The sequence below is a fragment of the Lemur catta genome, chromosome 16 (assembly GCF_020740605.2).
Source record: "Lemur catta isolate mLemCat1 chromosome 16, mLemCat1.pri, whole genome shotgun sequence".
NCBI lineage: Eukaryota > Metazoa > Chordata > Mammalia > Primates > Lemuridae > Lemur > Lemur catta.
The window spans coordinates 3,151,673-3,222,169 of NC_059143.1; the positions used below are offsets into that span (position 1 = coordinate 3,151,673).

At 49.6% G+C, this 70,497-nt stretch overlaps 1 protein-coding gene across 5 annotated transcripts; it reads left to right on the plus strand.

Moving 5' to 3' along the window:
• Window positions 1–4,225: 4,225 nt before the first annotated feature.
• Window positions 4,226–57,059, plus strand: IMPA2 (inositol monophosphatase 2). Of its 5 annotated transcripts, none has more exons than XR_006729272.1 (9): window positions 4,242–4,525; window positions 18,725–18,858; window positions 26,244–26,348; window positions 33,984–34,029; window positions 35,899–36,007; window positions 49,576–49,684; window positions 50,255–50,406; window positions 51,726–55,834; window positions 56,799–57,059. XR_006729272.1 is itself a non-coding variant. In XM_045527798.1 (8 exons), exons 1-8 carry the CDS (start codon window positions 4,430–4,432, stop codon window positions 51,839–51,841), a joined length of 867 nt encoding a protein of 288 aa, XP_045383754.1. In that variant the 5' UTR covers window positions 4,226–4,429; the 3' UTR covers window positions 51,842–57,059. The 5 variants fall into 5 exon arrangements, 1 of the variants encoding a protein (XP_045383754.1); XR_006729273.1 differs by having other exon boundaries at window positions 51,726–55,330; window positions 55,679–57,059; XR_006729275.1 differs by having other exon boundaries at window positions 51,726–55,330.
• The last annotated feature ends 13,438 nt before the right edge of the window (window positions 57,060–70,497 follow it).

Sequence of the window (70,497 nt, forward strand, 5' to 3'; positions counted from 1 at the left end):
GTCTCCAGGATCTGCGAAGGTGGGATCTGCAGGCGTAGAATCCCCATAAGGAAGGACTGGAGGGCGGATTAAAGAGGAAAGCGTCCGGAAAAAGCTTTGGAAAGATGTGGAAGCCTGCACACCATGTGAATTCTGAGGGAGTGTCTGGTACCAGGTTACACTGGGCAGGAAGGGGAATGATCAGCACATTCACCCTTCCTCAGTGGCATGTAATGACTTGGGAGATTTTTCCAGAGTAGAAAAAAGTGTCTTTAGTTTTATAGTAGAAAGAAATAAGTAGAAATAACCCTGTGGAGAATTTTTTTAAATGGACAACTCTGCTGGAACACAGCTTAGTAATGCTGTGGGGCCACGCATGGCGTGCCGGGTGACATTGAAATGCAGAGCATTTGTTGCTAATCATCTGTCTGACTCAATTTAGTGAAAAGTTGTGGTGCTGGCTGACTGCGATTATTGCATAAGTGAGCCTGAGCAGCTCTGATATTCAGTTCCTGGAGAGCTTTGCACTCCCTGCGGCCTTCTGCAAGGCCTCTTGGCTGAGAAGAGCTCCTTACAGCCACAGCACGCTAGTGCATGCACAGGGCAAAGCTCCTTGGCTCCCAACCGTGTCAGTCTGCTCAGACTGCCCCAACAAAGTATCACAGACGGGGCGGCTTAAACAACAGAAATGTATTTTCTCACTGTTTTGGAGGCTCAAAGTCTGAGGTGAGGTATCAGCAGGGTTGGTTTCTGCTGAGGCCTCTTTCCTTGGCTTGCAGATGTCGTCCACTTGCCGTGGCCTCACGTGGCCTTCCCTCTGTGCACATGGATTCCTGGTGTCTTTCTCTGTGTCCAATTTCCCTCTTCTTAGAAGAACATCAGTCATATTAGATTAGAGCACATCCTAATGGTCCCAATTTAACTTAATTACCTCTTTTTTTTTTTTTCTTGAGACAGAGTCTTGCTCTGTAGCCCCAGCTAGAGTGCAATGGCATCATCACAGCAACCTCAAACTCCTGTGGGCTCAAAGTGATCCTCCTGCCTCGGCCTCCCAGAGTGCTAGGATTACAGGTGTGAGCCACCGTGCCATTTTAACTACCTCTTTAAAGGCTCTATCTCCAAATATAGACACATTCTGAGATTAGGATTTCAGCGTATTTATTTAGGGGGAAGGGACACAATTCAGTCCATAGCATCAATTTTCCACACATAAGGTTAAGAAAGGTTAGACATTATCTTGGGCCACTTCTAGGGATTTATATGAGATGAAACAAACAAAGAAAGTGCATCAAATGTCCAAGTCTACATGTGTCAGTCCTGGAGAATAAGATTAGATTTCAAAGTAACCTGGGAAGCTACAGAAGTGGACAGAAGAAAAGAAAAACTTTGCCTGACATTTTATTTAAACTGCTTTGTTCCAGAAGGGATATGAGGGGAGGTGACTCACAGGTTAATAAGGACACAAATTGCCCTGAATGCTTTTTCACCTTCTCTCTGCCAACCCCTGGCTTTTCTGACCCCTGCCCAGCACTTTGCACACTGTCTCCTGATGATCAGGTTGTCCACTGAGGCTGTACCCTGGGAGTGGGGGTGGGAAGGGGCAGTTAGGAAATAGCTTCTCGAGCCAGGGCACAGTGTTTTAGGTGCTTACCAAGGTTAGTGTGGTTTCCAGGGCCTCTGAAAGAGGCAACATGCAAATTAGTGCAGAGTACATGCTGATGAAAAGCTATTTTACATTTCCACTAAGAATCATCATTAATGCATGAGAGATTTGTGTAAACTGAAAATAAAATTTAGGCCAACTGAATGGACCCCCTCTTGGCCAAAGGGACTCCAGAAAAAACATTAAAACTGAGTGTTCCTGGCCATGAAGGGAAGGGAGGTCAGACACACCTCATTAGACCCTCTCCCTTTTAGAATTTAGACACAATTGACCAGCATTAAATGTTAAAACAGAGATCATAAGATTGACAGTACAGACTCTTTGTGATAATAAGATACTAAATTATTCACAAGATCTAAGGCCATACAAGGCAAAGTTTAAATCACACCTACAGGCCACCAATTTGCTTCACAGATCACTTGAGTATATTGTCATTTGTCTCTGATTTACAGACTTTCCTATCTTAAAACATCCCAAGCCTTTAGACAAAGCTTTATTTCTTTAACCAACTACAAATCAAAAAATCTCTGAACCTGTAAACCCCTACTTCAAGATAGCTCACCTTTTCAGGCCAAACCAATGTATACCTTCCATGTATTGATTTGTAATTTTACCTGCAACTCCTATCTCCCTAAAATGCATACAATGAAACTGTAAGCCAACCTTCTTGAGATCACTTATTCAAGGCTTCTTGGGTTTGGCTACCCGGACTAACAATCACTCATGTTTGGCTCAGAATAAACCTCTTTAAATTATTTTACAGAGTTTGGATTTCTTTTCTGTTAACATTTGCATTATCCATTACAAAAAGTTGATTTCAGTATTCAATGATTAACAGATACCTACTAAGCACATGTTAGGTGCCAAGCAGTATGCTGACTGCTTGAGGCTACATTGGTGCACAAGTGACCAGTCTTTAATAATAACAGCAAACATGTACGTGCTAAGCACATGTATATTAACCCATATAATGGTTACAAAGACCATTTTACAACTGAAGAAACAGAGGCAAAAAAGGTTATTTGTAATTTGCTCAAATCCACAAGGATGAAATGTGGCAAATATTTTAATTTCGAAAAATCTGACTGGTTCCAAGCTACATGCTGGTAAAAACCACACTATTCTGCCTTAAGATATTTGGCAGTTAGGCAAGGAATTTTTAGTCTTTTTCTCTAGATGTTTAGGTGGGCTGAGATCCATAATCAAAGTTTATGTGAAGACATAACTGACTCCAAGACAGTCCAGGGAGCAGGGACAAAGGGTGCGCAGCGGAGCTGGGAAGAGGCCGAAGAGAAATTTCATCACTTTCTAATTTTGCTTGGTGTTGGAAGTGATCTCTAATGAAAACCTGTCGTGAAGACCAAGAACTGGATACATTCATTTTAAAATAAAGCATTCAAAGCCCAGTCTTGTTTTCGGAAGTCCGGCTCTCTACCCTGAACACCATGCAAAAAATACGAACAAACGCGAGAGAGCCCAGCTCACCCTTAGCCGTCCCACACTGTCGACAAGGGAGCTAGGGCGAGCTTGGTCTCAATTTCTGCACTGCAGGATTAGGAGACTGGGAGAGGCTGGCGTCCCTAAAGCTGTATTAGCTGCCTTTCTAATTCCTCGTTTGTAATTTTTGTTTCTTATACTGCACACCTCAGGTTTCTCCACAAGGCGTTTCAATATGAAGTGCTCACAGACAAAAACTAAAAGCGTTTAATACCAGTATTAGGTTTTACACAAGGGGTAGGCAGAGTAGTTTATGAAATTAAACTCTTGGAAACCACGCAGTGACTCTCTCAGGAAGCGCCTTGTACTGATGTTCACGTGGTGCCAGTTGAAGAATCCAAGGTTGAAAAGGTCATTCCTCACTACCGAGAGCCTCATCGCACTCAAGTTCAGCCTCAACATTTGAGTTTTGAGTTTAAACAGTTTATCAAACCCAGTCACTGCCGCCGTAGAGTTAGGTTCTTAACTGGCGTGAAAGCTTGCTCGCATCCCCAGACCCCTGCGCGGTGCGCGCACCCGCGGGAACACCTGGGCTTTGCGCCCCGCAGAACCGAGCGCCCAGGCGGCGGCCGCGCACGCTGAGGACAACGCGCGGCGCCCCGCGGCCCTCCGTTAGCCGAGAGCGACTGGTCGAACGTGTGGACCCGGCCGCCCCCCGCGTCCTGGCCCGGAGCGCCCGCCACGGGCCAGGGGACGCCTCGCGCCACGTGCGCGCCGGGCGGGACCAGCGGGTCGGGGACGCCCCTGCACATCCGCCGCTGGCCTAGAGTCTCCTCCTCCGCCGCTCACGCCCACCCAGACAACAGCGCCCCGAGACCCCAGCATCGCCGTCCCCACCCCTCCCTTCCAGGTCGGGGCGGGCCGGGCCGGGCGCGGCGCGCGGCGGAGCGGGGCGGGTCCGGGTGACGCGAGGAGGGAGGCGGGACGAGGCTCGGCGGCCGCGGCGGTCGGGACACGCTCTGGGGGGCGGGGCTCGCGGCGGGGAGCGGAGGGGCGAGGCTCGGCGCTGACGGCGCTCAGGACCCGTCTGGCGGGCCTGGGCGCGGAGCGGGCGGGTCCCAGGGCGGGCTCGGGGGCGGGGTCGCGCAGCGCGGCTCCCGGGCACCGCGGGTTCCCTGCCCTTCCCGCCCGCGCAGCTGTGGGGCTGGCGGCGGCTAGGCGCGGAGTGGCGGGAGCAGGTGGAGGGCGAGCGGGGCCTGGTGTCGGGGCGGCGGGAGCCGGTGGGTGCTGGGGTCTAGTCTCTGGATCCGCGAAGGAGGGCTGGAGGTGGCGGGGCCCGGCGAGGCGGCGATGAAGCCGAGCGGCGAGGAGGCGGCGGCGCCCGGCGCGGGGCCCTGGGAGGAGTGCTTCGAGGCGGCCGTGCAGCTGGCGCTGCGCGCGGGACAGGTGAGCGCGCGGTCTGAGGCTGGGCCGGCGCGGAGGGCCCGGGAGGGCAGCCCCGCGGGGCGGGCTGGGCTGGCGCTCTGGCCGCGTCGCGCCCTCTCGGAACTTCTGCCGGTCCCGCAGACGTCCAGGCGGCCGCGCGGAGCCTGTCCCCGGGCCGCGGGCGTGCGCCCGGGGGTTCTCGGTGCGGAGCAGGCGGGGGCCTGGTGTCCGCAGACCCGGGTACCGGCGCGGGATGCGGTGAAATGTTCGCGTTTGCTTCCTGGACACACCTTTGTTCCCTTCGCCCTGGGGAGGGGGACGCCGTGTTCGTCCCCGCGCCAGCCGCCCCTCTCCTTTGGCAGTGGAGTGGCTAGCCGGGGTTTCTTAACCTTCGCGTCTGAGAGTGGGTTGGAATGTAAAGGTCCCTCCAAGGCTAGAGCACTACTCTTCCCAGCTGTTTGTTTTCAAGGACTTTGAACTGACCCAGCGGCCAGTCCGCGTGGGCATCTGGCAGCGTGGCGGTTTGATGGCCCTGCCTGAGGCATCCTGAACCGGTACTTGTCAGACCCACAGCCCGACAGGGGTTCGTTCCTCTCGGTGCTTGGCGCGGACTCAGTGTTCAGGAGGAACTTGGTGCACGGCCCGAAAGGATGAAAACCGAGCGGCAGAGCTGAAGAAAACTGGCGAGGGGTGTTTAAATGGAGCGCAGCTCCTCTGTTCTCATTCGCTTGGGCGTGTTCCCTGCACGCTCCTCGGCCCGCGGGCGTGTTGGCTCTCCCGGGCTGGCTGAGCGGTGTAGGACGACCGCTTGCTCTGTTCCGCCGGTTCAGCTACGCGAATGTGTTCCGGTGATTTGGGGGACAGGAGTGGTGTGAGCAGATTGGCCTTTTGTATCCTAACAGCATTTTTTCCGCAGATCTAACAGTCGGAAAATGTACCTAGTTTCCCTGGGTGTTGAAACCGGACTATTAACCAATCTTAAATTTGAAGTTACCAATCTTAAATGTGTTACATGCAAAGTGGCTAGTGCTTTACCTTAGTGCAAGTCTTCCAAGCCCCTTTAAAAATTAATCTGCAACACTGCTTGGACACACATTGAAGGGCCTGCCTTCCCTCTGTGATTTTAAGGACCAAAGACTCAGCCTGTAAAGAATGGATGAATGAAGAGTGTTGTGAAACTTTACCCCTGGGCTCCATCACCTTGCCCTCCTATAGGAAAGGAGGATCCCAGCCTTCCTGCAAGTCTGATGGAGCATGCTGGAGCGTGCGCCGGGGCAGGTGTTCTTCCCTTCCAGAGCACGCATCCTCTGGGTGTTAGGTTCCACCATCAAACTTTTCTGCCTTAGACACTGAGAAGCCAGTTTAGGATTTAGATGCTACTGTGTAAACCCTGGTGGGTTAGGTTATAAGTTATGGGTTACTGTGGGTTTCAAATTTAGATCCTTGAAGAAACAAGGTTTAAAAAAATGTTTTTTAAATTATTTAACAAATGCTCATGGAACTTACAATATAGCAGGCACAGTTCTAAGGCCCCTATGAATTTTAACTTATTTAAGAGATATTTTATGGTTTTTTTTTTTTTTTTTGCAACTTGCCAACAACAACAAAAAGTTTTGTTTAAAAGAGGGGGAGGGTTGAAATAAAGATTCTGCCATTAGGAGTCTGGTTTGGAAGCCCAGGCTGGGGCTCCCTCTTGGGCATTATGCTGATGCTTCCTGCCTCGCCTGCACTGGGTGAGGGAACAGTGGAATGGTCTGTGGCTGGGACAAACAGAAGCCACACAAGGTCATAGGAACCTGTATACAGAGGGACAGATTGTCTTCCTTATGTCCTTACAGCAGTCCCTGTACTCACTGGGAAAACATAGCCTTGAGCCAGATAGCCCAATGAGGGCTGACAAAGGGTATGTGGTGACCCTTTGTGGGGACCTCCTTGGCTAAGGGCATGTTTGGCACAGTCACCATGGCCTCAAATGCCCACCCTCTGACCAGGGCCCAGCATTCTGCTCTTTTATTGTTTGCTGCTCCCGAGATGGGAGTCTGGGTTCTGGATGCTGAGAGGTGGGGCTGAGGGAGGAACCTCCCGAGAGATGAACGTCCTATGAGTGTCCACTGCGACTCATCTCACAGACACTGGTTCTAGCCAAGGTGGCCCTGGGCAGTCTGCCACCACCTCCCCTCTGCCCCCTCCTGGGAGGCCTCTCTGACCCAAGGGACTGTCCCTCCGGACACCCATTCCTTCAGCACTCCCTGGAATCATCCCTGCCTGGGGGCCCAGCCACCCCACCACTGAGGAGCCTCCTCCCTGGCTGCTGGGCTTTGAGGAGGGGTGACCACAGCCCTGCCCAGCCACCCTCACAAGTGCAAATGACGATGTTCATTGGCATTGATGCTTGTCATGTGTGAGCAAGAGTGTGTTAGGCAACTCTGCTTTTTAACTCCCCTGCAGGGGTGGATCCAGGCTTTGTTGGACCTGAAGCTTAGACGATTTAGGGGTCCTCTTTAAGAGAACAATAATTACAAATTTAATTTAGATGCAAAAAGTTATTTATTTAGAATAGGAACAATCTCAACTGTAATAAATTTTAAGATGTTAAGAAATATTGCCAATATCACAAAATACAAAAAAAATAACATTTCTTTTACTGTTTGTCAATCTTCTATAATATGCTTTTCACCTTTTTTTGGCTTTATACTCTGTATCTTTGAATAACAATGATTTTGTATTATTTTCTATCAAGAGAATAGAAAGATAAATTCTGCCTTTCCTGTAGCATGGCTGGTTGAAATTTATTACTGATAATTTAGAAAAGTTTATGTAGGCTTCAGATTTGTTACTGAGAACAATTGGCCATATAAATTTTTAGGATTATGGTCACATTGAGAGGCTTCTATCAATTTTCTTTTATATATTAGTTGTAAGACATAGAAGGTTTTCCAGAGACTCGCTTCTGGCTCCATTCTGTTGAAACCTCATTTCTTTCCGTGATTCACATGGTTTCAGTGGCAGCTGCTATGCGCACACTCACCTGCTCCCCCTCTGGTCCTGCACATTCACGTCCCCATGCCAGGTCAGTCGGCGTGGCAGGCGGGAGTGGCATTTTTGGAAGCTGTTCCTACACTGGATGGCTAACGATAACCTGCAGACCAGTGTGAGGGCAAACTCCACGGATGTCCCATCACAGCCAAAGAAAGCACGTTTCTGCTCACTTCCCTGTAGGCAAACTGCTGGTACCCACTCCCGTGCCTCCTAACGCAGTCTGACGGAGAGAGGTCCTAGTGGGGAAAGACAAGGTTAGGCCCACAGTCAAAATACTGACTTCTGCACATTTATAAAAGGTATTTGGGTATGACCTTGTGAACACTCTGTTGGGGCCCCTTGTAGGCAAGGGGGGCGGCCTAGACGCCTAAGCTTCATTAGCCCCGTTTACTCCTGACAAAATCTTAGGACAAACCCCAAAAACACAAACCCGGTACTCCACCCTCAGCACCGTGGACTGCTCCGTCCTCTGGTTGGCCCTGCACACCCTGAAGACTGTGTTTCCCGAGGCCTGGCCTCGAGAAGGGACCTGTTGTCCAGCCGCATCCAGCTACTTGCTTGGTGTTTTCAAAACACACGTTGCATTTTCCTGCCTTTCTCCTGGCCTCTGGCTGAGAACCGTACCCTCCCGCCAGAGCCCAGCTCCTGAACCCCTTCCCCATCTCCCCTGCACCTCCCTTGTCCCCGACCTGGCAGTCTTCACAGCTGTGTTCGTCCCTGGCCTGGGCGGTCTCTCTCCCCACAGCGGGTCCTGTGATTGTGGCCACTCTGCGCCCACCTCTGGCCCCCTAGAGCAGGAAGCACACATTGGTGGGCTCTGACCCCACGTCACCCACTCGGCTGTCTGGCTTTGCCAACACAGTGTTGTTTTTCATTGTGATTTTCCTTTTTACCAGTTATTCACGCAGGGAATTTAATAAGCAAAGTAACACTAGAAGGACCGTCCTGAAGAACAGCAGCGTCCTATCCTGGCCCTAGGACAAATTGAAAATTGTTTTCAGTTTTCTGAGAGTTACACCCATTTTCTAAGTTAATGTACTTCTGCCACTCTTTCCCAAGTGCCCCATTTTAGACATTCTGTGTTACGCATGTAGCTGCTTTGCCTATGTGGGTCCGTGTCCACATTAGGATGGCCACACGAAAGTAATTCACACTTGAGCTGGGCAGTATATTCTTTTCTTTCGTATGCAATTTAGATTTTCCTTCAAGTTAAAAAAAAAAGTTTTGTTTTTCTTTATTTGCTTCATTTTCTACCTACCTATTGTCAACCATCCATCTTCCTAAGGGAATTTTTGATGATCTCCTCAGTGGGGTCAGACTCCTCAGATACTGCTGCAGGGCAGTGGCTCTGAAGCTCTGGCTGGCCTCGGAGCCAGGAGGGCTTGTTGCAGCAAGCTGGGGCCACCCCGGGTTTCTGACTCCCCAGGTCTGCAGTGGGGGCGAGAGCTGGCATTGCTGACGTTCCGGCTGATACTGCTGCCGGCCTGAAGACACACGTTGAGAACTACTGCCGTGTAGTATTTTGTTATGTGAGTACCTCACTGTCTGTGCCTTCAGCTCTTGAGAAACTCTGGGTGATGTCCAGTGTGGAGTTGATATGCACCATGTTGCTGTGCCATCCCTGCGTGTGTGTTTTGGTTATGTGTGTGTGCGCTTCTGTTGGGGATATATTAATAGTAGGAGGCGAATTGCTGTGTCATTGAGAATGTAAATTCTGCCAAGTAGTTCTCTAAAGGGGCTGTGCCAGGCCAGGCGCGGTGGCTCACACTTATAATCCCAGCACTGTGGGAGGCCAAGGAGGGAGGATCGCTTCATGCCAGGAGTTTGAGACCAGCCTAGACAACATAGCAAGACCCTATCTTTATAAAAAATTTAAAAATTAGCCAGGCATGTGCACCTGTAGACCCAGCTACTGGGGAAGCTGAGACAATAGGCATGCTTGAGCCCAGGAGGCTGCAGTGAGCTATGATTGTGCCACTGCACTGCAGCCTGGACAACAGAGTAAGACCCTACCTCTAAAAAGAAAAGGATGTACCAATTTATACTCTGCCCAGCAGTGTATAAGAGTCTCTGTCACTCAACATCACATTTTCCACAATACTTGGTATGGTCTGTTACATTTTAGCCATTCTGATGGGCTTGAGGTGGTATTTTATTGTCATTTTAGTTTGCATTTCCCAGACCACTAATGAACTTAAATGCCTTTACACACATTTACTGGCATCTTTGATATTCTTTGTTTGATTTTAAAGTGGTGGCACTAAAACACTTTATCCATTCATCCAACAAATACTCTTTGAACAAGTCTGGAAAGGACTTTAGCCTTTAGTCTGAGTGTGACGAGAGGCTTGGGGCAGGGAGCAGAGCTGGAGACTGGACAGGAAGCCAGATGAGAAAGGAGGGTGGGTCGGACTGGGATGCAGTAGAAGGCGGGGAGGAAGACTCATCCCCAAGGCTGAGGTGGCAGGTGTGTGCTGGGTTGGGTGTAGGGTGTGAGAGAAGAGAGATGCTGAGGATGACTTCAGGGGTCTGGGCCTGAAAAACTGGTTGCATGGATTTGCCCCCTCCTGCGGTGGCGAAACTGCAAGAGGAACAGGTTTGGAGGTGGAAGGCCAGTGTTCTCTCCTGGGCATGTTAAACTTGAATTGCCAGCAGGTTTCTGATGGAGATTCGGATGTGGAAGTCACTGGCTTGGAGATGGGATTCGGGGCCGCAGTCTGGCGGGAAGAGAGCAGGCTTGTTCACAGATGGGCCTTGCCAGAGAATGAGCCCAAGTAAGCTCCTACTGTCCTCTTTGGGAGACGCCCAAATACCAGTTTGAGCAGGTTTTTTCTTGGGTAGCTCATTTCTCTGGAAAAGGCTCCCCCTCTGCTGCAAGGGCTGAGCGCACCTGCTGCTGGGGGAGGGCGGGAGGCGGTGTGATCGCGCCACTGCACCAGACGCCCCGTCCCGCCTTCAGCCCTGCCTCACCTGGCCCCTGCGGCGGCCACCAGTGTCTGCATAGCTCCAGAGGGTGGGGTCAGCCTGCATGAAAACTCCAAAATTGTCAGCAACATTTAAAATATCAGTGAAGACAGAATTCCTGTGAGACAGCAGCCGGTGAGTGCAGAGTCGCAGCTGCCCCTGGTGGGGAGGGCACGTGGTCTCCAAGTGCCAGGGCCCACTCGACCTGCCCCTGCCTGAGAGGCTACTGTCGATTGCCCATTTTGCAAACAAGCTGTTCAAAAAAAATGGGGAAACGTATCTTTTTCCCAGAGGCATTTGCACCTGCAGCTGGTTGTTGGCCCCTAATCCCAGCCCTGGACCTGGGCCGGCAGTGAAGTCCCCTGCACCTCCGCCACCCAAGAGTGAGCCCTGGCTTCTGTGGCCCTGAGATACTGGCTTCCCAGCATGAAGTGCTGACTAGTGGAGATTGCTGTCTTGGGGCTGGGGAGAGGAGGGAGGCGGAAGTCACTTAGCCCGGGTGTGGATAAGCTGCTGGTGAGGTCCAGGCACCCCCGCAGCCCTGGAGTCGGGGTCTGCAGGGAGGGGAGCTCAAGGCATCAGACTGGCCTGGGGAAGGACAGGGGAGTCCAGGCCCCTCCCTCTCTTCCAGCCTCCTGCAAGGCCTGCGCCTGAGGCTGGCCTGGTTTGCAGCCTCTCTCTGTCTCTGTCTCTGTCTCTCTGTGAGAGATGAGGCTGAGCCAGTCTCGGGATCCTGTGCTGCTGTCCCCACTCCTGCGCTGCAGGCAGACTGGCACTGCGGGGGCTCACCTCTAGTGTAGGAACATAGGAGATGGCGGCGTGGCCATCGCTGGTCACTGGACAGTGTGCAGGAGGACTGAGGGAGGTCATCCCCAGGCCCGGGGTATGGGGACAGCTTCCTGGAGGAAGTCACAGCTGAGTTGTGTCTTTAAAGTGACAAGCAGGAGTCAGCTAGAAAGTTAAGTGCTGGACTTGGGGAGGGTGGGGGGGGGAGAGAAGGGGTCAAGGTCGAGTGAGAATGTGACAGGGGCAGGGTGAAGTAGGACGCAGCTCCAAGGACCTGTGAGAAAGGCACCTTGGCTGACACTCAAGGTGGGGGAGGGGAGTCTGGGGGACACCAGGTGGCTTGGAGAGCAGAGCTGTGGGTGGGCGTGCTGTGCTCAGGACTGAGTGTGCGTGGCTCTTGGTGGTCGACTAACTGTGAGTTGGGGTGGACCCAGTGATGAATTGCAAGTCAGGGGAGACCTAGGGTAGAGAACGTCTGTGTTTCTGGCGTGGGCGACTGGATGGCTTTCGTTGTTGAGAGAGAAATCTGAACCGGAGAGGGGGCTGGAAACCACTGGCGGTGGCTGCGTGGGGATCGGCTGGGTGAGTGGCTGAGGATTTGCACTCTGGCCCTGGAGCGCCTCCGCTGGGCTCCGTTTTCCTGAACTTTACAGCTGTGCGACCTCGGGCAACTTTCTTAATTTCCTTGTGCCTTGGTTTCCTCATTTTTAACATGAGAAGAATAATTATTATTATCCTCAGAGTTAGGGTGAGGATTAAGTAACTTTGTGCTTGTGAACCGCTCAGATCAGTGCCAGGGCAGAGGGGGCTCTCAGGAAGTGTGAGCTCAGCACCTTGTGGCGATGAAGCCCACCCGTCTCCAGGGAGCTCCGCCACGGACTGGCAGGCACAGGGAGGACGCTTCAGGTTGTGGTCTGAGGGAATGGAGCCCCTAGAGCGGTGGGGAGACAGGAGGGAAGATGCAGGACGTGGTGGTGGCCACAGAGAATGGCACTGCCACACAGAGAGTGCTGCTGGGTATGGGTAAGGGTGGCCGCTGGCTGGCCATGGGAGGCGGTGGTGCCCTGCAGGGCTGAGGGAGACCAGAGCCCGCACGTGGGAAGAAGCTCAGCTGGGAGGATGGAGTGCAGAGAGCCTGAGACGCGCTGGCCTGGGAGCCCGAAGGATCCAGGGCCCCTGGACCACCTCTGCTGTGACAGGCTGCCCCTCTCTCTCCCCATGACGGAGGTGGGTGTGGTTGTGGTGCGTGAACAGCTGTGACCTGCTATGGCCCCTTGCACCCACGTGACACTATGTGATTGCTATGTTATTACCCGGGTATCTGATGAACTTTTAGGTGTTATCAACCAGCACATGTATTAGGGTTCTCCAGAGAAACAGGACCCGCAAGAGGCTGGCCAGTCCAGTCTGCAGGGCGGGCCGGCAGGCTGGAGACCCAGAGAGGGCCGATGTTCCAGTGTGAAGGATGGGAGGCAGGAAGAGCGGCTGATGGGGAGGGAGCCCCAGGGCCGTTGGCAGGATTCTCCCCTCTTACTCACAGAGGCCAGTGTTTTGCTCTTCGGGCCTTCAATTGATTGGATGAGGCCCACCCACATGACGAAGGGCAGTCTGCTTTACTCTGCTGACTAAAATGCTAATCTCACCCCAACATACTCTCACAGAAATGCCCAGAGTAGTGGTTGACCAAATATCTGGGCACCCCATTGCCCAGTCAAGTTGACATGCAAAATTAACCATCACAGCCGTTCACTTGCATTCAAATAAGTCTAGAACCTGGAACACGGGGCGTGTTGTCAAGCCCACACCTCCAGAAGCCACATTTTCTGGAGGAAAGACAGGCTGCCCATGGGTCTGCTCTGGCAGAGTTCCTGGGCGTGCTGCCCCATGGGCGATCGCGCAGAGTCCAGGTTCAGGAGCACACGCAAGTACTCACCCACCTGCAGGGGTGGCTGTGAAGATTGTATGGGGACAGCAATGCAAAACCGAGGTGGTGACACAAGAAAAGGGCATTTGGACGTGTCTGTGAATGTCGGCCTCAGTGTCTCTGATGCTGGAGCTGATGGTGTCCCTTTCTTCTAGATTAGGAATTTAGGCTTAGATGACTTTAGGCCCAAATTTTCTATATTAAACATTAACAGAATGTTATTTGGAGAGCGAGACCCAGCCCAGGAGGTCTGCAAAGTGCAGGCTTAGTTAGTGAGTAGCTGGAAAATGTTAATTAAAAACAGCGTACACTGACTTCTTGCCAGTAGAATGAGAATGTTCGAAATCTCTAAGACTGAGGGGAGCAGCCGAGGCAAAGGGCACCGGCAGGTACTCACCTGGCCGCCCGCGGGTCGCCCCCCTGAGGGTGGACTGTGGCTGAAGCACAGGGCCGTTGGAGTCCAAGGCCTGTTTATTTTAGAAATACAGCATTTGGCTGGAAACACTCCACCATCACCTGTCCTCTCGGTGGAGGGAAAGTTGCGAAATTAGACTTTTCTTAAGCTGGTATTTTAGCAGCCCGTTTGAGACTTGTACATGGTGTGTATGGTAGGTTCTTGTTTAGAGCGGGGAAGGCCTGTGTGAATGTATAAATCAGTTTGTGTCCAAGACCTTTACATACAGTTCCTCATTTAGTGCTTAAGACAGCCCAGTGTCTCAGGTATTAATGTTACTACAGAGGCGGAAACGAAGGCTCCACAAGCCAACTGGAGTTTGAGCTGATACCTGTCTGATTCTAAAGTGTGATTTCTCCTTTGTTCCCATTGATGTTATGAAATTGGTGAAAACAAGAATTGCACTCTAGATGGGAATTTTTCTTCACTTTCTTCATGAAGAACTACGGTCCAGGGTTTCCGAGTGTTTTTAGATTAGCTGACAGCGCCTGTGGGTGCGTGCTGCTGTCGTCCACACCCTTGCTGGGGCGGGGCGAGTTCCTGCCCTGGAGAAGTGTGCTGTCCAGTGGAGGGGTCAGGACAGTGGCCTGGCGATGATCAAATACCGAGAGCTGTGCGGTAACTGACCCAGGAGAAGGGGCCAGGCTGGAGAGAGGCCACCCGGACAGCTTCCTGGAGGACATGTGCCGGAGTGGGTAGAGGCCAAGAGCACAGCGCAGGAGGGATAAGAGGGATGTCATTGTAAGCACAGGGGACATCGTGTCCTAAGACACAGCAGTGTAGCAGGAGGACAACTGGGGGGATTGAGCCTTGCATGGGAAGTGTCTGGGGCAGCTGCAAGGCTGAGTGCTGCCCAGGCTGGGTGTGAAGGGCCTCACCTGCCAGACCTAAGACAGCAGGTGATGGTGAGGCCAGGCCTGGCGGAGGGGTAGCGGGGAGGGACAGGCTGGTCGGGGGAATGCCTGCCCTGCTGCTAGAGGACACAGGCACGTTCGAGCCCCGTGGCCTTCCTTGTGATGTACGCCCTTAAAGAAAACCATCAGAGCAACCACAATAATAAATATTGGCAAAAACAGAGAAAAAAATAATTTTAGAAAAGAACATCACACAACACACAACATCCTGCCTCCGAATCCACACACCTTCCCCCCCTCATGTAGTCCGTGGCCAGGGCCCTGTCCCCCGGCGAGCACCCAGACTGCAGCAGACACTCCCGAAACTGCCCGCACAGCCCTCGACGCCCAGCTGCCCGGCATGCAGAGCTGCGTATGTTTTGGATCCAGAAAACCTCGCGCACAAATAGTGGGGAGGGTGGGTGTGGCTTTGCCGGAGCACTTAATGAAAATGAAGAGTATTCTAGACTTCGGTTAACTGCGAACTCAGCGAGCACCAGCCAGGAAGTCCTCATGGATGCCCGCAGCGGGTGTTCGTGGCTGCCTGGTGCACCTGCGGGAGGTGGGTGCAGAGGGACAGGGCTCCTTACCTGGGAGTCAGCAGCGAGGACACGTGGGCCTCATTGCCTGTTGCGGTCAGAGCTGGCCCGTCAGCGCCACACCCACATTACAGCCCCCGGCCGGGAAAGGTCACGGTGGGCAGTGTCCTTCTGAGGATGTGACTCAGAAGGCGCGGGTCTCACTCCAGGCCCGTCCTCTCGGGCGGAACTTGGTGCCAGCGCCACGCCTCCCTGCGTGAGGGGCAGGCGGTGCCGGCTTCCGAGGAGGCTCTGTGCTTGCTGCTAGGACGGAGGGGAGACTGGGTGTTTGGGGTCAGACGGTGTCTGCGACAGGCCAACTCTGCAGGCCATCATATATCCCCCCTGGGGCTCTGACTTTGTCCTCATAATAACAGGTGACATCGAGTGCTAAGTGCTGGGGAGGTGCAGGGTCGTGGTCAGTGTTTAGAAAGCGAGTCTGGCTCTGGCAGGAGAGTGGGCCTGGCTCCAGGCAGGGGACTTGTGGACGGAGGCTGCTGCACAGGGTGGTGGACTTGGAGCTTTTTAACTGAGAGCCAGAAAAACAGGCTGACAGAATGAAGGGCCCGGTGGTCTGCATTCACACCGACACTGCATGTTGCAGATCTGTCCAAGCAGTCTGGTGTGTGTTTTATTCACTCGCTCGGAACCCTGTGCACCTGCCGTGTGCCAGGGCTGGTTCTGGGTGCCAGGGTGCAGCAGGGCACCAGAGAGAAAGCTCTGTCCCCAAAGGGCTCGTGGCCCAGCAAGGAGAGATGTATAGTCGGCAACAAAACAAGATGATTGAAGGTGGGGACAAGTTGCAGACAGAAGGCTCAGAGGACAGGAAGTCCCCGGGCAGAAACACGTTTGGTCAGGGCCTGCGAGAAAACCTGAGCGGGCTGAGGCAGAGCCCCTGGGCCGGCCGGTGGGAGCAGAGACCGGAGGGGCGGGCGGGCGGGAAGGGGTGTCCGTGCAGGGGCCCGGCTTGGTTCCGACAGCAGCGTTGGATGTTTCTCGGCAGTAAGGGGATCTGCTGGGATCGACATCTGAGCGTCCTCAGCCCGGCTTCTGCAGAAGCCTGCGGGGCTGTGGCTTTATGGTGCTCCCTGTGTGGGGCCGCAGGTGTGAAGTAACGGTCCTCTTGGCGGGGTCTGGGGTCAAAACTCGGAGCCCCAAACCCTGTCTTGCCAAGTCAGACGTCCCGGCCCCCGGTGTCCCTCCTCACTCCAGGGCTTGAGGACCTGTTCCAGGCCCTCACTGCTCAAGGGTGCCCCCGCGTCAGGGCCACCGCAGAGCCGTCAGAAACGCAGACTCAGATCCCAGCTCAGACCTGTGCAGCCACCACCTTCACTTTGGCAAGACCCCGGTAGCTCTGGTGCCACGTCCCCCCTGTGCTCTGTGGTCTGGTTAGGGTGTCCCTCTCACCCCTCTGTCCCCACACCCCCCACGCTCCGCTGACACGCGCACAGACACACCGAGCCGCCATCGCCACATAGGGCACGCGCCCAGCGCCCAGTGGCCTGTCTGGACCAGCTCATGGTTCGGGGTTCCTGGAGACGGGCAGGCGCTCTGTGAGTGACACGTAGAGGAGTGTGCAGGTGACAGATGAGGGTCCTGTGGAGATGCGTTTGGTGAGAGATTACCGTGTGCAAATTGGTGTTTTAAGAAAATTAACCTGACCATCACGAGCAGGATATCGCAAACACAGGACAGAGGAAGGCCCGTGTGGCAGGGGCTGGAGGCAGACATAGGAGTGTAATGGGGCCATCTGTGGCTGAGGGACCATGTGTGACCGCTTTAGGCTTTGCTTTTTGTATGATCTGTCTCACTCCAAATTGTCTGTGATGTACAGCTGATATTTTTGCAACCAGGACTTTTTAAAACCTGCCTGGGCTCTGGTGGTGGGGGGGGCAGGCACTGGGACGGGGCAGTGAGAAACAGCAGGTGAGGGGCATCGTGGGCAGGATGCTGGCATCTGGCTGTGGAAGAAGGCCCTCAGTAAAAGTTTATCAAAAGCTCACAAACGCCAGGTGAAGGGGCTCATGCCTATAATCCCAGCACTTTGCAAGGCCAAAGGGGGAGGATTGCTTGAGTCCAGGATTTTGAGACCAGCCTGGGCAACATAGCAAGACCCCATCTCTATAAAAAGTTTTAAAATTTGCCAGGCGTGGTGGTGTATGTCTGTAGTCCCAGCTACTCTGGAGGCTGAGGCAAGAAGATCTCTTGAGCTCTGGAGTTTGAGGTTGCTGTGAGCTATGATCACGTCACTGCACTCCAGCCTGGGTGACAGAGGGAGACCCTCTTTTTTTTTTTTTTTTTTTTTTTGAGACAGTCTCACTCTGTTGCCCAGGCTAGAGTGAGTGCCGTGGCGTCAGCCTAGCTCATAGCAACCTCCAACTCTGGGGCTTAAGCAATCCTCCTGCCTCAGCCTCCCGAGTAGCTGGGACTACAGGCATGCGCCACCATGCCTGGCTAATTTTTTCTATATATATTTTTAGTTGGCCAGATAATTTCTTTCTATTTTTTTTTTTAGTAGAGACGAGGTCTCGCTCTCGCTCAGGCTGGTCTTGAACTCCTGAGCTAGAGCGATCCACCCGCCTCGGCCTCCCAGAGTGCTAGGATTACAGGCGTGAGCCACCGCGCCCGGCGGACCCTGTCTCTTAAAAAAAAGAAGTCTGGGTGGCTAGACAATTGAGAGGATACTCTTGAAAGAAATGTAGGATTTTTGGGTGGTAGCCAGTTTTGGAGGAAAGATCTGAAGTGGTTTTTAAGGGCCTGTGTCATCATGATAAGGGAGATGTCAAGTTGTTACAACAGACAGAAATGGAGAAGAAAGGCTGGGTGGAAGTGAAGGTGGCTTTTTATTCTGCAAACTGAACTGGTCCTTCCTGAAGTGACTGGTTAACCACCCTCCATCCCTTCCTGTTTGGATCTCCAGGGTGTTCCTGGAGCTGCCTCTGTCTGGGCAGAGGCCCTGGTGCCCTGGGGCTGTCCCAGTCCTCGTCTTTATGGGTTAGACCGGTGTGTTGGCAGCTGGCCCTCTGCCCCCAGCAGCTCCTCCTGGCCGGCCCTGGGTCCTGACGCGCTTGCTCTCCCGGGGTGCTCAGTGTGAATGTGGCACTCTGGTTGCGAGGGCACGTCCCATTTCATGTGATGCATAAAGTGAATTAGGGAAAAGAAGTTTTTACTTTACACTGAAATCTCCTGAATTCAAATTTATGAGATTATGGGGCAAAGGTGTGTTACATCATCTTTTGGGGGGAAGTTTCTACAGATGAAGTTTCTTGCTCTTTTCAAAACCACTGTGTTTCTCTTTTCCTCCAAAGAAAAATTGTTTCACCCATAGCACAAAATAGCTTCAAACAGTGAGTCTGTCTTGTAAAAAGAATAATGCTTTGGTGGAAACCCAGAGAGCCTTGAGTGTGACACTAAGCCCTGAGGTCTGTCAATGGTGGGAGAAGTTAGTGGCCCAGAGACCTGCACCCTCTGCCCCGTCCCCACCACAGGCCGACCTCAGAGCCAGCCTCCAGGGCAGAGCGCTTGTGTGCCCGGGAGGGTGATGCTTGCAGGTTTAACCTGGCTCCTGTGCTTTTATTTCAGATCATCAGAAAAGCCCTCACTGAGGAAAAACATGTCTCAACAAAAACTTCAGCTGCAGATCTTGTAACAGAAACGGATCACCTTGTGGAAAATTTAATTATTTCCGAGCTGAGAAAAAGGTTTCCTTCACACAGGTAGGTGTATTCCTCATGGAAAACACTCCGGTGACACTTGCCATCCTCGTAGAAAAGGCAGGGTCTGGCGCTGGGGATTGCCATTTGTTGATGGGTCAGACTCAAAACCTTAAGCTCCACGGCCTGACCCCAGATCCCTCAATGGCATAGTAAACAAACTGACCCTGTTTTGTCTCATGCTGTCTCCCAGGCTGGAGTGCAGTGGCATCATCATAGCTCGCTGCAACCTCCAACTTCTGGGCTCAAGCAATCCTCCCACCTCAGCCTCCTGAGTAGCCGGGACTATGCTACCACGCCTGGCTAATTTTTAAATTTTTTGTAGAGATGGAGTCTCACTGTGTTGCCCAGGCTGGTCTCGAACTCCTACTCTCCGTGATCCCCCGGCCTTGGCCTCCCAAAATGCTTGGATTATAGGTGTGAGCCACCACACCTGGCCCTGTTTTCATTCTTGTTACTATTATCTTGACAGCTGCCATCATGTCAACATATCACCCTACAACTACTGAAAAGCCTCTACTTTGTACAGCACTCTGGGCGAGCTCCTGCCTCCCTGTGCTGAGCTGCTTGTTATTTCTGGAGGGATTCAGCAGACGCATGGCCGCCCCCAGAAGCCCAGAGCGGTGATGTTCCCCGGCCGCCCTCGCCTGCTCGGCTGCCATGCCAGTGTTCCCAGGAGGGTGGGGCGCAGTGCAGGCACCAGCCGTGTGGGGCTCCTCGCCAAGGCCACACCAGGCCTCTCCCCACAGGAGGGCTTTTCGAGGATGCCACTCTCCTCTTCTGCTTTTTCGTTTGAGACTGGGTCTCGCCATGTTGCCTGGGCTGGCCTCGAACTCCTGACGCAAGTGATCTTCCCGCCTCAGCCTCCCAAGCATTGTTCTCTTCAGAGCAGACGTTTTTAACCTTTATGGGATCACCCTGTGGAGAAGTTGATCTTTTCCTCTGAAAAATTAAAATATTTACATAGCATTTTGCGTACAGTTCCAAGGGAGCCAGAGACCACAGACTGAGACCTCTTGTTTAGCTCGGGGGCCTCTGAGACCCCTCCCTCCCTCCCGCAGTTCTAAAGGACAGATTTTGAAAACCAGTACCTTGGATGCAACAGGTCTCTTTCCTTCCTCACGTAGACTCTCTTAAAATTGTTGGATTCCTAAAACCGGAATAGCAGTTATTGGGTTTCTGGGCATCTGCTGTCGTAGCTGTCGGTTCAGGCTCACGAGGACGCAGGCAGCAGAGGCAGAAGGCCGTCGCCCTCGGCATCCACTCGGCACACGGCAAGCCCAGTGCGGTCTTTTCCTGTGGTTGATTATCTAAATGAAAGAACAAGCCTGGGTTAAAACCCTGAGCCTCCTTTTTCTCGTTGTTTCCTTCTACCTAGTTAGGTTATCTCAGGGTCACCTGCTCTCCCTTTGAAATTCTCTCTGCCAGGGGGCTGTGTTTGTTTTGTTGACAACCTTTGTGTTCAAGCCCTTATTTCCTATTTCCTTATTAGGTTTGAAGTCACTATTTCTGGCATCTAGTATGAAATTTATAAGCTCTAAAATATTTGTGATTTTTAAAAACTTTTTAAAACCTAATTTTACTCACATGGCAATGTCAGAAGAATTTATCATATAGGTGGCTCTTATTCTTTGAGAGGAAACACGCTACAGTAACCAGCCGCCTAGTTTAGGTATTTCATTGCCTGTTTTGGTCTGGAGGTTTCTGTGGCCATGACCTCATGGCCATGACAGAGGGGGGCTGGCTCATTTGCACGGGTCTGGTAAAGGCAAGAGCAGGTGCAATGAAGCTGTCAGGGCTCTGGCGTGCTTTAATCGGATTACTCGGAAACCTGCACTCAGAGACTGCATGCCCTGCTGTGCGTGTTGGTAGTGGTTGCTGGTGGTTTGGATCCGTTATTGCTTAAATATGTGGACTCGATTCTGTTTGTAAAAGGCAAACTTAGATGCTCATGGCTGTATACACAGGGTAAAAGTTAATGTATCACGGGGTAAGCCCAGGTGTCCCCACCTCCACCTGAAGCCTTAGCGTCGCCAGGGCCCACTGGACTTCAGAGCCTCTTGAGGAAACCATGACCCAGAGCAGTGGCTCTTAGGTGGGGGGTGTGTCAGGCTCACCTGGGGAGCATCCCCTGTGGGCTGGCACCAGGCCTCCATCTCTGAAAATGACCCCAGACATCTGTTCAAGAACCAGTAATCGAGAGCCCTGGTTCCTAAACACCATTCCATGAGTTCATGTGGGCGGGGCAGTCAGGGCCAGGGACTTTGGCTGCCCCACGGTTAGCCCCAGGCTCCTTGTCACCCCTCCTCCCTGGCTCTGAGGGTGAACACTGGGCGGCAGTGAAGGCAGGCTATCTTCCTGTTCTCTGCTCAGCTTGCCTCGAAAATTCAGATTAAAAAATTCAGATATGTTGTTTTTCAACATATCTATGTGAAGTGCGTTTTTTGCTAGTGACTAAGGATACAAAGAAAGTACTAGAATCTTGGGCATTTAGTTGTTTTAGATCACAGACATATTGATAGATTTGCAATGAGAAAAAATTGCATACATATTACAAAACAGTATATTGTTATGTTTCTGCTAAGTATTTAAATATAACTCCAAACAATATGTTTAATATACAGTTGCCTGTCATCCTTTTTTTGGAAAGACTTTTATTCTGAGCTTTGATCTTTCCTTGTTTTCGGTCTTTTGTGATACTGTTAAAGATAAAGTATAGCTGTTTTGGTTTTTTTGTTTGCTTTTGTTTTGAGGCAGGGTCTCTGTCACCTGGGCTGGAGTGCAGTGGCATCATCATAGCTTACTGTAACCTTAAACTCCTAGGCTTAAGCTATTCTGCCCCAGCCTCCCAAGTAGCTGGGACTACAGGTATTTGCCACAGCACCTAGCTAAGTTTTCTAGTTTTGGTAGAGACATGATCTTGCTCCTGCTCTGGCTGGTCTCAAACTCCTGGCTTCAAGCGATCCTCCTGCCTTGGCCTCTCAGAGTGCTCGGATTACAGGTGTGAGCCACCCTACCTGGCCTGTTTTGTTTTTAATACAATAAAAAACAACCTGATGCAGGCTCCCTGGTTTTATTATTTCATGTTATGCATCTGTGAAATCCAAAGTCTTGGGTCCCTGACCTGGAAGACTGGCATAGACCGAATCTGAGAACAGTACGGTTCACACTTGCCTCTGGCCGTGGCCCTAGCAGCTCTGGCCAATCACTGCACTTCTCAAGGCCTCAAACTCCTCTCCTATGAAAGAAGGACCAGACCAACGTCCTCCCTAAGGCCCCAGCATCTGACTCTAAACGTGCTGTGGTACCGACGGAAAGCAAACCAGCAAAGTAAGGTCAGGTTTTTACAGGTTGGGTCTTTGAGGTTTGTTGGATCCCTAAACCTGTTTTCAGCTGTGATTCTGAGTTAGATCCAAATGTAGCTGCTCTGAAAATATTCTGTAGCATTGCTGAACTAGTATTGATATAAACCCTGTGCTTGTCCCCCTCTGCCGAGCAGCCTTGTCAGAGATCGTCTGGGTTGGCTCAGGCAAAGGACAGAGCATGCAGCCCTAGTGTAGCCCACCGCCTCCTCCGCCCAGGCCCAGTGCCCTTTGTGAGCTGGTGCCCAGCAGTGTGCCTGGCGCAGTGCGGTGCCTGCTGATGCACCAGTCAAGCAAAACACCAGAGTCCTGGACATGGAAACACATCCCTGGCCACCACAGCTAGACATTTGCTTCCAGTCATTTTGCACCGGGCTCTTGTGTCACCTTCAGGCAGGAGCCTGTGGAACAGCTTGCAGGGACAGGGCAGTGGCTTGTGAGGATGGGGCAGAGCAACGTTCATCAATCACGTCATGGACTGATCTTGACCTTGTCACAGAATAAACAGACTAAGTAGCCATAAAAAAAGTCTTAGAGGCACTTGGCCATCAAAATTACAAGGAGGGCCAGGTGTGGTGGCTCGTGCCTGCACTCCCAGCAACTTGGGAGGCTGAGGCAGGAGGATTGCTTGAGCCCAGGAGTTTGAGACCAGCCTGGGCAACATAGTGAAACCATATCTCCAGAAAAACCAAAAAATGAACAAAAAATTTCAAGGGGGGTTTATTACAACTGTTTTTTTTAAAAGAAAGGAAATGGATTAAATTATGCAGTAGAATGCATTCTGACTTGTTACCAAAGTTTTAACCTTAGTCTAGTTGCTGTTTCCTCTTGTCTGTCGTATAGACTTAAGAAACGTTCTTTTTGCTCCCTGAAGTTAGTCATGTGCATTGGTTTTCTCTGTTTATGTCATGGATTTATGTACATGTTCCAGTGACTCGTAGGAAGGCCTCTGTTATCTCATGCTTACCTGTGTGCGAGGCGGACTGTCTCCACTCCCCCTGCCCAGAGCTGTAGGATGTTCTCTCCTGTTCTGTGGGTATCAGCTTCCTACATGAGGGAAATCAGGTTTAAGTAAATAAAAATTGCACATCCCTCCTCACATAGGAGGGACATATTTTTGGTGCCTCCAAAGACTGGACGTGGTCCACGCCTCTGCTGCCTTCAGGGGCCCTGCCCACAATGCTGCCCACAGGCATGAGGCCAGGAGGGCCTGAGGGATGTTCATTCCACCTTTCAGGTGGGCAGGTGGGCTCATGAGCAGAAGGTACAGAGGTGGGCAGAGAGGAGGAGAACTCCAGGGCATGAATTATCAACTGCTGAAAAGTCCAGCACTCAGTGTGGGCACTTTGATTATTCCCATCAAAAATATTATGCAAGCCAGGTGGGGTGGCTCACGCCTGTAATCAATCCTAGCACTCTGGGAGGCCGAGGCGGGAGGATCGCTCGAGGTCAGGAGTTTGAGACCAGCCTGAGCAAGGGGGAGCTCCGTCTCTACTGCAAATAGAAAATACTATCTGGGCGTGCTGGTGCACCCCTGTAGTCCCAGCTACTCAGGAGGCTGAGGCGGGAGGATCACTTGAGCCCAGGAGTTGGAAGTTGCAGCGAGCTATGATGATGCCACTGCACTCCAGCCTGGGAGACAGGGCAAGACTCTATCTCAAGAAATAAAAATAAAAAAAATACGCAGAGCAGAAGCTTTGTTAACAGGAGCATTATGGATACTGCTGTGAAAACAGGCTGCTTGATGACCTCCACCTGCACATTGGGCACAGGAACAGACAGAGCTCACAGCCCTGAGTGTCCCAGAAGCCCCTTGATATGCTGGGTGGGGGGCCTGGGTGCTGCAGGCTGTGCTTTCTGGCAGACCTGGGTGCTCATGCCTACAGACACGCGCCCCCTCCTCTTCCATGGCACCCAGCAGCTACCTCTCAAACTCTCCAATTTCCTCCTTGAAATCAGATTTAAAAAGGAGAAGAATTGTGCATTTCCTCCTCAGCTTCCTGGGAGCTTATCTTTGCATGTGAGTCATTTCTAGGCCCTTCTGGACTTGAATCATGTCTTTTCACTGCTTTGTCAACCTTGTGCCCAACTCAAGCTTTGGCACTTGCTCCTTGTATATGTGTGCTTTTAGGGTGTGGACCTTTGTCTTTAAAAACATAATTGCAAGCTATTTCAGGGGAGGAAAATCATGTAGCTACAGAAGACGACATCAAGGCATGTATTTCCAGATCATTTACCTATAAAATGAGGGTCTGTGTGCATGCAGCGTGCGAACTTCATGACCCGTGAGGATAGTCCCAGTGTGGTTGGGGGACCAGGATGCTTATGGTACATGTGGCAGCTCTGTGAGCATGGTAAAGGGACATGGAACACGTGCTGTTGTCTCTGAGCACCACGGCTGAGGACAGCACTGCCCTGCAGAGCTGTGTCTACATGCCAGCATGGCAGCCGCTCGCCCCGTGGACTGCAGAGCACTTGAAGGTGGCCAGTCAGACGCAGGAGCTGCAGTCTTAATGTTACTTAATTTCAGTGTAAACCGCCACACGTCGCAAGTGGCTGCTATAATGGGCAGAGCAGTTACAGAGGTCTCCACTGGGGTCTCTCCATTCACAATGACATCTTGTCGGCCTCATCTGCAAGTGCATTGATGCCAGATCTTAGGCCACATGGTTCCTATAGGGAAATGGCTTCCAGAAGTGCTTCGAGGCGAGGGCCAGGCAGCCCCTGACCATGATGAGTAACACGCCAGACGCTGGCAGTAGGACACGAGGCATTTCTTGTGTTTTCACTCATGTTTCCTTGTTAGTAAGATGTATTCTCCGTAGGCCTCCTTTTTCTCTAGAGCACACGTGAACATGGCACGAGAACCTGATAGGACAGCTCTCAGCAAGGCCGGGTGGTCCTGCACAAAGCACACCTTTGCCCAGTGCCTGCCAGGGCCCCGCCCTCAGCAAACTTGCCACAGTTCTGAACACGCACCAGGCGTGCTCTGTGCCAGGCACCGTCCTATATACTGTGGGTGTTGTCTTCAACCCCAGGACTCTCTGGGAGGGTAAGCAGCAGCCAGCTCCACAGGGACAGGCTGGCAGGGGCAGGAGGTGCCCTCCCTGAGGTGTGGCAGCATGCAGCGGGGAGGGGCGCAAAGGGCAGGATGAGGGCGACTTGCCCAGGGTCCGGCCTGAGCAGTGGGTGCCTGGTGATGCCATTTGCTGAGGCAGGGACAAGTGGAGGAGACCAGGAGTTCCTTTCTGCGCATGTTCATCTTGAGATGGCGGTTGTCTTGGTCAGTTCCTCATGGGATAGGTGGCACACTCAGATCAAGATAGGTTGGGGACATGTTTGCAGAGGGCGCCTTACAAAGGAGGGGTTCGCACAAGGCCCACCACAGAGAGGCCACAGGGAGTGTTCCTGAAGGAGGAGGAAGCGTCCTTCCCCCGCACCCTGCCCCGCGTGCTCCCAAAGGAAGCCAGAGACCAGGGTAGGAGGGCGTCTTTGGAAACAAGATGGCGGGGGCTGCTGCTGTCACCTGTGTCTGCAGTTCAGGGGATGCCAAGCTGGGAACACACCTGGGCAGTGTCAGTTGCAGGTGACATTTAACCCCTCAGTGCCTAGGTCCCAGCACTGCCGGGAGGAGGGCTGAAGCCGGAGTCCTGGGCCCGCCCGCAGGCCCGCGTCCTGCACACTGTGCTCTGCGTCTCCCATCACCTCTCTCCAGACGGAAGTTAAAGGAGAGTCTGGCTTTGCTCCGTACGCTGTTGCCCCGTGTTCGTCACTCTTCTCTGCCTGCCCTGCTCGGATTCCCCGAGCTCTTCCAAAGCCCCCGACGCTGAGGACTTGCTCTGGTTTCTAAGCCCCGCTGAGGGGGTAGACTGGCAGACGTGGCAAAGCGGGTGGTCTTTCAACGACGCTGCCCCAGTGAAATCTGTTCCCTGTGCCTACTTTTCCTGTAGCGGGACTGGAGGCACTTTGAGGTGAATTGTTCTGCCTTCTCGGTGCGTTGTCTCAGCCTGAGCTCCTCCGCTGCAGGTTCATTGCAGAAGAGGCCGCAGCCTCTGGGGCCAAGTGTGTGCTCACCCACAGCCCGACCTGGATCATCGACCCCATCGACGGCACCTGCAACTTTGTGCACAGGTAAGCGGAAGCAGGGAGCACCTCCACCGGGGCTCGGCCCATCCTCTTCTGTGGGCTTTTGCCTTTTCCAAAGCAGCATTTTTAAGGCAGGAGTACATAAACAAACCTGTAGTCGGTTTATAGTCTCAGTAAAAAGATCAAATCTTGATATTTCTGAAATAAGGTTTTATATTTGTGAGAGGTCCTTGGAGGGTGTACTTGTTTAAAAACCGTGTGTTTGTTATGTTAAAAATGTTGGGTTGCATTTAAGAAGGACCCTTCAAGGAGATCCCCGGAGAGGCAGGCAGAGTTGGAACGTGAAGCCTATGCTGACCGGCAGCGGCAGAGCCCGAGGTGTAGCGTGGCATGTGACAGGTGCGATCTGAGAGCCACCTTTGGGCACACGTGAGAGCAAACCTTGTGGTTTCAGAAAGCAGGAGGCTTGGGGAGCCCACAGGGGCTGTGGAAGGAGGTGAGGGGAATGGAGCTACAAAGCTGGGGAGGTGACAGGGAGGAGACGGGGACACAACCACAGGCGCTCTCTCATGGCTGGGGAGGTGGTGGACCTGCAGGTGCCTGTCCAGGGCCATGCACAGGTGGCTGAGGGCCCGGGGCACGGAATGAGAGGCCGAGTCCACGGAGGGCGGTTCTCTGACTTGAGCGTGCCAAGAGCCCTGCAGGTTCCCATTCCGTGGGGCGGGGCGGCCCATGGCTCACAGTTCCCACAGGCCACGCCAGCACTGCCAGACCACAGGGGACAGTGAGAAGTGAGAGCCGAGCCGGGCTGTGGGGTTCCTCGCACCCAGTGTCAGCCTTTGTTTCTTCTCTAATGCTCCATTGATATTTAAAGCGTGTAAAGCAATTCTGAGTACCATGGTAAGCATAGCCTTTTCATAGGTGAGGGTCACCTTGAGAATGCAGTCATGCCTGCACAGGTGACCCTTTTTAGGCACTGGAGTACTGTGTCACCAGACTGTCATTTCAACTGAAGTGTGACCCCCAGGGTGAATGTCACAAGGAGAGCACCCGTCACTCTGTCCCGCTTGTTGCTCCAGGGTGCGCATGCCGGGCATGCGGTGGGCTACGCGCCACCCCAGGGTGAAGGCCACACGTCCATCTGAGGGTCTTACCAGAGCCAGGGTTGCCAGTGCTTCCTCTGCAGCCCTTGGAGAATGTGGGGCCAGAGAGGCTGCTTGGAGGAGAGCATCAGTTTCAGAACAGACTCCAGTGTGGTATGGACAGTTCCAGAGCACTGAGCACCTGCAGTGCAGAGGAGAAAGCTCTTCTGAGTGTCGGCGGCTGCTCCGGGAGCCAGCAGGCCAACGCTTGGAGTTTCAGAGCCCAGCACACCCGCTGTCAGGGTTGCATTGTGTGCAGCTGGCTTCTCATTTTTCCTGTCAGCCTGCAGTACCCAGCCTATCCTCATTCCCACCTGCTTTTTATTTCATTTCAGAGTATTACAGGGATATAAACGTTTTGGTTACATAAATTATAAGTGCGCCCATCCCCCAGATTGTGTTGTACCCGTTAGGTGTGAATTTACCCATCCCCTCCTCACCTTCCCACCTACTTGATTTCCAATGAGTTTTATTTCCATATGTGCACATAAGTGTTGTTCAGTTAGTTCTAATTTGATGGTGAGTACATGTGGTGCTTGTTTTTCCATTCTTGCAACACTTCACTTAGTAGAATTGACTCCAGCTCCATCCAGGATTATATAAGAGGTATTAGATCACCCTTGTTTTTTGTGGCTGATTTGTACTCCATGGTATATATATACCACATTTTATTAATCCACTCATGTATTGATGGGCACTTGGGTTGTTTCCACCTCTTTGCAATTGTGAATTGTGCTGCTATAAACATTCAAGGGCAGATGTCTTTTTTATGGAATGTCTTTTTTACCTTTGGGTAGATGCCCAGTAATGGAATTGCTGGATCAAATGGTAGTTCTACTTTTAGCTCTTTGAGGTAGCTCCATATTGCTTTCCACAGAGGTTGTACTAGTTTGCAGTCCCACCAGCAGTGTATGAGTGTTCCCATCTCTCCGCATCCATGTCAGTATTTATTGTTTTGGGACTTTTTGATAAAGGCCATTCTCACTGGGGATAAGTGATATTTCATTGTGGTTTTGATTTGCATTTCCCTGATGATTAGAGGTGTTGAGCATTTTTTCATATTTTTGTTGGCTATTAGTGTATCTTCTTTTGAAAAGTTTCTGTTCATGTCTTTTGCCCACTTTTTGATAGGGTTGTTTGATTTTTTCTTGCTGATTTTCCTGAGTTCCATATAGATTCTAGTTATCAGCCCTTTATCAGATGTGTAACATGTGAATGTTTTCTCCCATTCTGTAGGTTGTCTGTTTGCTCTTGTGATAGTTTCCTTGGCTGTGCAAAAGTTTTTTTAATTTGATCAGGTCCCATTTATTTATTTTTGTTGTTGCTATGATTGCTTTTTGGGCCTTCTTCATAAATTCTTTGCCTGGGTTAATGTCTATAAGAATTTTTCTAACATTTTCTTCTAGAATTCTTATAGGTTCATGCCTTAGATTTAAGTCTGTCATCCATCGTGAGTTGATTTTTGTGAGAAGTTAAGGTGCGGATTCTGTTTCAGTCTTCTACATGTGGCTATCCAATTTTCCCAGCACCACTTATTGAATAGAGATTCTTTTCCCCAGTCTATGTTTTTGTCTGCTTTGTCAAAGATCAGATGGCTATATGAGGATGATTTTATATCTAGGTTCTCTGTTCTGTTCCATTGGTCTATGTCCCTTGTGCCAGTACAATGCCATTGGTTACTATAGCTTTGTAGTATAGCTTGAAGTCTGGTAAAGTTAGGCCTCCTAATTTGTTCTTTTTGCTTAAGGACCTTGGCTCTTCAGGCTCTTTTCTGGTTCCATACAAAGCACAGAGTTATTTTTACTAGATGTGAGAAAAATGACATTGGTATTTTAATGGGGATTGCATTGAATCTGTAAATCACTTCAGGTAATATAGACATTTTAACAATGTTGATTCTGATGATCCATGATCCTTGCAGTTTCCTTCCTCAGTGTTTCATAGTTCTCCCTGTGTAGGTCTTTTCCTTCCTTGGTTAAATATATTCCTAGGTATTTTATTTTCTTTGTTGCTATTGTGAAAGGTATTGAGTCTTTGATTTGATTCTCAGCTTGACTATTGTTGGCATATAGAAATGCTACTGATTTGTGTACAATGATTTTGTAACCTGAGACTTTTCTGAATTTATTTATCAATTCCAGGAATCTCTTGGCAGAATATTTGGGGGTTTTTAGATATAAGATCATATCATCAGTGAAGAGTGACAGTTTGATCTCTTCTTTCCCCTTTTGGATTCCCTCAATTTTTTTCTCTTGTGTGATTGCTCTGGCTAGGACTTCTAGCACTATGTTGAATAGAAGTGGTAAAAAAAAAAAAAGGCAACCTTGTTTGGTTCCAGTTCTAAGTGGGAATGCTCTCAATTTTTCCCCATTCAGTATGATGTTGGTTGTGGGTTTGTCATATATGGCTTTTATAATTTTGAGGTATGTCCCATCTATGCCTATTTTGTTAAGAGTTTTTAATCATAAAAGGGTGCTGAATTTTGTCAGATCCTTTTTCTGCATCTGTTGAGAGGATCACATGGTCTTTGTTTTTGCTTTTATTTATGTGGTGCATCACATTTGTAGATTTGTGTATGTCGAACCATCCTTGCATCTTTGGGATGAAGCCCATCTGGTCATGGTGGATTATTTTTTTGATGTGCAGTTGAATTCGGTTTGCTGGGATTTTACTGAGAATTTTTGCCTCTATATTCATAAGGGATATCAGTCTGTAGTTCACTTTTTTTTTTTTTTTTGGTGTGTCCTTTTCTGGTCTTGGTATCAAGGTGATATTAGCTTTGTAGAATGAGTTGGGGAGGATTCTTTCCTACTCAATGTTATGAAATGATTTCTGCAGTATAGGTACCAGTTCTTCTTTGTAGGTCTGGTAAAATTCTGCTGTGAAACCATCTGGCCTAGGATTTTTTTGGTTGGAAGATATTTTATTGATGCTTCAGTTTTGTTACTTGATATTGGTCTGTTCAAGAATTTTATTTCTTCCTGATTGAGCCTAGAGAGGTTGTGTGTTTCCAGGAATTTGTCCATTTCCTCAATGTCTTCAAGTTTATGTGCATAAGAGATTTTTATAGTATTCAAAGATGATATTTTGTATTTCCATAGTATCAGTTGTAATTTCTCCTTTTTCATTTCTGATTGAGCTTATTAGGGCCCTTTCTTTTCTGTCTGTGGTTACAATCTAGCGAGAGGCCTGTCGATTTTGTTTATCTTTTCAAAGAACCAACTTTTTGTTTCATTAATCTTCTGTGTAATTGTTTTGGAATCGATTTCATTTAGTTCTGCTCTGACCTTAGTTGTTTCCTTTCTTCTGCTAGGTTTGGGATTGGTTTTCTTTTCCTTTTCAAATTTCTTAAGATTATTCATTAGATTGTTGGTTGTGATCTTTCTGTCTTTTGGACATAGGCATTTAAGGCTATGAATTTTCCTCGTAGGACTGCTTTTGCAGAATCCCACAGATTTTGGTAACTTGTGTCCCCTTTGTCATTTAGTTTGAAGAATCTTTTGATTTCCATGTTAATTTCCTCTTTGACCCAATAATCATTCAGCAGTAGGTTGTTAAATTTTCATGACTTTGTGTAGAGTTGAATTTTTCTGTTGGAATTGATTTCTAATTTTATTTCACTATGGTCTGAGAAGATACATGGTATAATTTCTATTTTTTTAAGTATGTCAGGACATGTTTTGTGGCCTAGAATTTGATCAATCTTAGAGAATGTTCCATAAGCTGATAAGAAGAATGTACATTCAGTAGTTTGGGGGTAGAATGTTCTGTAAATGTCTGTTAGGCCCATTTGTTCTAGAGTCTTTTTTAAGTTCATTGTTTCTTTGTTTATTTTCTGTTTGGAGCATCTGTCCCATTCTGTCAGAGGGGCGTTGAAATCCCTGGCTATTTTAATGCTGCTGTTTATCATTTTGTTTATATCAAGTAGGATTTGCTTTATGCATCTGTGTGTACCTGTTTTAGGTACGTAGATATTTAGGATTCTTCTGTTTTCTTGTTGAATTGTTCCCTTCACCATTATATAATCACCATCTTTGTCTGTCTATAGTTTTATTGATTTGAAGTCTATGTTATCTGATATGAGAATGGCTACAGCAGCTTTCTTTTGGTTTCCATTTGCATGGAATATTGTTTTCCATCCCTTTACCTTGAGTCTGAATGAGTTCTGTGGGTTAGATGCATTTCCTGGAGACAGTAGACATTTGGCTTGTATTTTTTATCCATTCAGCCAACCTATGTCTCTTCAGTGGGAGTCTAAGCCATTTACATTTATTGAAAGAATAGGTAAATGGGGTGGATTTCTGTTTATCCTGTTGGGTAGACCCTTATTGCTTTGTTTTGCCGCTTGAGCCATTGTGATATCTGGGCTCTGACCTTTAGCTTTCGGATGGTTTTACACTGGTGGCTGTCCGTTGTGCTTGATCAGTGTATAATGCAGATCTGAGTACTTCCTGCAAGGCAGGTCTGGTCTTGAGAGATTCCCTCAGCATTTGCTTGTCTGAGAGTCTTTATTTCTCCCTCATATAAGAAACTTTGTGTTGCAGGATACAAAATTCTAGGCTGGCCATTATTCTGTTTGAGAAGACTGAAAATGGGACCCCAGCCCCTTCTGGCTTGTAAGGTCTCAGTTGAGAAGTCTGCAGTTAGTCTTACAGGTTTTCCTTTGTAAGTTACCTGATGCTTTCACCTTATGGTTCATAGGACTTCCTCTTTTGTATTAACTTTGGCCAGTCTGATGACTGTATGTTGTGGTGATTGCCTCTTGGTGATCAATCTCCCAGGAGTCAGTTGTGCTTCTTGAACCTGGATGTCCAGATTTCTAGCAAGACCTGGGAAATTTTCCTCAAGTATTACCTCAAGTAGGGTTTCTAGCTCTTGTGTATTTTCTTCTCCACTCTCAGGGATGCCTATAATTCTTATGTTAGGCCTCTTTACATAATCCCACATTTCTTGTAGGCTTGCTTTGTTCCTCTTATTACTCTTTTCTTTCTCTTTGATTGACTTGTTTAATTTAAAGGCATTGTCTTCTAGCTCTGAGATTCTTTCTTCTGCCTGATCTAGCCAACTTTTAAGGCTTTCCACTGTGTTTTGTATTTCCTTGAATGATTTTTTCATTTCCAGAAGCTCTGCTTGATTTTTTTTTTTTAATAATTCAGTTTCTTTAGTGAATTTTTCATTCATTTCCTATATTGTTTTTGTGGTTTCTTTGTGTTGGGTTTCTCTTTTCTCTTGTATTTCATTGAGCTTCCATATAATCCATATTTGAAATTCTTTATTAGTCATTTCAATATTCTCATGTTGGTTGGTTTCCATTGCTACGGAGTTATTGTTTTCTTTTGGGGGTGTCCTTTCACTCTGATTTTTCATGTATCTGGAGATCTTTTGGTGATTCCTTCTCATCTGGAGCAGCTTTTGCTTAATTTTGGGTTTTCTTTTGATCAGATAATGGCACGCCTAGTTTAGTCTCTGAGACAGTAGGTGGTGCTTGTGGGTGAGATTCAGCTACACCCTGTGTGATTGAGTCAGTAAATGCTGTAAAGAGTGTGCAGATTTACCTCCCTGTCAATAGGTTGTGCTTGCTGGAAGGAACAAGCTACAATGTTGTTTTTGGGTCCTGTGGCAGCTCTAGTCCCTCCAGAGAAGCACTTGATTGCCCCAGGTGGTGGGTGGGGCCCTAGAGCTTGAGGTGAGTCCTTATTCCCTGCCACAGCGGAGGCGGGTGGGCAAGTGAGGCTGGGCTGGACAGGGCTGGATTGGGTGAGCTTGCCCCCACGCTCAGCCAAAACTGGCAAGGGATCCTTCTTGCTGGACTCCAAGGCTCTCAGGGGTTGATCTCTGCCAATATCCTGCTCCTTTGTGTTCTACTTCTGGGGGCTAGAAGTCCAAGATCAAGGTGCCAGTGGGGTTGATTACTTTTGAACCTCTCTTGTTCCCACCTGTTTTTAACTTCTGATGATCTTCACATAAAGGAGGGATTATTCTGAAGACACTGAACAGCAACAGCAAAATCTCCAAATAAAACCACAGGCAAACTGTGACGTGAAAACCATCCTTGTGCCTCTGTAGCTCACCCTGCTGGCTGCTTGGGTGCTAAGCAGGGACAGGGACAGGGTGTAGGTGGTGCCGATGTGTCCTGTGGCTCAGAATCAACCCCATGGGGAGGCTGTGGCACCTTCCAGGCACCCCATGCCCCACCTGGTCCAGGGGCCTGACCTTTTGGGAGGACTCTGCTGTCGCTTTGGGTCTCTGAGAACCAGGAAACTGATTATTCAAATCCAAATTGGGTATCAGAGGGTCATTGTTTTATTGCATCAGCCTCATGTGACTTTCAAGGTTATCTGTCTTACCACATGATCAGCTAAGTCTGTTTGTCTTGGAAGCAGTTAGTGAAACAATGGGAAGTCGTTTTTTTAAAAACCAACCCACCCAGAGTGTAGAAAGGTCCTTGTGTGCCCTGGATGAGCTGCACAGCACACGCAGGCTCCTGAGAGCTGGTGTTCCTATTTCAGGATGTAAACTGTTCTGTTTTCCTTTCCAGGTTCCCCACCGTGGCAGTCAGCATTGGCTTTGCTGTTCACCAAGAGGTAGGCAGTGTGGCCCAGGGTCCCCGAGGGCCCTCGTCCTTCCTTCCCACTTCAGCTGCTGGTTGTTTTGCTGTCTGTCCTGGTAGATCCAAGTCTGGTTCCCAAATCTGAGAAAGTAAACAAGCACGAACCGGTTTGGGGGTGTGCAGGTGTAGGGCCAGCCCTCACCCCACAGGAGGCTGGCCCTGGCCTCTGCGTGGTCTTCCCATGATGCTGCCATGGAAGTGGAAGTTCTGGGTTAGCCTCGGTCCGAGTCAGTCTCCATCTGACCCCTAGAGCGTGTGATCTAGTCACAACAAAAAGGAGCTCGTATTTTTGGAGAATGTTTTTAATCCCAATATTCTATTAATTCTTTATCTTCCTCTGGCTGTTAGTATGAGAACGTGGCTCTTCCAAGGTTCCCATAGACCTTCTGAACTCCAATGTCACGGGGCCTGCGTGGAACACATGGGGCTGAGGCTTAAGCTTTATTAGCCAATTCAAGCAGCAACACTTAGAAGAGCCTTCGTTTCTCTGTAGTGAAAACAGTTTTATTTGAGTGGGTCTCCCCAGCGTGACCCTCCTTCAGAACAGCATTTGTTCATGCTAATCCTCGGTCTCAGTATATATTCCCTAGCGTGGGCACTGAGAGAAGTTTATACCTATCTCAGAATACGTAAGTCAAAGATAAGTAAGAATTTTAATATTGAAATCTGGGTAAGGACTTAATTACTGACTTGTTTCTTTGCTAAGTGTCAGGAAGCCCTGTGAGTGTGGGAAGCTGAGCCCTACTTTAGGGAGACAATTGATGTTTGTGACCAAGATCTTCCCAGTGACCAGGGGGAGGGGCTGCTGGGAAGGCTGGCCGGGGCCTCAGCCCATCTGTGGGTCGCTGTGTCTGTTCTGTTCCCAGTGACTGAACGGGGAGGTACTCCCCCTTCTCCCAGGCCTGGGTCCCCTTCCAGGCCCTCAGAGACCAGCACAATTCTAGGATTGACCTGGATTTGCAGAGCCCTTTAAAGCCAGGGCCCTGGGAAGGGAGGAGGATGATTAAGTATCGCTAGAAAGCTGCCGGCTCTCAGCCTGAATGACCCCCTCCCAGAAACCAGCCCGTTTTCTGTAGGTCGGGGCCTCCATCGGTTCAGCTCACCCCAGGGCCAGCCAAGGCTTTCCTAAGGCATCTGGCCTGAGTCTTCATTTTCCAGAGAGATGGACACTTGGCCGACACCCGCGCCAAGCATGCTCTTGTTAATCCTGAGTCGTGAAAAGTAGGAAGAGGAAAGGTAACAAAGGCCCGAGGGTAGGCGGCTGCATTGTTTTCACACTGACCCCTTCATTTTGCTGTTTCTTGTTGGGACGGTGGCGTCTGACCTTGTCACCACTTACAGCAGCAAGGCTGCATAGTGCTCTGCCCTGCAGGGACGAAGGCCACGGCTTGGTGTGTCGTTTCTGTCTTTCCCGGGCTGCCCTTGGGTTTTCAGATGTCTTCATTCTTCACACATCAGCAATTTTGAGGATGTCTTATGGGGTTTGGAGTCACAAGTAGCCTTTTTTTTCCAGTAAAAAAGATCTTTCTAAAGAATTAAACTTTTTCAATAACTTTTGGTGACTAATGTATGATTATGATTGTTAATTTTTAATATAGTTATTAGTCTTAATATATTTTAAAATATAGTTATTTAACAAAAGAAAGCTTTTTTTCATGTCCAGGTCTAGTTTTAAATCTAGACACTGATTTTTTTTTCAGTTCCTTTTTGAAAGGTAATTTCTGTCTCATCATACTGCGTTCGTCTTAACGCCTAGAGCAGCCTTCATCTTTCAATCACTGTGTTTTTTCCGTGTCAAATGAGTGAACTACGTTTGTTTTCTGTCCTGCCTCTGCACCCGCAGCTTGAGTTCGGGGTGATTTACCACTGCACGGAGGAGCGACTGTACACGGGCCGGCGAGGCCGGGGCGCCTTCTGTAACAGCCAGCGGCTCCAGGTCTCCAGAGAGACAGGTGGGGCTTCGCGAGGCTCATCTCAGGTCATTCTGATGGAGGCGTGTGAATGGAAAATGCCAAAGTCACCGTCACATGGGATGGTGGTGGAAATCTCCCGCTGATGCTTTCATCTCTTCTTAGGGACATCATGTCCCTGACGGACGGAAGTCGAGCCAGTTCTGTATCTTGATGTGTTTGGTAACATGGCCAGGAGCTTTAAATAGTCTCATTCTGTTCCCCACTCACGTCCTTCATCCTTAAGGCAGAGAGGACTCTGGTCACAGTTAGGATTGGTCTGGCAGGACTGGGTGAGCAATGCAGGGCCAAGGACAGGCAGAAGCATGCTCTAGCCCTCAGGTGCCCAGGTGCACCTCAGTGGTCCTGATGTCACCCAGGTGACGTTACCCAGGTGCAGTCTGTGGCTCCCTGGCTTTAGACTAACAGCATTTGGCTTCAGTTTCTGTGAGAAGCAGCAGCCTTGGGAGTGAGTTCCATAAACAAGTGGTGTTTCCATGCACCTTGGACCCTGTGGCTGTGGCCTGCCCTGATTTCCTTAGAGCAGAACCTCAAGGACATCCCGCAGCTCTCAGGAAGGGGCCGCTGGCCATGCGCAGTGGCGCACACCTGTAATCCCAGTGCTTTGGGGGGCTGAGGCTCACCGGAGCCCAGGAGTTCGAGGGTGCAGTGAGCTGTGATGATGCCAGTGCACTCTAGCCAGGGTGAGAGAGTGAGACCCTGTCTCAAAAATATGTAGCTAGCTAGCTAGATGATAGCTAGATGATAGAGTGATAGATAGAAGGTAGACCGACTGATAGATGATTAGAGAGAAGGGGCTCCCGTTGCACCCGCACTGCCCGCACTGTGTGCAGCGCCTGTCACGAGCAGCAGGCCCACTCAGGGTTCCCACTGACTTTCCTTGGCCTTTCTCCCATGTTGATTAAACCAGTGCTATTTTATTGCATTGTGAGATAGGTATGTCCTGTAGAGCTGTGGTCCCCAAGCCCTGGGATGCAGACGGGTCCCGGTCCGTGCCTGTCAGGGACGGGGCTGCTGAGCTCTGCCGCGTGCCCCTCCTCCCCACCCCGTGCGTGTAAAAATGTCTTCCATGAAATGGTCCCTGGTGCCAAAAAGGTTAGGGACTGCTGCTGTAGGGGACGGAAAAATGCCAGACAGAAATAAAAGGAAGAGTCCCAGACTAGAAGCAACTGGATGAGAAGTCTTTAAAAGCTCCTTAGTATCCATGTTGGGTTTGAGAAGGTAGAAAGCGCAGTTCCTGCTAATTTCCACCTCGCCTGTTTCTGGAGCTGGACGTCATGTCCCCCCACCCCCGGTCACGTCCCACTGCTGAAGGTCATGTCCCCCACACCCGCCATGTCCAGCCTCTTTTTAAAATGCCTTTCCTAGCGCCCTTCCTGCGTCGTCTCTCTTTATTCTGCCATTTGTCCCTCTCTGGCTGACGCCTGTGCCCAGACGGCCCCAAAGGCAGTGAGAGGAGTCAGGGTGTCGCGTGAGCCGCTGCGCAGTGGCGGGCTGGGGCAGATCAGCTGTTAGGAGACGGCCCGCCACCCTGTGAAGGACGAGTGAAGGAGGGGTGGGGACAGTGGAGAGGACAAGCTGCTGCTGCAGAGCCACTAGAGTCCGAGCGCACCCAGAGCATTGGAAGGGAGAACGCACAGGGGCCTCCGAGGGAGCCGGCAGGGCGGCCTGGCCGTTCATGCTTCTGAACCCAGAGAGCCCGCCCGCTTCTCCCGCTCTGGGAGTGTTTTGTTTGGCTGTGTAAAATGCAGCGTTAATTACAGCTCTGCACGCTGGGAGGCACCCACTCAAGCCTAATTGTGTAACACGGTGGTGAGGAAGCGTGTTATTAAACATGCTTGGGTGAACTTTGCTCTATATTTCGTTGGATTGTAACACTGAGCTCTATTCACACACACCCAGCTTCCTGGTTGGCCGCCTGCGCAGCTCAGCCATGCGCTGCAGCTCACACCCCAGTGAGGCCTGCTGCTGCAAGCACAGCTCGCCCGAGCCCCCGGGCAGGGGCCTTGCCTGGTCACCACTCTGTCCGGCCCCCAGGAGGCACCTGGTGACTTGGTAGAATGAAAGCAGCTCCCATCCCTGTGGCATACATGGCCCAGTCTTGTGGTCACCTCCCCTCTGCACACTGCTGTGCCGTGGCTCCCACCTCGCTCCAGAGTGCTTCTGTTCCAAAGCTCATTGGCAGCTTTTTAAAAATTATGGCAGATGAAGTGCAGTGAGTTACTTTGAACCCTGGTCATTTTCTTTTTTATGAGTTACTGGATTTCAGTAGGAGATGACAGAGTAGACTCTGTGTAGCAGCAGCATCTTTAGGCACCGTGCAGACCTGATTTCAGGTCCTGATTGTGCCACCTTCTAGGGCAACTTGAACTTGAGCAAGTAGGTTAACCTTTCCGAACCTCAGTCCTTATTTAAAATGCGGATGATGATGCCAAGAATAACTGTGAGGATGAAATACAGTTATATATTATACATAAAGCACCCAGCGTGACACCAGGTACATAGAGTCCAAAAGTGACAGCCATTATCCAGAAGAAACAGAAGTCATTGCACAAAGCCAGTCAGGTCGAGACCCGCTGTTAGAATTAGGCTGTGTTTCTGGAGGACACAGCTGTTAAAACCACCACTTCTAATCCTGTCTCTGCTTCCCTTGGCCTCCTTTTTTATTCCCATTATGCCTTTCTGGAATGCTGTCGGCTCACAAATTGAAAAACAGAAAATAACTACACCGTGTAGGGGTAAAGGACTAGATGAAGGCCAGAATTTCATTAGGAGTTTTTTCTTCAGATTCTACCCTGCGAAATTTCAGACAGGAAGCAGGCAGAAAATGTGACGCGGCAGCAGCAACATTCCCGGGTAACTCCCAGCCACCCCCCGCCCCCCGACACAAACCCCAGGCATCAGGTGACTCGCTAGCGAGGATGTCAGGATGTATCATAGCTCCAAACGTACAGACTGTTCTTTTAAAAACGTAATCACAACACCAGTGTTCTCCCTGCCAAAAATTATTCATTCCTGAAACCATCAAATCTCCAGTCAGTGTTCAAATTTCCAATTGTCTCAGTTTTTGGAAAATGGCCTTCTAAGGCCACAGTCTGGGTTTTGGGAGACTGATTGCTCCCAAAGGGTCAGTCTTTGTTGCTAGGCCTTTTCAGTGGACAGAGCTAGGAAGTGAGTTGGTGTTTAAATATAAAATTCATCTGAGTTATACTGATGTTTTAGATTGAAATTCGTGAGTGCTAGCTTTTCTACTTAACTCTGTGTCTGCTGTCCCCTGCGCTAACACCCCTAGTTCACAGGGACACCAGGAATGATCAGATTCATGATGTCACATGGTTGCTTGTTTGCTTTCAACCCACAATACACATTTATCAGTTTCGAACTAACAGTGCTAGCCCCACTGTCAACAAATGATTACTGAAAACAGTTTGAAGGGTTTTTAACTTTGATTTGTCTTTTTGTGCTTAGTGCCTCTCCCAGTAGAATGTGCCGTCAGTACGTTCCCTCATTCTGTCACCTGCTAAGAATGATCATTTAGTTGTGTGTCTTACTTTATTTTTAACTTACAAGGATTACTTTTTGGAAATCTGATTTCATTTGATAATTATGTAAAACTAAGCTCAGCATCCCCAAGTCAAATCCATAAAGTATATTCAAAGAGGTTTGGTGTCTGTCCTTGTCCTCCCAACCCTCCTCTCTCTCTCCCCCACAGATAACTGTTCAAGAAATTTAATAGTTTATCCTTTCATTGTCTATGTTAAGTGTTTTTTAAATTAGCAGCTATTTTATTTGCTTTTATTCTTTGTTTTGGTAGAATTTTTAGTGTTAAGAGACTTCTATACTTTTGTTTTTATAATTCCCTTTATATTAACATTTTTATAGAATATACCTACTCCCTTCTTTTCAGGATTACTGAACTTAGCCGGTAACCTCTTCTTCACTACTTCTTCTCATACTCCAGTGTATGTTTAAAACACGATATCCTTTTCCTCTCAGTAACCACGAGGCACTTGGCAAGCGTATTCTACCGGCCACACCCTCTCCCTGTTCTCACCCTTGAGTGGTTGTCGTGTGTGCATGCCGGCAGAGCGCCTGGCTGTTGTGTGCCCACTCTCACTTTAAGGCCGTAACTCAGTCTTGGTTCCACAGGTAAATACAGATTTAACACTCCCCACTGGTCCTGTATGTCGATGTATCTGCAGTTTTCGTTGTGTGATTTCTGTGCACTTTTTGATCTTAGGACCAACCCATTTGTACTTCCAAAAAAATTATTGAAGTCCCTCAAAGAGCTAAATCTGTTGATATTTATGTATTAGAAATTTAAATCTCTAAAATATTTATTAATTTATTTTTTAAAATGAAAGATTAATATTTAAACATGAATAATATATTTTTATAGAAAATAATCTTTTTTTTTTTTTTTTTGAGACAGTCTCACTCTGTTGCCTGGGCTAGAGTGCCGTGGCGTCAGCCTAGCTCACAGCAACCTCAAACTCCTGGGCTCAAGCGATTCTGCCTCAGCCTCCCGAGTAGCTGGGACTACAGGCATGCACCACCATGCCCGGCTAATTTTTTCTATATATATGTTAGTTGTCCAGATAATTTCTTTCTAATTTTAGTAGAGACGGGGTCTTGCTCTTGCTCAGGCTGATCTCAAACTCATGAGCTCAAAGGATCCTCCTGCCTCGGCCTCCCAGAGTGCTAGGATTATAGGCGTGAGCCACTGCGCCCAGCCTAAAATAATCATATTTTCCAAAACAAAAAAAAATTTCAGGGAGGAGAGTGGCATTGCTTTACATTTTTTCCAAATCTCTTTATGTCTGACTTAATAGAAGACAACTGGATTTTCATATCAGCTTCTGTATTCAATCTGTTGTAATAAATTGTTTTGATGTATGAAGAAAATCTGGCCTCACACAGATACATAGCTGGAAAAGGAAGCAGTTATTTTAATTGTCTTTTCAGATAATTGAGGATATTCTTCTATGATACTAGACCAAAACTCAGTGAGTAGTGGTTTCCTAAAGGTTAGTTGCAATGTGACATTTCACATAGCAGTGGGTTTTTGGTTCTTAGTCACACTGAGATCCACTGGGATGTCCTGTACTTTGAATAGATCTTTTGCCCACGGATAGTTTTGTAACTTCATACGTTGTTCACTGGGTAATGGGTTCACTGAGATTTTCAACTCTTCCTAATGTTGATGTACTTCATTATAAAATACTAAAAACTGTCATGCTCATTAATATCATCATTCTTTAAGTCTTTGAAGATGTCAAGTTTACAGTGGTAGAAACTTTTTCCCAAATTCTAATTTCCACCTGAAAGCTTGAATTTTATCATTGGAACCTTGGCAATTAAAGTAATGGACTCACTTCTTTCTTTTTCAAGAAAATGCCTTCCAAATACCCAAGTCTGAATAACCATAGTTTATCTAAAGTCTCTTTGTGTACTTCCCTTGTCGTCACAGAATATTTAAAAGACATCTACTTAGATTCAAGATTTGATGCAGTTAATAATTTATGTTATTCATAAGTAAATCTACGTTTTCCCCACTCTGTGTGGAGCAGCGTTGAGGACAGCGCAGGGGTGGCGGCTGCGGGTGGTGCCTGCCCTGCCTGCCCTGCCGTGGTGAGGCCCGGCAGCCGGCCCTCGCTGCTGTTCTGTCATCAGTGCAAGCGTCACCGCAGCGAGGAAGGCACAGAGCGTCTTAGCACTACACGAAATTGTCTTAACTCCGCACTCTCCTGACAGAGTCTCAGGGGCCACAGCTTGAGAACGCCTGCTCTAGCTGACTTCTCGGGAAGGAAGGGCTCAGCTCACGGGAACAACGTTCCCTGAGTTCCTAGGTGTGCATTACAGTTTGTCGGTGGCCTTTGTATTTGAAAGTCCATTTTTCTGGTAACAAAACCCATGGTTCACATTCTCTTGTCCTGAATGTGTCGAGTGTCTCCGGTGTCTTTTGGTATAGGCATGTGGTTGACAGTCTGAAGACTCTGATTTTCTTTCGCTTATAAGGAACTTTAGTTTTCCTGGATGCCCAAAGCCCTTTTTTTCCTTTTCCTTTAGAGCAGAGTAATTTTACCGAGTGTATCTCAGTGCTGTTTCTTCTGAGTCAGTTTTCCTTGGTACATGGTGTGCCCTTTCAATATGTAATTTCAAGTCTTTTTTTTTATCATTATTTCAGAAGAGTTTTCTTGAATTATAGTGTTTAGTATTTTTGCACTTCCAAATTCTGTTGCTCTGCTTCTCATCCTCTGGGACCCGTGTGTGTGCCGGGTGTCCTCTGCTCACCTGTGCTGTCCGTCAGTTTTTCTTGTATCCTTTTTACCCTTTTCCATCAATTTTTTTATTTTTAAAAATTTCCTCCTTTTCACGCTCCTTTACAATTTCTTGCAAAGCATGATCTGTTGTGTTTATTCATTGTTTGTCTTCTTTTCTGAACTATTTTCTAACTTTTTCCTAAGTTCTGTGACCTCTAATTTTGAGTTATGTTGTCCTCTCACGTATTCATGTCTTTCGCAGAAAGCGGGTCTGTTTGTGGACAGATCTTTCTGGTGTTCTTTTATTGACTGTAGACATGTTAGTCTGCTCCTTACTCTTTTTTTTCTCCTCATAATTGTGTATGGGATTCAACCATGAATCTTTTTAGTCACTGTTTGTTGAAATTTGTGTTCCTGAGCTTGGGGTCAGGGGAGGGGTTGACTCAAGTCCGTTCGTAGCTTTGTGGCTCTGGCGCTCCCTCTTCTGTTGCTTTTGTGAAGTATTCAAAACATTGGCCTTGTTCAAAAAATTGGCTCTGTTCCTCACCTTTATGGTAATCTGGAGCCTGTTTCCTCTGTCCTGTTCTTCCTGTCCAAGTGCTGGGTCCTGCCCCGAAAGGACAGGCCCGAAGAGCCAGCTGTGAAGACCACAGGGCGCAGCGGCTCCCGCGCGCCAGACCCCGCGTCCGCACCGCCAGGGCCCCGGCTCGGATCGGCGCCAGCGCAGCCCCTCGGGTGGCCCGTGGTGGCGCCCTGGAGGATTCCCCGCTCGCAGCCCCTCGGGTGGCCGGCGGTGGCGCCCTGGAGGATTCCCCGCCCGCAGCCCCTCGGGTGGCCCGCGGTGGTGCCCTGGAGTTTTACTCGCCCGCAGCCCCTCGGGTGGCCCGCGGTGGCGCCCTGGAGTTTTACTCGCCCGCAGCCCCTCGGGTGGCCCGCGGTGGCGCCCTGGAGGATTCCCCGCCCGCAGCCCCCCGGGTGGCCCGCGGTGGCGCCCTGGAGGATTCCCCGCCCGCAGCCCCCCCGGGTGGCCCGCGGTGGTGCCCTGGAGTTTTACTCGCCCGCAGCCCCTCGGGTGGCCCGCGGTGGCGCCCTGGAAGATTCCCCGCCCGTAGCCCCTCGGGTGGCCGGCGGTGGCGCCCTGGAGGTTTCCCCGCCCGCAGCCCCTCAGTTGGCCCGCGGTGGCGCCCTCGAGGATTCCCCGCCCGCGGGTCCCGCAGACACTCCGCGCTGCCCCCTCCCTCCTGCGCGGAGGCGGAGCCGGGCTCTGCCGCCCGCCTGTGCTGGGAGCTCGGGTGCAGCCGCGGGGGGCGGCTCTTCGTAGGTCGTGTGCGCTGTCTTGTGCTCTCATACTTGCTGTGTTTATCAGATGGAATTGAGAGAGTTTAAAAACTGTGGGGTGTTACATAGGTTTCTAATTATGTCTTTGCCAGGATTCTAGAGAGTACCTTTACCCCAAAATTTCTTGGATTTTTTAAAAATAATTTATTGAGTTCAAAGTCAAATAACCTAAAATTAACTGTTTCAAAGTGAACAATGCAGTGGCATTTAGTCCGTTCACAGTGCTGTGCGGCCTCCACCCCGCGAGCACCAAGGCAGCTTTCCCGCCCCCACCCCCAAGTCAGGCCCAGTTTCTCCCAGCCCCTGGCAGGACTGTTCTGTCCAGTGCCTGTGTTTTTAAGTTAGGTGAAGTTAAATTTCATTTTCATATGGATAACGCACTGGTGTAAGTAGTCACAGGGCCAGCAGCTCTGCAGAAGTAATGATTGTCCCCTTCTCCGTAGTACTTATTTCAGTGCACACAAATGACTTTCCTCCCCTACCTTTCCATTGTAAAGTTTCTCTTAAGACAGCAGTACTTGTTGATACTCTGGGTATTTTAACTAGTATTGCTCAACCAGTAAAAGGGTTTTCAAACTATCAGAAGTCACAGACCTTTCTTCACCCTAAAATCTATTTACTGAAAGAATATACAGAGATGCCTTACTTCAAAATCTACTAGATTTTTTTTATTATGGTAAAACATATATAAGATTTGCCATTCAAATTGTTTGTAAGCACACTGCTCAGCAGCAGTGACTACATTCACAGTGCTGTGCAGCCATCCCCACTATGCATTCCCAAGTTGTTTATTATCTCAAACATGTGCCATACCCATTATAGAATAACTCTGTCCCCCCATGAAATCACAGAATATTTTGAATTAAAAGCATATAAGTATTTGATTAAGAGCTAAAATGTGGTAAATATAGGACAAAGGTTAAAAAAAATGCAAAAATTATAGTAATTGTGGAAAACCAGTCAGAAATAATCACAAGACAAAAGTAGAGGAGATCATAATAAATTGCCTGTTTCCCCTTATCTGAAGAAACATAAAACAGTAGAAAGCATTTTGCCTACAGGTGGCAACACTCAGACTTCCTCTTTACTCTGTTCTTGATTTCATTGGAAAAATATTAATACGCAGGCAAGGATAAGAAAGACTGAATTCACGGCAGCCAGAAGAAGGTGCTGGATGCACAGCAGCGCTTTCACAAATTGGAAAATGGGGAAGAAACTCCTTTTTTTTCACAAAATCAGCATCCAGCCTGAGTTAACTCTGGTACCCGCCTCATGAGCAGGTCACCTCATATTGGTGACACGGGCTGGCAGTGCCGTCTGGAAGAGAACAAGGGCGTGCTAACTGTGAGAGATGGCTGTTTCCTCCACATGACTCAGCTTCCCTTTGTGAAATAGCCCTGGCATCAGGGTTGGTTTAGAGAGAGATGTTGTCCTGGTCCTTTGGCTCCTTGCTTGGAAGAATCCCAAGCTGGGCTGCGCTGGAGTGATGACAGACACGAAGCATTTCCACACAAGCAGCTTTCACTGCAGATCGAAAGTAAGTTCCAGAGAGAACAGGTCTGTCCTGTGAGTGGAAAAGACCCTGAGTTTAAAGACAGAGTATGGAAAGTATAGTACAGTCTGAAGGTCAGCAGAGAATGGACTGCGCCAATAGGGAACAGTGTCATCCCAGGGTTAGGGTTGTCCTTTATGCTAATCCCTAATAATATGTTAAGCTGGGGTGGAATATTCATGTATTTTCAGGGAAGTGGGTGGAGATTCCCAGAATCACGTACCCTCCCATTTTCTGTCCCTGTATGGCTGGCTCCAGACTCGTGGCACTAGGGGTGTGATTTTTGCTGTGCTAATGGAGAAAGGTTACCTGCTAACAGGTTCTCCATTCCTCTGCACATGCCCCGGTGGAAGGAAAGTCCCCAAACCACCATTTCCCGCTGTTGTGGTTTGTACTCCCTCATTGGTCCGTGCCACCTGTGTACCCTCACCCCTACCTAACTCTGGGGTACTCTCCCTGAGTCAGCCCTTCCTCAGGTGCAGAGACTGGGCCAGGCCTTGGCAAGTGGTCACATCTTCTGTTCCTGGTTAGGGGTAGGTGCTTGTCTCCCTATGAAAATTCATTGTTCCCCTAGTTCCTGGGGGATCTTCAGTGTCTTCTTTAATATCTTCCCAGGGTGACTAAGACTGGAGCCAGGGAACGCCCTGTAAGTACAGACTTCATTCTCTTCATCTTGTCTCTCAGAGAAAGTCTCTCTTAAAGTATATATCTGGCAGTAAGGGATACTTGTTGGGGACGTGAAAATAATATAGGATCTCTCACACCCTGGCGAGGTTGCTGGAAGGTGTGTAAAATTGATGCAGCTTTTCACAGGGCAGTTTGGAAAATTATATCAAAATCTAAAATACACACACCTTTTGATTCAGAGATCCCACTGCTATCAATCTATCTTTAAAAAAATCAGTATGACTGCAGACCTGTGTGGACAGATATTTATTTTATAATTGTTTATAAGAAAAATGGAAAATGTTCATCTCTAGGGCAATGGTTAAATAAACTGCAGTTATTGCAGTGAATGGAATAGCATGTAGTTGTTAAAAGCAAGGTACTGATGGTAAAGGACGTATACGATATGTTTTTATGTCAAAACAGTAATAGAGTAACCTACAAAAATGTTTTTAAAAATACTATGGGTACACGTGTGGGTGTGTGTAAGATTTGAAGTAAATTAGAAATAGGATTGGGGGTGGATACAATGATTTACACCTGTAATCCCAGCACTTTGGGAGGCTGAGGTGGGAGGATTGCTTGAGTCTGGGAGTTGGAGACCAGCCTGGACAACATAGCAAGACTCCATCTCTACAAAGTATAGAAAAATTAGCTGGGTGTCGTGGCATGTGCCTATAGTCCCAGCTACTCAGGAGGCTGAGGCAGGAGGATCGCTTGAGCCCAGGAATTCAAGGTTGCAGTAGCTATGATGATGCCACTGCACTCTAGCCTGGGCAACAGAGCAAGACCCTGTCTCAAGAAAATAAGAAAAGAAATAGGGTGGGCTTAGGCAGGATGTCACTGCCACTAGACTTCCTTTACCCTGCATGGCCTCCTCTGGGACAGTTCATCCTTCCTTGATTTTCCTGGCTAAAATAACATGCAGGCCATCTAGTTTTTTCTTTTCTTCTCTTTTCTTCTTTCTTCCTTCTGCTTTCGGATCCACAGCAAAATTGAGCTGAAGGTGCAGAGGGAAAGTTCCCACGTTCCCACCCATGCAGCCTCCCCCACCATCAGCATCCCCACAGCCAGGTGTGTTGTTTCCACTGAGGAACCTGTGCTGATACATCGTCATTGCCGCATGCCCATAGTTATACTCAGGCTCACTCCTGGTGTGTTATACATTCTTTTGACAAATGTGTAAAGGACGTGTGTCCACCACTGCAGTGTCATTCAGACTGGTTTCACTCCCCGGACATTCCCCTGTGCTCCCCTCTTCACTCCTCCCCGCCCCGCCACCGCCAGCCCCTGCAACCACCGATCCTTTCACTGTCTCCAGTTTTGCCTTGTCCAGAATGTCAGCAGCTGGAGTCACACAGTATGTAATTTTCACACTGGCGTCTCGCACTTGCTAACATGCACTGAAGTTTCGTCCGAGGCTTCATGGCTTATGGCTCATTTCTTTTTAGCACTGAACAATATTGCACTGTTTGGATGGACCGCAGTTTACCATTCACCTCCTGAAGGACATCTCGGTTGCTTCCAAGTTTTGGCAATAATAAATAAAGCTGCTGTGAATGTTCATTTATAGGTTTTTGTGAGGAAACATAAGTTTTCAACTCCTTTGGGTGAATACCAAGGAGCGCCATTGCTGAATCCTGTGGTAAGAGTATGTTTAGTTTTCCAGAGTGGCTGTACTATGTTGCAGCGAATGAGGGTTCCTGCTGCTCCACGTCCTCGCCAGCCTCTGGTGTGGGCGCTGTTCTGGGCTCGGGGCACCCTGACAGTGTGTAGTGGTGTCTCCTTGCTGTGTTAATTGGCACCTCCCTCGTGACGTGGGGCATCTTTTCATATGGTTTCTGGCCATGTCTCTCTTCTTTGGTGAGTCCAGTTTCTATTCTTAATCTTCATTTAACAGGAACTCCCAAGTTACCATACATTATCTTTCAAAAGGGCATTTTTAACTAAAATATTATAATTCAGAATTAATTTCCCCCCAAAGTTAGTGTTGTACATAGTATTAGAGTCTTATAAAATGAGAGCTCCCGTAGAAGCAAAGGGGCAGGTGGATCTCTCAGTTTCTGTCTGAGAGATTTCCTAGGTAAGAGGATGATTCGGAAATGGAGACACAGAATTGGGCCCCTGAGCAAAACAGCTTAACAGTGGCGGTTTTTCCTCCCTTGTGGAGCGGCTTTGTCTTGTCATCTAAGCACACCTGGTTTGGCTACGTCCTGCCTGTGCAAGGAGGCCTGACGGGATGGCACTGAGGTTGGGCTGTGTTTGGGTATGAGGAAAATTCTACTTTAACTCAAAAATTTCTCCCATGAATTGAAAATACTAGTAATGTAACAAACCAAACCAAAACAGAGGCTCTTGGCAGTGCTTCCTTCCGTGCCGGCATCGAGGGAAGGCACTCGCTCGTGCAGTAACTGTCGAGCGCCCACCGTGCCTGGCCCTCTTGGTGTCTTTTCCTTCACAAGAAGTCTTTTTTCACCCTGGAAAAATACCATCTCCGTTTGTGGCCAGGTAAGGGTAGGGTTTCGAGGGCGAGCGATGGAAAGCTGAAGTGGATCCTGTCCACGACATCTGGCAGTGATGACGCCAGCACCAGGACCGAGGCCCCGTGGGTGGTGTCCGTAGGGCAGCCCTTGCCCAAACACCCAGGAGGAGGCGTGGGCCCAGCTTGCGTGCTGGGTGTGTCTGCGGTGAGCAGCTCAGCCCTCCTGGAGGCAGGCTGCTTTGGCGTGGAGCCAGGTGCTTTTCAGAAAGTGTTCCAGTGTCAAATGAGAGCTCCCATAGAAGCAAAGGGGCAGGTGGATGTCTCAGGTTCTGTCTGAGAGATTTCCTAGGTAAGAGGATGATTCAGAAACAGTGACACAAATTGGGCCCCTGAGTGAAACAGCTTAACAGAGGCGGTTTTTCCCTCCCTTGTGGAGTGGCTTTGTCTTGTCATCTAAGCACATCTGGTTTGGCTACATCCTGTCTAAGCAGGGAGGCCTGATGGGACATGACCGAGGCTGGGCCATGTCTGGATGTGTGGAAAGCAGGGACAAACCACGCCAGTCCCCCAGCGGTGAGTCAGGGATGGAGACGGAGTCCCAGGCACGTCCCTGGCCCCGAGCTGGCTCACCCATGCTGGCAGCTGGCAGCGTTGCACCCGTCACGCAAACGTGTCCCCAGCACACCGCCTGCGGTGGGAGCATGGAGGGCCCAGAAATGGCAGGCGCAGCCTCTGCTGTGTCCAGAGGATCGGAGCTTCCCTTTCCAAAGACAATGTCGTTGAAAGTCGCTTTCTCCAAGGGTGTGTTTCCGTCTTTGTGATCACAGCCGTCAGAGAATGAGGCATTTTTTTTCCTCCAAACATTGGGTGTTCCCAATTTGGAGTCATTTTGGTTTTATCTGTGATTGAATGATGGTGATTTTCATAAGCCTCTAGATCCTTCCAAGGTCTTCGTGCTACCTGTGTAAGACAAAGTATCCCAGCAAAGAGCGCCGAGAAGTCTGCCCCGCCAGCCGTCTGAAACAAGTGGTCTGGCAGGAGTGAAGGCGAGGTAGAGCCGGAGCCTGGGTTCCGCCCTCCTCTTCACTGTGTTCTTACTTTCCGACACGGCTACCAGAAAGCTGTACGCATGAACCACTCATGACATGATCCTTACTCTGGAAAGAAAGGCTCACATGTGAGGTTTGCTTCAGGGCAAACCCCGACTGCTTGGTTGATTTTCTGATGCTGGGAATTCTTTCTGTTGCAGATCTCTCCAAGGCCTTGGTTCTGACGGAAATCGGGCCCAAGCGTGACCCTGCCACTCTGAAACTGTTCCTGAGCAACATGGAGCGGCTGCTCCACGCCAAGGCTCACGGGTACGGACTTTCAGTTCTGGGAGCACCTGTGGCCAGAGGGGAAGGCTCCAAACACACGCTCTTGCTAAAAGCCCCAGGGTTTTGAGGACACCCCTGTGTGGCAGGAGCAGGAGGGGGCCGTGTGCGCCACATGGTGACACCAGGCCCAGGGAAGCTGGGCTGTGGGTCTGGCCTCTGTGCGATGCCACACTCCAGTGGCTGTGGGGCCTGTGTCCCTTGTGATGGGTGTTTACAGAATCTGCGTAAATGACCTCAGGGATCTCAGACAGAGCGCCTCGCGTGTCCTTAGAGTCCTCCCTAAGTGGCCCGGGCTTCAGACGGATGCTGCGCTGATTTGCCTCCTAAATGGTGACTGAGGCCCAGCCTCATGGCTCTTCCTCCCTGCGGGTCTGTGCTGTGACGACATTGACAGTCAAGCCCAAGAGAATTAGAAATTCGGGTCTATAGCTGCACTAGCCACATCTTGGGGGCTCTGAGGCTGTGCCAGGAGGGGTGACCACGGAAGTCGGCCACACGCTGCGTGAAGAACCCCACCTCCACCTGCAGCCGCCCTCCTTCCCTCTCCCGCAGGGTCCGAGTGATCGGAAGCTCCACCTTGGCACTCTGCCACCTGGCCTCGGGGGCCGCCGACGCGTACTACCAGTTTGGCCTGCACTGCTGGGACCTGGCAGCCGCCACAGTCATCATCAGAGAAGCAGGCGGCATCGTGATGGACACTTCGGGTGAGCCCTCCTGTCCCCTGGTACAGCTGCAGAAACTAGACGGTGACGCTGTGGGCAAGGCGCTTCCGGGGGTCCCTGTCACACTGAAATCCCCCACTTCTCCAGAGTTTCTGCCGACAAGACTGTGCCAGGGTGCCATGAGGCAGTGCCACCCCACCCCTCAGCCTGGCCTTCCTGCCACCCCGCCAGGCTGTAGGATCAGGGTATCTTGACCGGATAACAGCGGCTCTTCATGCTCACACACCGTCGACAGTTTTCTAGGGGCTTCCACACATACCCAGAATCCGATGAGGTAGACAGAGCGGGTGTCGTGTCCCCCAGGTATCTGAGGTCAGGTGCTTCTCCACCACCCCACGGCTTGGTGTTGGGTCAGCACCAGTGCCGGGCACTCGCCTCCTGCTGGGTTTCAGGACCGTGGATAGGGAAGATGGCCAGTCGTCTGCATTGGGGTCACAGGAGCCCCAGCGACTGGCCTGCGAGCTGAGTGAGCCCCTGTGTCATGCCTCCTGCTGTGTCCGCTTGCTTCAGACAGACCGAGGGGCAGTCAGGCCAGGCGGCTCTGGCCAGACCCACTCTCCCCTGGCTCTCAGCCCAGAGCTTGTTACGGAAACACTGTGGCCCATGCGTAATTATTGGGTATGAACAGTGAATCTTTCGTAGTTTGAGTTCTCCTTTTTTCCTATTTCTCCTTTGAAAGACCCTAATTGCGCTAAGAGAAAGGTATAAAATGAAGAGGTGTCAGCTGTAGTGGACTAAGTAGGCAAGTTTCACATTTTAAAAGCCCCCAGCACTCTGGATTCTACCACGAGCACCTCGAGGCTCGAGGATGTGTGTGCAGGTCTCCAGTCACGCGATCGGTCCTGTTTCATACCCCCAGGAAGACGCAGGGCTTCGTTGTCTGCCCCCACCTGCTCAGAGTGTGGTCCCCAGGGCAGAAGGGCACCCGTGGGGCTGTGGGACAGGTCGGCTTGGCCCTGCCCAGACTGCTGAGTCACAGCCTGGATTCACAAGGCTCCCCATCCTGTCTGACCACGCTGGCCTTGCACTGTGCTTTATGTTCTCCCAGTGCAATCTCTAAGATGCCGGCAGCTTCGGGGACTTGCTCGTCTGTACGGCGCTGGACTGGTGGGAGGTGACGGGCCCTGTCCCTCTCTTCCTTGCTGGGCTCACTCCTAGCCCACCGGTTTGCTACAGGTACTGGGACTCGGCATAGTCCTGTGCGCTGTTTTCCGTGGCGCGTGTGTGTACACTAAGTTGTTACGCAAGGTTGTCTGGCCGTCTCCAGTAACAGGGACCTGGCTCTCCCCTGTCTTCCCCAGGTGGACCCCTCGACCTCATGTCCTGCAGAGTGGTTGCTGCCGGCACCCGAGAGATGGCGATGCTCATAGCTCAGGCCTTGCAGACTATTAACTATGGGCGGGACGATGAGAAGTGACAGCCGCGGACAGCAGAACAACTCTGAAGGCTTCCGTGGGGTGCTGCGGGGCTCCCTGGGGAGCGGGTGGCCCGGCAGCCTGCGCTCCTGGCCAGCGTCTCAGGCTTTGCTCCCTGCTACCCCAAAGGGAAATGTCCTGCTAAAGTGTGCGGCAAGCCTTTTAAATCCACTTCTCTTTCACCGGGATTCGGTGTTTGGCTGGTTTCTCTCTGTAATCACATGTAGCCTTTTCAGGTTAGTACATGTTCCTCTGTCGGAGTCAAAACCCGAATCTCCTACGAAATGCATGTTGATAATCCAACCTTGATTTTTTCCAGAATACAAATCTCAGGTAATAAGGTTTAGGACTGCCGTCAGGCGGGCTCGTTCCCAGGCCCCCTGCTACTCCAGAGTGCAGTCAAGCAAAGCCAGGCCTGGCCGCCTGGCCCCCGGTGGGCGCTGCTTCCCACGAGCCCGCGGGATGGCGGCTTCACGCGAAACCCAAGGTTGACGGTGGACGACATTGGCCGCCTTTGACAAGCACTCTGCAAACAGCTTCAGTAACTGTCGTGTCAGTGTTCAAAGTCCAAGATATGAGACCAACTGAAGGAAAACTAACAGCCCAAAAACAAGCCTCTGAAATGCTGTTGTTGTGATCCATTTAACGGGGAGAAATTGTACCATATTTCCCAGGCCTTGTTTGTTGTTTCTCGTTAGGAGGCAGATTCCCGTATGGGAAGGATCCTGATGAGCCTGCTAGCCAGCCGGGCGTCCTTTCTGAAGTGCGAGAATTGAGAAAGTCGGTCTCAAGACAGAAAATCCCGACCCACTCTTAACGTTTCCTCTCATCTTCCTGGTTTGCTGTCAGCACGTGCAGGGTGTTTGGGTCTCCCTGGCGTCACGGTCTGGCTCCTCAACGCCAGTGGCGGAGGGCGGCCCCTAACCTAACCCCGCCACATTCACCAGCTCACCCGGCAGCTTTGTCAGCCCTGGCCGGCCACGCGACCCTGCTGCAGGCGCTGGGGGCCACTCGGACACCCTGGCCCCAGCCGTCCTGGGCGAGCCACAGAGGCCCGGTCACTGCCCAGGGACAATCTGAGAGGGATTCCACGGAGGAGGATTTTCGGGGAACAAAATGCCCCAATGCCTTGCCTCCACTTCCCCTGGGCTGCTTTTTGATAAATTTACTGTCTAAAGGAAGGAGTTTCCTCTTCTGGTCCCAGTAGGGTGGCCAGGTGAGCCCCGACGGCACAGGAGGTGTGAGGACTCAGGTCTCGTTTGGGACTAGGAGCCCACAGTGCAGGAATCCGTCTGTGTGGGGGGCCACAGCTTCGGGGCAGGGGAGGCCCCCGAGCCTCGGGTCCCCTGCACCCTCCGGACCACGTCCTGCCTCTCATTGATCCCCCCATGGAGGTGGATGATTCTTCCAGAGACGCCCATCCCACCCTGAGATCTTCCACGTTGTGAGAATGTTCCAGGATGACATCCGTCTCTGTTCTGATTGTAACTGTTAGGTCCATGAACAATAACTGGTATTTGAAGAACAGTAGCCCTCTCGCCCTCCCCGTGTTCCCCAGGTGATGCAGCTCTGTCCCCTCCCCAGGCACTGGGGGCGACCCCTCCGCCTGGGTGTGTCATCCCGCAGTCACTGAGGAGCGTGCCGCGCCCTGCGTCCTCTGCTGTGCCAGCCCAGGCTCCCTCTGCCCCTGGGTCATGCACGCCACCCTGTGGAAGCCCTGGGTGGCCCAGGGCCCCGAGCGCGCAGCTGCTGAGGCACATCCGCCACGTGCCCTGCACAGCTGGGTTATAGAGCCCTGGTGGGACACCTGTTCTGTCCTCGCTGTGTCACCTCATTCCCGCTACCTGTGCCACAGCCTGTCAGGGTCTCCTTGGGCCCCGGTGCCCCCTTCCAGCCTGGCGCCGTCTCTGGGAGCTTCTTATCTTCCCGTTTGCTCAGCGTGCTGTCGGCAGCTCGCACTCAAAGCGGGGAACATTGGCAGATCGAGAGAAGCGCTGAGTCCTTCAGCGCCTCACCAGGAGCTCTCCCACCTCTGAGGGTGGCCACGAGACCAGTGCCCAGCGCAGTCACCGTGCTGCAGCCAGCTCACGTCTATGCATGGGCCAGACGATGGCAGTGGGTCCTGCCAGAGGTCTTGCTGAAAGCCGGGTTCACAGAGCTGTGCTAACACAGTAGCCATTAGCCACGTGCAGCTACGTAAAGTTGAGTTAATTAAAATGAGATTACACTTAAAAGCTCGGTTCCTTGGTGGCTCTGGCCACGTTTCCAGTACTCAGTTCTCACATGTGGCTGGTGGCTGCCACGCCGGGCAGTGCAGAGTCATGGTCTCAGAATGTGCTGTTGGGTGGCACCACACAGTGACTCTTTAATAATCTGAAATCTTGGTTTATTTTATATAAGTCTATTTTACAGAATCTGCATTCTTCTCTGTTTTGTTTTTTTTTTAAGTCTCCAGTCTTCAAAGAGTCCCTGTTGCAGTCTTGCCCATGAGGCGACCGCTGTGTGATGGCACTGGGCAGCGTGGAGCAGGGTCCGGAGGACCCGGCCTGGGCCAGGCAGGGCCAGAGCAAGTTACGCGCCTGCTGTCACACAGTGGAGCCAGACTGGAGTCCTAGAGCTGCAGACAATTCTGTGACACTGACTCCATAGGGCAGCCCTAAAGGGAAGGGAGCGGGAGGGGCAGCTGGCAGCTGCGGGCTGGTGGCGCGTCTGTTGGAGAGCTGGCTGAAGCGCCTCCTCTCCCGCCGCCCGGAGGCCAGGCCGCCTGCTCTCCGGCCTCAGCCCAGGCTGCAGCTGCTGCCTCCTGACAGTGCAGAGGGGACTGAACGGGGGGCGTGTGAAGACCGGGCCAGTGCCCTGCACGTCACTGGCACCCAGTAGATGTGAGCACTTCACCAGCACCCAGAACCTTCCAGCCCGAGCTTCCCCAGATGAATTTGAGAACCAGGATCACCCAGGTACCCAGCGGCGGGTCCCAGCTCCACGCAGTGCACATCCAGGACACCTGGGACAGGCACTCAAACAGAACCAGGGCGAGCAGCCAGGGAGTGGCAGAGCATCTTCTTCTAGGTTCTGTTTCTGCTAAAGTAACTTCAGGACAACAGGAAAGGAATCTTCTGCTGCCCCTAATCCCAATGTTGCGGGCCGCCCCTCCTTCCCAGTCCTTGTGCTGCTTATCTGTCACACAGATAGAAATGTGTACCAGCTTGGCCACTGTCCTGCACCTGACACAGCTGTGAATTGGGCCAGATTCTGCCTGGTGAGGAATGACTTGCTGGGGGCCTCAGGGCCACTGGTGCCTTAGACTTTTCCAGAAGCCAGCAGAGATTCTTTCAAGTGCCTGCCTTGCTCGGTGGGAGCAGTGTCATGTGTTGCTACTTCTGGGCAGAGAGACACCATCTGTGCACCCAGGAGTGCTGAGGTTCCAGAGTGCGAGGGCCGCCTGGACACCTACAGCCAATGCCGTCTTCATCCCTCCCCCAGAATCCTGTGTGCGTATGTGTGTGACACATATGTTATATATTAAAGCCATATTCAAATTAATTTGGGGCAACCAAAATACGTAAGAACTTGGATTCGATTTTCCCAATGAGGTTAGTTGTGACAAATTTTGAGGATTCGTGATATAAATGAAAGCAGTTATTCCAGTCAAGGGGGGCGAGCTGTGTAGGTTTCTGGTGGGGGATGGAGCAGGATGGGGCTCGGGGAGGTTTCGGGGCTCAGATGATAGAATAACTGACCCAGGGAGCTCTCACACACGTGTTAGAAGAGGTGATGTGTGCAAATGAGGTAGGATTGTCTAAGTCGTGTAGTTTCATACTTTGCTGCATTTTCCATAGGAAAAGGTCATGATTGCTTTTTAAAATTGTTTCGTGAGCTCCTCCCCTAAACGCTGTGCCACCCTGGGGAGCCTCCCCTGCCGTCTTCACAGTGGCCGGCTTCGCTCCTCAGGAGCTGGACACGGGCGCGCAGGACTTGGACGTGAAACGCCAAAGGTGTGCGAGGGTCGGGTGTTTCCCATCTGCTCTCTGGGGACCTGGAGAAGGGCTTGGCTTCGGTCGGCTGCAGATCCGAGAGGAGCCGCGTGCTCCACACGGACACCCCAGGGCAAAAGTTAATACTGTGTTAGGGATTGTGCTTGAAATATAGCTGTCCCATGGCCTCTGAGTGATCATGGCCACACCAAATATATGTCGGGGGAACACAGTGGCTGCCAGAAGCGAGCAGAACCGCCTGCCCTCGGTCCCCACGAGATGGAGACGCACGCTGTGCGGCCAGGGTACTCGCCGCTGTCCATGCGGGTGGCTCCCCGTGCTCCCTTCGGTGGTGCTGGGTGTGTCAGCACTCTGACAGTGTAACAGTTTAAAAGTATTTCTCCTAAATATCAGTCTCCTAATCTGTAGGCTATATTTACATGTCCCCAATCTTTAGCCATTTTATTTCCTGCCTTGAGTGAACTACTTAAGATAGTGAAGATACCATTAAAATGAAGTAGGGGGTGCCTTCTTTGAAACCTGCATGTAGTAGAAGGAAAAAGGAGAAATTTAAAAGCAATACCAAAATATGATAAAGTTCAACACTTTGAACATCGTATCTTTTAGGCATACACTTGGGATTTTGAAACATCGACCATAAATTTCTAATGCTTAAGATTAGGAAAAGAATGTTCAAGAGAGAATGAATCTATAGAAGTGTAGCTGGACAAGGATCAGAATTCTGGGTCTGAGTTCAGGTCTTGGCTCTATGCTAATTAGCCACGTGACCATGGGCATGGCATTGAAGGAAACTGAGGCCCCAAGGGTACCTGTGATGTTCGTGTATTGAAGATCTCCGGGCTCTTCCCAGCTGCTTTGCCCTCTGCCTGGCCAGTGTTACTGTCGGGAATAGAGAAGTCTGTGTTTTCCAGCTGTGAAAGTCGATAAATTTTGTTTTTAATTAACTTTCTGCATATTTCCACAGGTTCACTCCTGAGTGAGCACTGTGTCTTGCCACGTTTTGTAATAGTTCTGCCTTTGAAGAAACAGCCGATCCAGTACTGACCAACTGCCCTGTCTTTCCAAGATACCAGACAGTTCCCGCCACTCGGCCACGGGCCCCCTTGAGGAGACTGGTTTTTCTTTCATCTCTGGAAATAGCTTGATTTGTCATCTTACTGCTCTGTTTGCACAAATTTTGTTTAATAGAACTTTTCAATAAATAGTATGGATTTTTTAAATGAGAGTTGAAAACGTATGCTCAAATTTCTCTGAATTAGTAATTATCCCTTTAGACTTAGATCTGTTTTTATTTTCTCAGAATATACTCAAAACAGCTCTTCTGTACAGATATGCAAGAAATACCTTAAATTCTTCCATGTGGATTTTTAGATAAAATGCTCATTCGTCGTGGAATGTTTCTTAGTTCTCAAATGTGCTACGTTTCCTTCAGAGAAGTGACTCCCTGCAGGAGAGGTCTCTCCCGGCCCGAGGGCAGCCGAGGCCGAGGAGCGGAGCTTACGCAGGGGCCCGCTCCTCACTCGCCTGGCCTGGGACCTGGGGCTGACTCGGCAGCTGCTGGTGCGAGCATCGTCACCGCGGCTTCAGGGGGAGCAGAGCCGACCTTGGAGAACGGGCAGCACCGGAGCCAGGGCAGGGCACACGCTGCCTCCAGAACCCCGGGCTGGCCTGGCCCTCTGCCCCAGTGGTTCTCCCGGAAGCCACCTGGGCTGCTCGCTTCCGTGACCGGCAGGGTCAGCACGACTGCCCCCTGAACCATGTGCTCACCTGATCTTCGGGGAAGCCATTCATTCAGAAGCCCACTCACCGGCTTCCCAATGCTTCCCCCTAATTTTTTGCGTTTATTTCCACAGTTTTACTCAGAGTGCCTTGTGGACCAGAATGCTCTGGTGCCTTTATCATCCAATCCCAGATAAAAGGTAAAACATTTGTCCTAGTGTGTCAGTGTCATTGTCCAGACGGCTGGGAGTCAGGAACCGTGTTCAAGGGCTGTGTGACCCTGAGAAGGTCGCGTCACCTCTCTGTGGTTCCTGGGGAAGTGCGAGAGGTGGGCCTGGCTGGCCTCCCTCAGAGCTGTCAGGGGAAGTCACGGGACAGTGCATGGGAAAGTGCCAACAGCTGTGGAATGTCCGCTGAGTTTTTCTTTTGTTTAAATAATTAAATATTCAAGAGTTAAAAGATCATGGTATCTTTTATAGCCAAAGGCTACTGGAGAAAACTAGAAATATATAGATTACACTACAGTCTACACGGGTGCACGGCTTTGCCTGATTTACTAAGCCATTTACCGTCAGTTCTCTAACCCACACCAGGACTTCAGATACAGTCCCAGAAAAATACTCCCATAGTTTTCCTCAGTAGTAACCACGTTAATCTCCGTGCTTTTTTCATGGATGTGGAGTATGAATAGAGTGGGTTTTTAAAACCACAAACATCATCCCCGTAATCCCAGCACTCTGGGAGGCTGAGGCGGGATTGCTTGAGCCCAGGTGTTTGAGACCAGCCTAAGCAAGAGCAAGACCTGTGTCTACTAAAAATAGAAAAATTAGCCGGGTGCTGTGCTATACATATACAGTCCCAGCTACTCGAGAGACTGAGGCAGAAGGATCACTTGAACCCAGGAGTTTGAGGTTGCAGTGAGCTATGATGATGCCACTGCACTCTGCCTGGGGTGACAGACTGAGACTCTGTCTCAAAAAAATACACCACTCAGCAGCTGGGTGACCTCGAGCTGCTTGGCGACCTCTCCGGGCCTCTGGAAAGTGGGTTAGACCACACGTCTCCCAGGCTCACACAGAGCAATGGAAACAGTGTGCATCACAGGTGCATCCAACACGCACAGGCAGAGCAGAAAGACTGCAGGAGCCAGAACAGAGCACCCAAAGCCAAGGGCCTGCATCCCAACTTCGGCCCCACAGATGGCCTCCCCTCCTGCTAGTGAAGGTGTCAGGGTGAAGTGAAGCTAAGTCACTTGTAAGGCCCCCTGTAGAGGACACAAGAAGACAAAGACCTGGAAGTCCACACACACGGCCTCAGTGAGGGCCTGGACGGATCCACCGAGCACCAGCCAGCCACAGGGCGTCTTGGGATCGCTGGCCCCACGGCACCGATCAGTCACCAGCGTCAGCAGCAGCCCCCACGGATCTAAAACAGCAGCCGTGAGTTGGGGGTGCACACGGAGATGGAAGATGAGGACCTAGTGTGTGAAAGGAGGGGGGTTACGGCAAGGGACCCAGAAGGGCAGAGTCCCTGGGGCCCAGGCAGGGCCACGTCACCAAGCTGGGCTGGAGAGGCCAAAATCTGAACTTGAAGTGGGACAACAGGGAGTGATGCCGGCCTTTGGGAATGGGAAGATTTTTAGGTGTGACCTGGGTGCAGAAGTTCATATTCAAGAAGTGACACAGCTTCTTAGAGTGTGGTGTTTTGCAGGTGGGTTTCAGCCTAGGTCTAGTTACTTGCCGCACAAAGAGCCAATTATTGAGACAACCAAGATTGCCAAGGAAGAAAGGAATGTTTTTAATACGAAAGACACCTTGTTGGGAGAATGGGAGAAGATGCCTCAAATCCGTCTTCCCGACAAATGAAGATTATGGGCTTGCTAAGGAGGCTCCACGTGAACTGGGGCAGAGGGTAGAGGACCGTGGGTGTTGGTGTCAGGAAGCTTGCCGAGGGGCCTGCAGAGTCTCAACCCCTTTGTCTTCCAGAAATTCTGTTATTTCTGGGAAACAACTCAGAAAGGTCGTCATGCCCAACTGGTCTGAGGGTCCAAAACGTGAGCGGGACAGGACTGTAAAAAGCATATAAGGCTCATTAGAATTTGTTTATAGAGCCAATTGCAGTGGCATCACGTGGCAGCCTGGAGCAGCCTTCCTTTTGTGACCGTCACATGTCCCATTTTAGCAGACAACAGTAAGTAAAAAGCCAAACCCTCCAGGACTGCCCAGGACTGCCCGGGACTCTGTGGCTGGCACAGAGCAGGCGACTGGAAGAGGTGGGACAGCACCAGCAAGGCAGTGCCGGGAGGGAGTGCGGGCCGGTGGGCTGGGGACCGGCCGGGGAAGGCGAGGAAGCAGGGAGGGCGTCCAGTGGAGGCGGGAGGAGCAGCATGCAGCAGGAGGCTGCGGAGGGCGCAGCTGGCTCCAGGCGTGGGAAGACCTTGGGCACTCCTAAGAGCCGTCCAGACTTCATGCTGAAACGCTGGCAGGACACTTGTGACTCTGTGTCAGCCCTTCTCTGGGACAGCTGGCTTGACCACTGTTACGTGAGAGGAGAGGGCGCTCTCGGGTGGGGGTGCAAGGCGAGTCTGAGAATTTCAGCGCTGTCATGCCTCCAGGCTCCTCTCCGGCAGAATGATCTGATACATGCATGCCTGAGGTAATCTGGGGACTTTGACTGAGAGTTGGAATCTCAGAACGGGAGGAGGTTCCTTAGGAATCACCTGGTCCAACCCCTAATCTCCAGGTGCCACCAGGCGCCAGCCCTGTGGTGACTGCAGGCGCACCTGAGCGCCACTCAGCACAGCAGTCACAGTGTTGGGCAGGGAGTCCCCTGGCAGGCTGTGGGGAGGAGCCAGCTGTGCGGGGCCACAAATTGCTCAGGTCACATGGTGTGCAGTCTCAGAGCCACCCCCTGGTGGCTTAGGAACATGGCCCCACTCAGCAAAGGGCACGTCCTCCATCGCCTCCCCTGCCCTGGGATGACCTCACTTCTCATACCTGCGTCGGCCGACGGCGTCCACGCCCAGCACCTGGACCACATTCACCAAAAACCATCTCAGGAGGGTCCGGATGACGAAAAGCGCCTCACCCTCGTTCTGGGTTTCAGCCTCCACCTGCCGCTGACTGGAAGAGTTTCCATGCTGTGAAGTCTTTGATTCTCCGAGTCTCACCAAGGACTGTCACAAGGGTGGCCCCAAGGCCTCTGCCCTTGACAGGGGGGGCAGCTCCCAATCCCTCCCATGTCTGCTGGCCCCCTCGCGAGGAGAAGAGCAAGTCTCACTGAGGTGTCGGTACTGGGAGTCACACAGACTGCAGGTATGGAGGTGTCAACCTAAAAGAAAACTGAGGCAGGCTCTGCAGAGTAAATGAGTTATTTGGGAATGTGCAAAGGTTGCAGCCTGGGATATGTCGCTGTGACAGATCACGGGCATATCTAGGGGCATCGAGGCAAAGGAGAATCTGGAAGAAAAAGAAGTCCACGCAACCTTTGAAGGCAGGTTGGTAGGTCACAAGCCGGCCGCGGGAGCTGGCGTTTGTTCGCGGGTGGAGACAGCGCTTGCTGGGTGAGTGGCCTGTCTGGGATACTGCAGCCTCCAGAAGGTTCTTGCAGTAAGTCCTGTTACCAGCCGAGAAGCAGGAATGTCTTGTGACCAGTCCAGTTACGAGCATGTGGGCATGAAGGCTGCACGGCCTCCTCTTACTCTGTTTCGTTAGTTTGACGAAAACTGACTCCATTTTGGTACCAGCAACTTTCACAGAGGATTAAAAAAAAAAATTTTTTTTTTTCAAGTTTTCAACAAGAATTGAGTTAAAGCTCTTGACACATATTGCTATTAAGATGTGTCTCCACTGTCACGTTCCTACAGAGTTGGGGGATTTTTTCCCCTTATAAAAGAAGATAATAATAGATATGATTAGGTTTGACATTCTCCGGATTTTAATAAAAACAATCTTCATGGAAAAAGTTTAACAATGTTTCCCTTTTTGCGAGATTTGAACTCAGGTTAATGCAGTTAAGGCAGGTGACCTCCTGCCTGTCCCCTGGCGGCAAAGACGGTGTCTCAACTGTGTTACCAGGGACAGCGCCTGTATAGAAATGACTCCTGGCTGGTAGGGTGGCTTTTGAAGGAACCATAAACTAAGCACCCGAAGAGGAGCCATAGTTTGGAATCCTTGAGTGTGGTGACCCGAGCAAGGGCACGCAGGGCGCCCGGAAGCCCTGGTTCCCGTGTGCAGGGAGGCTCCGGGCCGGCGCGGCCTCCGCACGGGGTCGGCGTGAGTCCCCCGCGGCCTCCCGGGCTGGCCGGGCCGGGCGCAGCGTCCCCGCCCTGTCGCCTCCGGGTAGACCGCTGCCGCACACGGACCCGCACTCCCAGGAGGAAGGGAGTGTCTACACGTAAGCAGGGCCTTTTGTGTCGTCCCTGTTGCATTTCGTCTTGTCAGCTTGGCCTGTCGGCGCGTCGGATTCCGACGGCTCTTCGTCGTTCGAAGCAGCGCAGCCGGAGGCCGCAGGGGGTTCCGCGGGCCCCTCCCGCCACGCGGCCGAGGCCCCCGAGCTGCGCCCGCCTCACTCCGGCGACTCCCCGAGCAGGAAGGTCCATTTGGCTGCCAGGAAAAGGGACGGTTGGACAGGGTGCCCCCTGCGGGTGGCCCTGCGATGCGCAGAAGAAGGTTGCAAGCAACGACCACCCCCGAGGGGCGTCCCCACGTGTGGTCACACTGAAATCCTGGGCCAGCGCGGCCCTCGGACCCCTTTGTGCTGACGGCTGAGTGCACAGCTCGGCCGAGCTGGCCCCGCTGCCCGCCTGCCCTCCCGGGGCCGGGGCCGGGAGGTGGGAGCTGCATCCTCGCTCTTCACGCAGCCCCGGCTGCGACCGACGGCGCGGCGTTGCTGGGTGCTGGCGGGCCCCGCCTGGCCCGGGCAGGGGCGCTTCTCCGCCGGGGCGGCGCGCCCCCTGCTGGTGGCGTCGGCGCACTGCGGGCCGCAGGGCTCCCGTCTGTCCCAGCCGCGGGCCGCGGTGGGAGCTGGCGTGTTCCCGCAGGGCAGGCAGGGTTTAGCTGCGCTGCTTCGTCTGCGTCTGCGATTGTGCGGGCGCAGGATTACCGGAATTATGACAGAGTAAATGCCATTATTCCACGTAATGTGACATATCATATGTGTATAATCAAAAAATGTCAACATAGGCCAGGGCTGAAGTACGGATATGAAGTAAAAATTTAAATCCAGTAAGAAAAAAAGGTAAGAAAACTAGTTCATCCAGAATTTTTTGTTTGTTTGTTTTTGAGACAGAGTCTCGCTCTGTTGCCCGGGCTAGAGTGAGTGCCGTGGCATCAGCCTAGCTCACAGCAACCTCAGACTCCTGGGCTCAAGCGATCCTCCTGCCTCAGCCTCCCGAGTAGCTGGGACTACAGGCATGCGCCACCATGCCCGGCTAATTTTTTCTATATATACGTTAGTTGTCCAGATAATTTCTTTCTAATTTTAGTAGAGACGGGGTGGTCAGGCTGGTCTCAAACTCCTGACCTCGAGCGATCCACCCGCCTCGGCCTCCCAGAGTGCTAGGATTGCAGGCGTGAGCCACCGCGCCCGGCCCAGAATTTAATCAAGTTTTTGACAAGGGGTTGTGGTTCTTAGTTTTTGTTTTGTTATTTCATGGCTGCAATAATGACCTTGGAAAAGTCATTTAGTCAGTTTTGTTTAAACTTAAGATAGAATCAGTTATACTTCTGAACATTGACATGTACAATTTTGTGACAGTCAGGAGTGTTGCAAATTAAATAAGTATTGCAAAGATAAGGACCATGGCTTCTATAATATTTTTTCAAAACCGTCCCAGAATACTAGGAAAACTCATAATTCAACTCAACTCAACATACTAACTGTAAGGTTTTTTGGAGTGGCCAGCTCCAGAGAAAGAAAGAGGAGCAGAGTAGAAAGGGATAAGTAAAGAGGCTTTATTGGAGCACTCCCGGGTGGGGGTAACAAGTCCCCGGGAGAGGGACCCGGGCGAGCCTCACGGGACCCACAGAGTGGTACCAGAGAGGCCGCACTGCCCAGAAGTCTGAGTGGGTTTATATAGGTTCTTAGGGCTGGGGGATGGGAGCTTCTTTGGCCAGGAGATGTCAGTGCTAGGAGTGAGGAATTTCTTTGTTTCAGCTTTGGGGCGGGTATTGAGGGATAGGAGGGACTTCTTCTTTTTCATTAGGGAAGGGACGGGTACCTGCCACCAGCCTTACATTTACCCTCTTGTAAGCTGGATCTTGCCATGTTGTGTATTTTGTCAATAATTAACATTCCCAATATTCTCCCACCCTCCTGACTTGGCATCACTAAGAACTAAAACTGCCCTTTTCCTAAAGCCCTGAAAACCAAAGCTGAACGACCTAGTATAACTTTAAAGGATTTATCACCACAGCAGTTTGGGCAATTCAGGAACTTCACCAGAACACAGTCCTTTGAGCTCCAGGAAATAAGCAGAACTGTGCCACTGCAGCTGCTATCCCCATTCCATCATCTAAATACACTTTGAGCACAACATCTAGAGATCTTCTGAGCTAACTGCCCTCAGGACTCAGAAACAGGGTTTACAGTCAGTGCCCACCATTAATCTCTGTTTTTCTTTTGTATCCATTGAAATGTCCCTCATTAAACGCCTGATTGCTCATATATGTAAAGACCTCCTTTGGGGGTGTCGTGCCCCCACCTGCACCTCTGCCTCCTGAAGTGATACACAACAGTTTAAGTGACCTGTTCCCAGGACTGAGAGACTGGTTCAATGGGATATGTGATAATCAAACAACTCAGCTTCTGGACTGTGAAACTTCTTAGGGAAGTTTCAGATAGGAGCAATGAAGGGTCCAGAATATGCTACCCCAATATATGCCGCTCTGGCGCTGGCTACTTCAAAGAAACCTTACAGTAAAAATAGCTCAAAGACAGTGAATATGACAAGAATTTAATAATCCGCAAGGATGTTATTATTTCCCATCAAAACATAAAATTATTTTTCTATAATCACCCCCATTTTTATCAAATATAATCAAAGTAAGACTATTTTTGTTTTCAAAATAAGTCTAGTCTCATTAAATTTAGCCTGATCATTTATATAAGTGCAGCAAGAAGGCTAAGTGACCACATAGGCCTTTATAAATTTGCTTTGCAGGAACTTTTCATAAGGAAACTCGGATGAGACTTTTAAAAGGCTCTCAAGGCTAGGAAGCCAAGCCAAGGACTCGCTGTCCAGCATCACATACAGTGCCTATAGGTTTGGGTGAATTATTTTCTTCTCAGGGTCCCACAAATATCTCAAGTTTCCTGGGCCTGCCAGAAAACGACCTTCCTTACTCATCTATCAGGCTGGCAACCCTGCAGGCCAGGTGTCAGGCCAGGTTTCCAAGAGGGTTTGGTAAGCATTGGCTTCATTGAGCCAACCTTAGTTCCTTAAAACTCTCTGGTCACATCTGATTCTATGCATATTATTCTCAAATATGACATCACAGTCAAAGCCTTGGTAATATACTCAATGTTTCCAATTGTGTCCTGTTATACCGAGAACAGATTCTTATTGAACTAGTGCAAATAATTATATTGTCAAGAAAGTAAGAATACTAAATAAGAGTTTCCAAATTCTAGAGGGATCAGGTAAGGAAACAAATAAATGTTTCATTTCTGTTTAGAAAGTATAAGCCTACTAAATTGCTGTAAGTTCTTGATAGCCTAACAGAAAAGAGCAAGTGTTTCTTATATCCAGATAATAAAACATTAAAGAATCAGTAAAATTTCCAACAAAAAGGTCATAAAAATTATAATCATCCTCATCAGTTCATTCAGTCTCTTGTAATTATTTCTCTTGATCTTAGGTAAGTGGTTTATGAACCTCTAAGCTTCTCCATTAGTTGTGGAAATCCTGACTCAGCTCAGTGGTATAACTTTGAGAACTCAAAGGTATTGAAGTGTCATCAGAAGCTTGTATCCCAGACTACCTGCCCTTCCACAACTCTCTAAAACAGTCCTTTTTGTTGAAGATGAAGCACTTTGGCCTGCAGCTGATTGCAAGAGCCTCACAAAAGCATCAAAGTAAAATAATAACTGTCTGTTAAAATGGTTGTGGTTAACAATCTGATTAGAGTTTGCAATTGACAAGGACATTTGGTTGTCTCTGTGGCACACATTTTATGATAATAGCTGGAATTGTAGCTGGCTCTGTGAACAAATTTCCATGACAAAGGAGCTGAGATTCTGAAGGACCCTGGCCAAGACTCCCCATCCCCCACAGCCTGTCCCCAGTGCACGCGGCCCCTTGTTGTTTACACCACGACCTGCCCCAATGCACTCGGCCCCTCCTTGGAAGCCTGTCATCTCCATGAGTCAGGAGAGATGGGATTTAAGGCAGCTTCTCCCATTCTGCCTAAAAAGATGTCTTTCATATTTAAAAATTCCTTTCTTCCTTAGGATTTCTCCTTGTCTCAATAATTGGCTGTTTGTGCAACAAGCAAATGGACCTAGGCCAAAACCCCCTTGTGATTTTGATAATGAAATTATGGCTGATAACATTGTACCAGGACATATCATGGACAGCAAGGATATTGACAAATTCTAAAGAGTTTTACACAGTTTCTGAAATAATAACATTTTATTCATATTCATACAAATGTAATCTACTGGCCGGGGATGGGTGTGCCTGTAATTTAAGATCAGCCTGGGCAACATAGTGAGACATTTCAAAAACAGGAGCATATGTATCTAAACACACACACATATACATACACACATGCACATACACATACACACACACACAACCTAGGGAAGTTTAAACATCACTTCTTATTTGACAATGCTACCCACGCAATTTAATATATCATATAAATCTGATTACTTTAACATCTTTTTACAAAGTGAGAGAACAAATCCTTTAATATTTTTCAGGGGCCTTCTGGAGAATCTCAAAGTCAGTTTGAGGTCAAAAAGACATCATTTAGAATTTGATTTTGGAAAGTTGTCAAAAATGTCAAATGTTTGAACACTTGACTAAATAGGATCACAGATGACTATGAAACAACACTTACCTTACTTATCTATTTAACAAAGGGACAATAAAAAATTTCAAACATAAGTATAGCAGAAAATATAATTATTTTAAAAAATATTAGCTCTTTTAATAGTGAAAAGTTTCAATTATCTTAAATAGCCAAAGATATGATAAACAAAACAAGATGAAGCACACAGAATCTTTGCTTCCCTAGGCAAATTACTAGAAGGTAAAGAAAACCTTTCATAATCTCTTGTTAAGAACAAATCAGTAATCCAAGGAAACTTGATCCTTTTAACAAACTCTAGTTTTGCATCAATATATTATTGATATCGAAGCTCTTTTTTTTTGCTTCAAACTGATTTGAGCCAAAAAGTAATATAATTGTTCATAATGCAGGGTGTGTCTCAATGAAGGGAAGAAAGCCCCCTGAACTCCCCAAGTAGATTCCTGGCTTCTCACAGGAAAGAATTCAAGTGCAAGCCAACTAGTGACAGGAGAGTTTATTGGCACAGAGACAGACAGCAGATCCTACTCCATAGACAGAGTAGGGGACCTCTCCCCAGCAGGAGGGGGACACCTCATGAAGCGATGGTAATGTTTTTATGTGTTCAAACCCCCCTTGGGAAACAGCCATATGTGACCAGCACTGTCTTGAGGTCAGGCTATAAAGGTTAATCATTAACTGCTGTCACAGAATAGTAAGTACAAGCAGTTTGTAAGGCATCTGGTTTAGTAATCCATCCATCTTTGGTGATCATAGGCCGGCGACTTGCTGGCAACCTTGTTCGGGGTGGTTGGGGTCTGGTATCGGTAAAGATGGCTGCACTCAGGCTCTCTCCACCTTCTTTTTCTGCCTTATCCCTACATTATTCACATAAATGAAAAATCAAACATCAAATGATAGATCTATTGTTAGGCCAAAGAACCAAAAGCGCTACCGCTATCCAAGGACTTGATCTCTTTCTCTCAGATCTTTTTTTTAATTGACAAATGAAAATTGTATATATTTATCATTTACATGTTATCTTAGAATATGCATTCATTGTGGAATGGCTAAATAGAGCTAATTAATATATGCATTACCTCACATACTTATCATTTTTTGTCATGAGAACACCTAAATTCTACTCTCTGCAATTTTCAAGTGTATGATGCATTATTATTAAATGTAGTCAACATGTTGTACTCTAGATCTTTTGAAGTTACTCTTGTATGACTGAAATTTTGTATCCTTTCACCAACATCTTCCCAACGCCCCCACTCCCCAACCCTGGTAACCATCATCCCACTCTCTGCTTCTAGGAGATCAGCTTGTTTAGATTCCACGTGTGAGTGAGAACACGCATGTTCATCTTTCTGTGTCTGGCTTATGTCACTTAACCTCCAGGCCCATCCATGATGTTGCATGGGACGGAATGTTCTCTTTTTTAAGCCTCAATAATATTTCATTTTGTGTGTGTGTGTGTGTGTGTGTGTGTGTAATTAAAGCTCATTTTAAAGTCTTATAATAAATCCGTTCAATCTTAGCTTGACCACATAAGATTCTCTCTCCTCCCTTTTTTTCCTCAAAGACCCTTTACAACTTGCTATATCTATTCAGGCACTACTTTAGGACAAAATTGCTCTCCTTTTTCCTTAACAAAAATACATGCTTCACACCTTGTATACTGAAGGAAATTAGAAATGTTTTTTATCCCAAAATATGGCATTCTGACATACTGGATTGACTGAAAGACCTCCCCTCCCCATCATCAGCTCTCCCAAAGTTTCTTTATCTGCCTGAGATCCTGACCCACCTAGGAAAACAATTGTCTTTCCTTCCTCCCTTGTTACCTCAACATCCCTTGCAAGAAGGAAGATCAAGAATGCAACCAGACCTGGCCCAACCCATTTGAAAAATAATACCTGTCTCTTAGGTTCATTTAATTTCCAAAGAGAATGAATTACAGGTAATCTGTTTCCCCATCCATTCATCCTCCCAAGTATCTATCTATTCATCCTCCCTGGCAACCACTTGCTGCCCCTCAACAGAATTACCTACATTCCTTATCTCCCCCTGCCCTCCACAATGAGGGTATATAAACTTCTGGACCCCACTGGGATATTCAGTAATCACTCTGTGATTACCCGTGTGTGCACAGTAAATAAATTTGTAATGCCTTTCTCTTATTAATCTGCCTTATTGTGAGTTAATCTTTCAGTGAAACTTCTAGGAGCAAACAGGAAGTTTCCTCATTATTTATGTTTGAAATTTTTTATTGTCACTTTGTAAAATAGATAAGGAAGGTAAGTGTTGTTTCACAGTGACCTTAATTAATTTAAGAAGTACTGCATTACAATACTTTTCCGTACTATAAACACATCCTACTTTCCTTGCATATTTTGTGTACAGTCTTTTCCCCACCCTATTATTCCTAGTAAAAACTTTAGGTGGTTAGTGAGGGATTCGGGCTTTCCCAGGGACAAAGGCAGGTACTCTACCTTGGTGCTACCTCAGGCAATTGCCACACCTGGAAAGAAGGACAAGGGTGGGTGCCCCATCTTGGCGCTGCCCCACCCTTGGTCCCATCCCAAGCAACTGCCACACTGGGGAGAAGGAGGAAGGCCTGCTAATCTGCAAAAGCATGCAGGGAACCCCCAGCCCCAGGGAGCCCAGGAACAGTAGGATTTGGAAAGTGACCTAGAGTAACCTAAGGCTAATTATCACGTCATTAACAGCCCATCAAAGTGGTTCAGTGGTGACATCTATACAACATGACTCCAGACCATACCTAGAACCTCTTGTTATGATGGGGCTCGTCCGTCTTCTGTGACGAATGTGTCTTGCTCTTGCTCTGCAAACCTATCTCGCCGTCCTCCATAACCCTCGTTTCATGATCACCTTGCTTTTGGTGTGTCTGGTCATTCTTTGGCCATGAGCACACCAAGAACCTAGAACAGAGAACTGTCAACCTGACAGTTTAATTTACATATAGCGATTAAAATTACCCTTAGTAACCTTTATTTTCAGGGAAAATGAGGAAGCAGGCAGTTGTGAACTGCCACATAGCAGCACTGTGTAGCAGCTTAGCATGTTTACGAAGACTCCCTTTCATTCTTCCTAGAGGCATAGGCTTCTTCAATAGCACAGTTTCTCAGTGTGGCAAAAGAAAATGTTTACTAATGGATTTCAGTATCTTTAGTCTTTCTGTAAAAATAAGAAGCCAAAAGTAGATAAACATATGTTCAGTAATTAATGTTTCAGTATTTTATCTTACTTGGAAATGTTCCTAGATATTTGGTGAATATCTAACATTTAGCTTATCTTTGTTACCAAAAAGATCTTGGCAACAACTTTTAGGCAGACATAATCATCATTAAAAATTTATTTATAAACTCGTATCTCACTTACCTTTATTTAATTCTCATGTTCCTGACAATTATGCTTTGACTGTTTATGAAAATTTCACTATTCATTAAACGGGGCTGCCCATCATCTTAAGTTATTTTCTTGTTGACAAATTTTGTAGCATATGCATGTTAGCCACGTATTGAATATCACAGAAGCAAAGAGCCTAAAAAGTTAAACATATGGCTCTTCCTTTTTTTTCCTACTGCCATGCCTGACATACATCAATTCATTTTTACTGTACATTTTGTTTGTAGGTTGAATTTATAATTTAAAGATCTCAAACACCTATAGAGATAACATAAGCTTATTTTTAGGTCTGGAGCCGAGAGAGACACACAAAGCCTCGTGTGTAGCAAAATGCTGTTTATTTTGAGCAGCTGGATGCAGATGGGTGGAGGCCAAAGAGCGTCCAGGAGAGAAAAAGGGAGAGCCTTGGGTTTCATAGAGGGTGTTTCTGGGAGGAGTAAATAAATTCTTTTAAACAACCTCGAGGGATAAGGAAAGTAAGTTCTTTTTTACATT

Coding starts and splice junctions, on each gene's coding strand:
- IMPA2 (XM_045527798.1), top strand. CDS start 4,430: ATGAAGCCGAGCGGCGAGGAGGCGGCGGCGCCCGGCGCGGGGCCCTGG. Junction 4,526..18,724: donor TGGCGCTGCGCGCGGGACAG/GTGAGCGCGCGG, acceptor CTTTTATTTCAG/ATCATCAGAAAAGCCCTCAC. Junction 26,349..33,983: donor ACCTGCAACTTTGTGCACAG/GTAAGCGGAAGC, acceptor TTTCCTTTCCAG/GTTCCCCACCGTGGCAGTCA.